At 39.3% G+C, this 72089-nt stretch overlaps 2 protein-coding genes across 4 annotated transcripts; one reads left to right on the forward strand and one right to left on the reverse strand.

Moving 5' to 3' along the window:
- Positions 1–26273: 26273 nt before the first annotated feature.
- On the reverse strand, positions 26274–30892 carry pax1a (paired box 1a). 2 transcript variants are annotated; one of them, XM_047050853.1, is made up of 5 exons: positions 30660–30892; positions 29626–30225; positions 28513–28643; positions 28099–28303; positions 26274–27303 (listed from the first exon to the last, which is right to left on the reverse strand). In XM_047050853.1, the coding sequence occupies exons 1-5, from the start codon at positions 30661–30663 to the stop codon at positions 27212–27214; spliced, it is 1032 nt and encodes a 343-aa protein (XP_046906809.1). In that variant the 5' UTR covers positions 30664–30892; the 3' UTR covers positions 26274–27211. The 2 variants fall into 2 exon arrangements, with proteins under 2 accessions (XP_046906809.1, XP_046906801.1); XM_047050845.1 differs by having other exon boundaries at positions 29599–30225; positions 30660–30891.
- Positions 30893–60626: 29734 nt separating this feature from the next.
- Positions 60627–70364, forward strand: nkx2.2a (NK2 homeobox 2a). 2 transcript variants are annotated; one of them, XM_047017351.1, is made up of 3 exons: positions 60709–61213; positions 61845–62147; positions 69904–70364. In XM_047017351.1, the coding sequence occupies exons 1-3, from the start codon at positions 60958–60960 to the stop codon at positions 70095–70097; spliced, it is 753 nt and encodes a 250-aa protein (XP_046873307.1). In that variant the 5' UTR covers positions 60709–60957; the 3' UTR covers positions 70098–70364. The 2 variants fall into 2 exon arrangements, with proteins under 2 accessions (XP_046873298.1, XP_046873307.1); XM_047017342.1 differs by lacking the exon at positions 69904–70364 and having other exon boundaries at positions 60627–61213; positions 61845–62933.
- The last annotated feature ends 1725 nt before the right edge of the window (positions 70365–72089 follow it).

Raw genomic sequence — 72089 nt, forward strand, 5'->3', positions numbered from 1 at the left:
GTAAGAATAATTTAACCCATCTATAACGTTTATACCTATATATCTTCCTCCTTAATTCATATTATTTCAATTTAAAGACTCCTGTTTTGGAATATTTACTGCCAATTCTAATTTCCAATTTCAAGTAACATTTACATTGATTCACACAGTAATTGTAATTGTCTTAATAACCATCCACCAAACAACTTCAATCTCAAACAATCTCTAGTTACTCTATGATTACATGACTTTCAACTCCCATCAAGCCATTCTTATACTATTTCTACCCTTTCTTTTATGTCTTGGAGTGTCCTTTAAAACTAAGTGTTCTGTGATTTGAACCATTGCAATTTCTAAAGCGTTTGATATGACCTCAATAAAAATAAACATAGCTTTTAAATAACTCAATTACACAATTAAGGGGAGCACATTATTAAACCACTGTGACCCATATGTTGGCACTAGAGTAAACTGTCCAAGTATCTGGTTAGTTTATGTAAACCTTGTGAAAGTGGGTGAAGTGTTTTGCCCCATTGTAGTTAACTTTTCACAGTAGCAGAAGCATCAGAAGCAAATCCTTTCTGTTCGATTCTTTTGAAATGATAAACTTAATCTATTGCTCTACCTAATCTGACACTCAATTGAAATATGTCCATGTCAACCTGTGTATGTCTAGCTGTTGTTTTAGTTGTGAACATCTTAATAACTATGTGAGAGACTGACATAAAGTAGTTACTTTATGTCCTGTCAAACATTTCATTGATGTCTAGTTTAGTTTTATGCCTTCTTTTTTCTGGATAGCTACATCTAATCAAGCATTCTTACAATTCTTTGTTGCCTATGGTTTGAATCCAGGCTGCTGCTTGTGGAACAGTATCTTTGTGGTTAGTTTCCCTATCAGAAGTGTTTTCGTTCTAAAGTCAATTGAACTATTGAGATAACAATTTCTTGTTCAAAAGTGTAACAACATGTTCATCAAGCCAAGATAGACATGACATTTTCCACACAGTATGTTTTTTTAAAGGATAAGGGAACCTAATGTACAGCACATTAAAAGTTTTGTTGTTGCCTGTGCCATTGTCACTGCTGAACAAAGATGGTGTGTTAATGTTGTGGGCTTCTACATAGATCGCCTCACATGTAGAGGAGGGACTACACAACAAAACATATCTAAACTGGCGCCAGCAGTGTGCTGTACCACAACAGTTTTAAATTCAGTATATCTGATTTTCTCCTTTCATTTCCTTGCAAGACTGAAATCTAAAGAACAGCAGTCTACAGCAAGACACACAAATGAAACCTTCATCCTACAAAGTCAGATTACAGTAAACTCATTGTACCAAGAGTTCTTGCGGTGTCTGTGCTCTAAAACGGCCAGTCATTAACTTTCGTGATCAAACAAATAATATATCTACATCAGTCCTGCTACAAAAAAATCTGCTCTATCATTTCCTGCAGCTGCTCAACATCCTAATGATCATAATTATTCTTGGGGTACTCTACGAGATAGGTTGACCTCTGCATTTTGTTGATTTAAGATGGGACAATCATTGCCTTGTTTATTTGCTCCTGTAATGTCTTACAACTGAAGAAATGTCTGCCAGCACAGGATAATCAGGGTGTATTCTGTTAGACATGCATCAGTGCTCTGCGTTCCTCTGGGCACAGGGGATCTACATTGCAGCTCAGCCCAACTGGAAAACTGTCATGTGGGAAGGTCTTCAGCTGTGAAATGGACGGACAGTATGGGACATTGAAATGATAAAGAGGATGATTGCGAGAATGAAAGAGATGCAAGTGCCAATGGTACTACATCTACTTTAAAAAATAATATAAATGTTTTGAAACCTTGCATTTTTACTTTGATGACCTGGTTTTAATGTAAAGAATAAGAGACCGAATATTTAAAAATGACATGCCTGAGCTATCCTCAAAGGACTGAAACCCAGAATAGAGTTGCAAATAGACATTTAATTTACGCACAAAAAGATCAATTGCTTTCTAGAATAGCAATCCTTTCCAAATTATGTCCAAGCACGACGGCTCACCACGACACACTTGTGCTCAGCTGGTTTTGATGCAGCACTGGGATCTTAGGACAGTTCTTGGAAGGCTCTGAAAGGGCTGAGGGCTCAGTGGGTCTGGTGTACAACTCTGTGGGTGGGAACTCACTCTGCTATCCTCCGCCAACAAGCAGCTAACCCATGGTCCCGGGGTAACAATGCCCAACCCCACGGCCCGCAACACAGTGGTTCATGGCGCCTGTCGTCTCAAAACACCATTTATTCCCCAGATGTATTCCTAAAATTCAGTAGAACAACAACATCCAAGTTGGACATGATTGTTTTTGATTGTGTGATTATTTATTGCTGCAGTCCTTTTATTGTATTTCGCGAGGGAAAATATATTATCAATCAACCACACAGATTTAATTGCTGCAATTAGAGCCCCTGGAAATTGAGCCTGTGCTTTCATCTGTAATGGTACTGATTATAAGATAGTGCTTGTACAAAACAGTCTAGGCTGATGAGTATGAGGACATTTTACATAAATTGGATGACTGTTTTCCTTTGAATGTACTACATGTGCCACATTTCTGGGTTTGGTCCTCAAGACCAGTGCGGACAAAACGTGTGTTTACTCTTCCTGCAACGCCTTAAGAGAGGAAGCATGTCCTATCAACATCATTTCATTCTAGGGTGTTCAAATGGTCTCATTTCCAATTTGTAAAGTGTTTTCTATTGTATAGTGATGTATCAATCATTAAGCTGGGCCTAGAAGAACAAGACGGTTTTACAATAGCAATTTTTGTTCTTCTCTACAGTACATCTTACCTATAGGTACCACCTATAGGTTGCATGTTGCAACATATCTCCAAATAACTCTTGTTTACTGTTATACTCAATGTCTGCATGTAACATCTGTAACAACATACTTTTATGGCAAACCCTTCTGTCCATGACGGCTTCTATAGAGGTCTAGCTCTTACAAATCTGTAATATTTTGTTTGTATAGTATATTTCTGTCTTAATCTTGATGTAATTCATGCACTTGATTGGACCTTAAAATAGAGAGCTTGATTGAAAATAAGTAAAAACGGGTGCCTCTGCTAAGTCAGAAGGCTTTCTCAGACCCGTGCAGACTTTTAAAGAGCATCTTATCATGTTGATTTAAGCAATTAAACATGAAGTTGCTCACTCCAAGCTCTGAGTGACTGTATCATCTTAATTGTTATTCAAAGGGCCTTATCCTCAAAGCATTTCAATGGCCTGATAAAGACGCCTTATCACGGTCATTACGTGGTTAACTGTCTGGCTTTGTGGAAAAACATGTTTAGATTTGGGAAATGTTTTGCAGAGTACAACCTTGCCTTTCATGTTTTTGGAACAGTAGTTAACAAATGCTGACAGGGTACATTACATTATTTTAAACCTTGGATTTTGTCCCAATGAGATAACTTGTGCATCCACAATAATTCCCAATGCCAATGATAAACAGCTTCTAGGGATATTTATGTCCATTTGACAAAGTGTCATTAATTTAGGTTGGATGGATATAGGCAAGTCCATTGGCATTCGTGGTGTGTGTTGCAAGAAAAAGTTATTTGCAACAATATACCACATCAACATTTTTTGGGGCTTTGAAATAATAACTGTTTGTTATTGTACCTTGATAATTTTAAACGTTTCACTTTTCTCCGCACACAATGTCCTACTTTGTGGGTGGACTGCTTTGGTAGGGCCCAAAAGTCAGGTGTTGCATGTGCTTACTAATTTCCAGAGAATGTGACTGCAATCTTTTGGCCCTAAGTCATCCAAATCCAGATCACAATCTAATCAATTGTGACAAAGCTCTGTGGGGAGAGATGGTTAAAGATCTGGACTCTACCCATGCCAGCATGGGACGGAGGCTGTTTTGACAAGGTTTATCACCGTCATTGCCAAGTAATTTATAACAACCCTCAGCTCCACAGGCCTACTATCTGCCCAAACAAACCCTGCTTACAAATATGAGAGAAAGGATGTGGATGGTTTTCTCACCATCTGTTTAAGCAGGAGAGAAAAAAATTGTACTTTATCTTAAGCCCATATTGCGGGTTGTCTCTTGCAGATGCCCAGGGAATGCCTCGACAGGGCAATGCCAATGTTTTATTTACCTGCATAAGGATGCAAGGGCCAAGGAATTTATTTAAAAGTCACCATAAATCAGGGGTGTCGAAGTCCGGTCCTCGAGGGCCGCTGTCCTGCATGTTTTAGATGTTTCCCTGATCCAGCTCACCTGATTTGAATGAAGGGTCGTTATAACAAACCATTTAATTGAATCAGGTGTGTTGGAGCAGGGAAAAATCTAAAACATGCAGGACAGCGGCCCTCGAGGACCGGAGTTCGACACCCCTGCCATAAATCATCCCCCCTTTTTTTACACAAATCCGTTTGAGAATTCTAGCTAGCCCAAGCTGAATTTGATAGTATTGCTATAGCTAGTTTAGGACATGTTTAGTTAACATATTGCACCATATAATATATACAGTATGTTATACAGTGTATGAAACACTGCAAATTTGGCCATATCTGTTTGGAATGGCATAACTATACTTACAGAGGCATGCTTTATCAGTACCATTTGTCTGGGTTAACAATGAAACACAATTATTATTTTAAAACACAACATACTGTAAATCATATTGTCTTTTCATTGTTTTGCATAAAAAAACATATTAGGGTCACGGAAAACACTTTTGCAATGTATGCAAAGGTGTATTCATGCAGAGGCACAATTCATGCAGATAAGGCCAGCAGAGCAGGAAGCCTGCTGGCATGTGAGTATGCTGTATCTTATGATGCTTTGGAGATGTATCTCACATTAACAGGTTCAATACTACCTGTGTGCAATCTCAGTTTTATTTGGGGATATTTTACAGTTCAATAAAAAACATATATGTGGCTGTATTACATTTCCTCCAATTTCTTACCAAATAACCCCTAAATGTAACCATTTGTTAGATAATTACTTTTAAGATCCACTGACCACATACTATATGAGGCCCAATTCAAAGACACGTTTTAATGAATACAAGTTCATATGCAACGTACAACAATCTAAAGGAGGAGGCAACTTGATCCTGGGAGTCAGGTGGCTGAGCGGTTAGGGAATTCGGCCAAATGACGTTGTGTCCTTGGCAAGGCACTTCACTCTACTTGCCTCGGGGGGAATGTCCCTGTACTTGCTGTAAGTCGCTCTGGAAAAGAGAGTCTGCTAAATGACTAAATGTAACTAAGACAATGATGCGCTGTCAGCCTGTTTGCTTTAGAAGACACAGTGCTCAGTCTCTAAACAAAATGTCCTCCACATGTTTATGATAAACACAATTGAAAAATATTGTGAAGAATTTGAAAAAAAAATTATCAGTGCTTCCGCTTTTTAAAAAATAAAAAGAAGATCCTAAACGTAGCCATGTGAGGTTTTGTTCATGGCTATTTTTCATTCTTCAATAAAGAGTACTTTCAAAAAGCCACCCACACTGCAGGCGGTGGCCAAACTGCAACCAGTAGGCCTACATATTTATGGATAATGCTACTGCCAGAGAAAAATTCCTCCTAAAAAGAAAAAATAAACGATTGACTAGGATCATCCATCATTCCAAAGCCATTGGCTAGAGGACAAAACTGTGAAGGGTATGATTTGGTAACAGACGATAGTTTGGATTGGCTGTGCTTCTTACTCATTTTGGATTTCCACTCCAACTTTAAATCTATGTCTTGTTTGTTTTCAATTTCCTTCTGAAATGAGTTAAAGATAAATGCCACTGTTTCAATATGTATAACACTTGTAATTAAATTGGATGTGTACCTTCAAATTTCAAAGTCAAACTCAAATGAAAATGCCGCAGTAGGTTATCTTTCCTAACATCCAAGTCAATGGGCATTATGCATGTGTCTCACAAAGCTGACGTCATAAACACCTCTGCGGACGATTGCACATGTAAAGCCGGTGAAGAGACTCACGGTGGGTTTGCACTGCGCCAGCTTTGATCCTAATTAATACCTACCAGCTAAGCTAACGTATACAAACACGATCACTCTATCTTTGTCAAAATCAGGTCAATAGTCCACTCAGAAGCACAACAGCCAAAACATTGTGTGCAATCCCTTGAACGTCAGGGCAGGGTTATGAATCCTTACATGATCCTGCACCATCTTGTGATTTATGACTCTCAGAGCTAATCACGGAGCCCATTGTTGCAGCTGTAAATATCCTTAGTCTATTTTTGGCAGCCATTTACATGATTACGTATTATTTCTCAACCCATGCTCATGTCTTGGAATGCTCTCGAGTTAAATGCATTGTGTGGTGGTGGGAATATTTTTTGTTGTTTTTAAATACATGAAAATGCATTATTGCTGCAGAGTGAAGGTTACTTGACAGTGTAACGCCTGTTTGCAGTTGCTATGGCTGTAAAGTGTTTCTGTGAGAGCTATTCTGGCTTATTTTTACATGCTATTTCCTTCCAGAGAAGCCATGTCCCTGAGCTGCTGTAGGTCATCACACTGTTTTGCTCTGAGAAGATTTATGATTCTTGTTACTGACCACTCACACTGCAGACCCTGAATAAGCTGGAGAGTTGGAGAGGGTTAGGACGACCCTACCACAACATAAGGGCTGTAGTGTTTTGTCTGTCTCAACCAACACAATTGTATGGTTTTAGAATTCACAGGGTGTGATTTAAGGTAAAGGATTGGGGATATAGGGAAAGTGTTTGGGTTGAATTTAAAAAGATGCAAGGTGTACCTCTAGCATGTCAGTATAGTCGTTCAGTTCTGTAGTTCTGTTAATTGTTCTGAGGTGGCATGCAGCTTCCCACATGCACACAACCATTTTCCCACTTGCACACACACACACCCACACACACCCACACACACACACAATAAAGACATTACCACATAAAACATACAAACACATTTCATGTGATGTCTATACAGACCTCACAACATAATCCAAATGACAGAATGACGGCTACTGATGTTGCATTAGGCTGAACGCTTTGTAGCTGGAACAAACAATCATATTATCAATCAGGATCAGTCTGTTAAGGCCAGAGATTTCTGGACAACCTCCAAAAATATTTCCCCCATTTCACAGCTTTACAGTAACAAGTCTGATTGGAGAGACCTGAGGAAACAGTTTAATGGCTTTTTCTAGACTGTTTCAACACAGCGTGGGTGGGTGGTCTGGCTGGACAGGGGACTGGGGGGAAATAGAGACTGAGGTACATGTTATGATGGACAGTGTACAGTGTGTGCTGTAAATTGATGTTGGAATAAAACAACAAACATTTAGCTCCTCACTTTTCTGCTGAACCAGACACATGAGGTCTTGTTAGCATATTTACACAATGGCCCCAAATTGCCCTTTCAGATGGGCCATCCTGATGATTTCCCATACAAACTCTTTCTGCTTCCATATTTGGAGTTCAAAGACAATGTTTTTGACATGAGCTGAGGTCACTGTAATTTTTTCAAAAACCTCCATTGTAACGTAAGCTTTTAGATTTAACATCTGACAATTTTCAGCTGGTTCAGCTGGTTTTTGTGTTACATAATTTATCTTTCAACTAATTGTATTTTTCTTATGTATGTTTTAAGACTTCTTTCTTTCTGTCCACCTCAGTCCCCTTGAAAAACTGCCTATGCAGCTCCTTGTGAAGACATTAATGTGGTCCAATTCACATCAACCTGCAGGATACCATCTCCAGATACTTAGTGTTTTCACTGGTCGATACTTAATAAACATCACAGACTTTTATAAGATGACTGGCGCCACATCTCTCCAATCCAACTCTGCTCCTTAAAATAATTTACTAGGAACTTGTCCAAGTGCCATTTTCACTTGTTTCATCTGCAATTAATCAGCCATCATGTTTAATGTGAGAATGTTAGGTTTACCCTTGTCCCCCCTACAGCTCCTGCCAGGTTTACGGTCAACACAGAGATTACTTCAGGATTTAAGGGAGTTTTGATCACTCAGCAAGCTTTTCAAGTTGACAATCCCTGACAATCCTGCAGATTTATAGGACAAAATCATTTTCTGATTCTTTGTTTGGAAAATATAACTGTTTAGTAGATAATGCATATTGCAAATGGGCCAGTAAAATCCTTAAATAAAATTAAATAAATCGGAAAGCAGACTATCCAGGAAGAGCCTCAGAATCTGAGCCATGTTCATTTATTTGTACTGATGAGAAAATATTCCCTTAATTGTGGTAAATACTAAGTTGTTATTTCATGTGGAATCATTCACGTTTGATGGCTGTTTCCGATAATGCACTTTTGAAGTTCCACTGTATATGTTTTAAATTGTTTCTTTGAGCTTCCTCAATACCAAAACCCCCTGTTTCACCTCTGGGAACAGAGACGAGAGAGGGTACTTCAGCATTTGGGTCTCGGGCCAAGACTCTCCAAACATCTTTTGGTGCCTAAAATTAGCTCCATAATGAGGTTGTGGCTTCCTTCTCTCTGAACTAATACCCTGTCCCTGTGGGAGCACATGATGTGGACTAACACGAAAAATCAACAGAAATATCTAAGACTGACGCATGCTTCAGGCCATAGAAGTAAGCATATTTTAAAATGAAATACAAATCAGGAATACTGAATAGCTGACACAGTGTAAAATAATCTGTAAGCAGTATAGACAATATTAATACATCTTACAAAATTGTACATGAAGCATTCTATATGCATGTGTGTTTGTACCTTGTTATCTGTATTTGAACAAGGGAGAATCCTTCTCATGTGTTGAGAAGCAAATATCCACAGTTGTGCCTGCATGTTTATTGATGGATACATTGGATCACAAGTTAAGAGGTTGCAATCAAAACCAGAGGGCTGTTAAGATCTACTCCACACTTCTCTCCAACCATCTCTCCCAGTGTATACCTTCATTAAACCCTTTCATGTGCAGTCCAGGATGGCTGAAGAGAATGGAAGGGACATGCTTAAGTAGACTCCACTTGATTATTAAACCTTTAGGTCACATTTAATTGCACTTGCATTAATCTGTTTTATTTCAGCTAATGAGTACTGCCATACATTTTACTGTAGGTGAGGAATTTTTATGACCCTCAGCAATCTTTTGATCAGGTGCTGAAGGTTTTTGGGGTAAGGGGAGTTCGAGAATCTTTACTGTGTACAGTACAGTGTCCGATTACACAACGGTTAGATTTTCGTCTCTCATTAGGAATTCTCCATCACAAGCCTTTGCTTTTGTCATGTCTGAGATAGTGTAATCTCAGGCCTACAGGAAAAAACGGAAACATCACACAAATCTGAAGTTGGACATATTGGATGTCCACATGCTACAATACCTTAGGTTAAATTTGAATTAAAGCAACAGACATTCACTATTTACTGTAATATAGATCAATCCTCAGAGAGGGCAGATTGTGGAAGGAAGAAAAATTAGGCGTGACATGAAAAATGACGTTGAGTCATGGGCAAGGCACTTCACCCGACTTGCCTCAGGGAGAATGTCCATGTACTTACTGTAAGTCGCTCTGGATAATAGTGTATGTTAAAATAAATGACTGAATGTGAAAGGAGACTCTGTTTGTCATGTCTGGAGGATGTGATAGCAGGTGTCAAAGAGCTTGACTGATTAGCTGTCTATATTAGTATGTCTATAAACAATTATCTAAATATCTGCTAACATCCTTATAACAACAGGTGCCGGGAGTTCATCCCTTAAATGAAGTATCGGAATTTAGCTTTTTCAAAAAATAACTTTGATGGGAACACAGTATGCATGTTGGCCATCTGTTCGTCAATACTGTCCTTGACTTATGGACATATAGCATCTGTCTGTGAACCCTAAAGTTCCTCCAGCCCATTGACTCCAGAACGCCTCAGATAGAGCCATGCATGGTCTCAAAACAAACAGATCAAGCACAGGAGTCTGTAGCACTTTCTTCAGTCACAAATGGAGATCGCCTCTGACAGCAGTTTCCTGTTATGTAACTACATACAGCTGTGATTTCCAAGAGGGGCATCTTGTTGTAGATATTTCGGAGGGTCAAGGAGAACAAAAATAATGCAATTTTAATAGTGACTAACAATGGACCACCAAGGTTTCCACTATTTAGCATGCAATGTAGGGATAACAGATGTAAGTAATTATAACATGAAGATGAGGGTGATGATTAGGCTCTAACAGATTAATCATGAATATCCTCTGAAATGGCTATAACAAATCATTTAAGCGTTCCAGTTTTATACACATTCGTTTTTTATACAAGTAGGTTAATACTAACATCATGCTAAAACATTCACACATCCTTGCTTTAATGGCTAAATGACAGTCTAATTCAGAAAATTATTACTTGATTAGAAAAAGGGAAATGCACACAAGAGAACTCACATCTTGTCTGTTTAACTAAAAGAATTAGCAAGCAGTCACACAGTCTGAAATTATACCTTGGGCCACTCATAAACAATTTATTAAAAAGAATACATCGTTTTTTCTTACAAAATAAGAATTTAGTATTGTGGACAACCATACCTTTGAGAAAGAAAGATAAATTGGCCCATTATAATTTCTGGGAAACATGCAGGCACATTTGGCGACAGTACTTCTGTAAATATTGGTTCGAGTTTGTTTGGGCTTCCTCACAAAATAAACATTACACATATTGAATAAATTAACATCCTTATCTGACCTGGATGTTGTTAGATAGCATGTGAACAGTCATTTTGCATGGCTGATGGAAAGAGACCACCTTTGTTTGTGTCTTTAGAAATGCATGATAAATGAACACTCATTCAGTCAGCAAGGTCTCACTGAACTCTTGGATTTGTTTAGTAGCCAAGTGACTTACGCAGATCAGTAAAACAGCACACATTAAGTTTGATCATTACTTCCTTAATCATATTGACAGTCACCACAGGGAACACCTAAATCAAAAGAATGACCCAACAGAATGCTGTAGGCCTAGATCAGGGTGGGTATAGCTCAGTGGTATAGAATTTGACAGCAAGATCACATGTTCAAGTCCACCCTTTACCCTTTAATAAAAAACTGTCTGCTAAATGGATGTTATTTATCAGAACGTTTATGACTGATGATCAACATTAACCTGCTGGCCACATCTGATTTGATGTTTTAATTTGTATTTATTTTTATTTTATGTTTTTTTCCACCCAAGCTTCAAAGTAGACAGAAAAGAGATGTGACAATAAATTGATCCTGGACATATAAACAGATGTTGGTGGAAAGATTATAACAGCAAGTTGATAGGTCAAAATGTTGTAGCAGAATTTGTAACAGGAGGCAGATTGTAACATCTCACGCATGATTCCCATGGGAACCAGCAGTGTATGCAAGCAAAGGTGTTACTTTACCCAATTAGAATTTAATGTATTGCTGTTTCCCCAAATGTCACTGCCCAGGATTGAACAAAAGAGGCTTTACATGGACCTCACAGTTTGGTCAGGTGTTGACCATCCAGGATCCAATAAGAAAAGTACAGCAGACTACAGAAAATATGTCTTTCGATTGCACACTGAACATGCCTCCATGGGTCAGGGGTATTTATTGTGGACATCTGTTCCAGGTTAAAGGGCTAAAGAAGGTACAAGTACATATGGAAGTCTCTTTTCACAATGGAGGGGGCTTTCCTCTGTGGCTGCGGATGTCCAGGGTGTGAGAGTCTCAGTTGACCCCCCCCAGGCCCAACACTCGCCCGTTACCATCACCCTTCGCTTTCCAAATAGCCATGCATGTCAAGTGACAGCCATCCGTCGAGATTTATCAGGGCAGGATTTATGTTTTTAGCAGCCAAGTTCCCTGTCCTTAGTAGTGGCGCTCACCACATGCACTGTTTTTCTTCCTGCACATTCCTATTAGTTTAGTTTATTACAGCAGCACGTCTGGTGAGGTCATTTATGGCCGACCATGGTGGTATGACAAACTCATTTATAACAGCCAGGCTTCAGCAAGTTGGATGAGATCACACGTGCCTTCCTCCATCTCTCTTGCTGCCCAGACACCCATTTCTATAGGTAATGAAATCATCTGTTTTTCTGTTTATTTTTGCTGGGATACGATGGACTGGAGACATTGTTGTTGCTGTGGGATTGCCGACAGGGGTGTCATTTCACATTTCTGCAGAGGCTCCTCTCCTGCAAGCTGGTAAACAGCATTGAGATAACATGGGATGGTTGGCAGGTTGGAAACACGTGTTGCTGACATGGATGGACGAGATAGGTTTGAAACAGTAGTGGTGTAAAATGTTGGCCGTATGACCTTCCCTGAGGGGTAAAATGACAAATAGAGGTAGAGACATTAGTCAAAGCCATTTAAGTCATAAACTGTATATACATCTAAAAATCAATTAGATTTTTAACTCAAACCACTCGCTAAGAGAATTCTCCACTCCCATTTGGATTTTAAAAGAAGAAAAATTAATATTACCCATCTCAAATAAAAATCGATATTTATTTGCAGTGCATTATGCCCTATTATTACAAGAAAATGACTTTTGGAAGGCATGATTAGATGTAGTAAGCGACATGTGTTCACCACTGCATGGAATGGTTACCCGCTGGTGTTGAACTTGTGACCTTCGTACCTCAGGGAGATGTTCGGACTAAGATAGAGGGCAGCAGAGAGATTTAGACATGTTGTGGAACCTGTGTGGTCTTCAGAAATGTGCTGCCTAGTCCAACACACACAATCAGGCCTTGGCTGAGTCTTAGCCCTGATTCATACTGCGGATTCATCTGGTGGAATACCCAGCAGTGTCGTACCCAATGTGGACTGCTGTTAGGATCCACAGGAGAAAGCTCACAGGGCGGTTAGTGGAATCTCAGGAAGTATATGTGAAAAAGTTGTCCATATGTGGAAGTCCTGAATGATCAGGATGCCGCGTATTCGCTTATTTTCTAAAGGAAGTCTTAGTTTGTAAAACGTGTGTATATTTAACACTTTCAAAAATGACAAATGGCAGCACAACTGGTAATGCGTGAAGACTGGCAAACTTCCAAACATAACACCAAGAATCCTGTATGATTATCACCACTGTATCACAATTTCAAAACATGGAATTCTATCAGAATGTCAGAGTCTAGTTCAACGTGAGTCTCTATTAAAATGTCAGTATTCACAGTTCTATATTTTTGTGAATGTGTTTTTGAATGTGTGACTTTCACACATTTTATAAAACATACAGCAGTCATCGGTGGTAGATATAAAAATCTGTTGGACAAAGTAATATACTGTAGATGTGTATATTATGGTAATTGAATGAAAAGTTTGAATCTTCTGTATTGGTTCAATAACTCACATACTGCAAGAAGATCATATTGCACAGGATGTTTTTCATTTTAAAGACCATGGAAATATTTGTATTTCTAGAAAGTCAAGTAAGTCAAGAAATGACTCTCATGAGGACTTCAATACCCACTGCTGTTCCGTCTTGAAACATAATGAGAGTCATATCTGTTGCAACATGTTCTCACAGCGGGGACACAGGGCTGTGAGCTTCAACAAGGAAATGTTACTCATCGTTTCATAAAAGCAGATCATACCCAGACTCTTAGCAGATATTTATGCTTTTATGAAAACCAGTTTCCCAGTAACACCAACATATTCAGTGCTGGGGTGTCTCTTACCAACCCTGAACGAAGACAGCTGAAGAGGATTAGGCTAAACGTCCTTGGAAAAAAAGGGCCCACCACAAGAGTAAAGGAAAAAATTCATGGCACAACACTGGCCGCTTTGCGTGTTTCCCAGGATATGTACCCACTGCTTTGGTCATCTCCTTTTGCATGCAACACCGTAGATGAAGAATAACGAGACGGTTCTCTGCTAAGATTAGTAAACCTACTGAAACAATCCTTCAACTTTCATAACACAGTTTTATGATGTCTCCTTTTCTACCTAGACTGCCCATGTCTAAGAAGGTTTTACAGAGGTGAATTTTACAAATAGCCATAATCTAGATAGCAATTGTAGGATTTCCCTTCTCTTATGTGCCTTTGTGCGACACAAAACTCACAAAAAGGATTTGTTGCATTAGTTAAATAATTAGGGGGGAGTGAAGAAGCTGATGTCAGGTAAAAAGATAAGCGTGAACAAGCCCTCTCTGTCTGTGTTTACTTCTGTAGGGCAGCTGTTGGAAGCTAACACTTTCCGTTTGCATTGGGCCAGCGGTAGGGGTCAGTGCCATGAAATAGGCCCTCTATTGTGCCTCCCTACAGGAGACAGATGTCAAGGTCAGCCCGAAGGTAGAGCTGAACAGTCTCAGGCTGGTGAGAGAGACACCAGTCTTACATCAGTCAGAGGGATCTTGAAGGGAAGTACTCCATCAGACATCTTGTTCGGTAGTGTAATGCAACTAGTTTGAGTTGTATGTTTTAGCAGAGGATTTTGCATGTGGTGTGCAGGAATGTCAGCTAGTGTTTTCAAATACTGGTACTATGCTTGACAATTGAAATTTTGCTGGAATCCAGATACCCCATTTCAGATATCTTTATTCCATATCCTGTCGACAGTAGTTTTTCTGTGTGGATATCACACCATAAACTGACTTAACCCATGCATACAGTCACATACACAACAACTTTCATTCAGACCCATTTGTGGTGCAGCACAAACCATTTCATTTATTCTCTTATTTTTCCACCCATGTGGATGTTTCACAGAAGGAGATAGCTCTTTCCAGCGCACACAATCAATGTTCCCTCATTTGTACATGAACTCTATCAGTCCATCAGTCTGAGCAATGCCCATTCAGATTACTCAAGACTGGGAAGAATACACTTCTAAGGCAGCATTACAGTGGCTGATGATTAGAGTAACCATTGTATATTTTGCAAGTACTCAATTTTATCAATGATATGCATGAACTCCATCAAACTGATTTGATGTAGAACTATGACAGGCCATTTCACATATACTAGATGGAGCAGAAGCATGTGGATCATTTTATGATCCTGCTCTTGTATGTACAACAGTACAAAGAACAACAGTGACATTACGTTAAACTGAGAGGAGGATGGGAAGGTTTTCAAAAATCCTCAGCAATCGTTCATTCATCCAGGACAGCAGAAAACTGTTCCAGTTTATTCTAATTCTCATTTTGGCTGGTCTCACCACAATGGGATGTGATGACTCCTCTGGCTGGGTTTACAACTCACAGTCCAATTCAGCTGAGTCATTACACAACCTAATTCATGTAACAACTGTTGATGCAGTAATGTTGGGGTAAAGGATTTAATTGTAGACCACATGCTGTCTTCACAATGTGCTGTTAGAAATCAGTTTGAAATAGCAGGGACAAGATTCACACAGATTGCTTGATTGATGAAGACATACAAATTAAGATACAATTCTAATATTTTAAAATTCTAATTTTCTTTAACTTTAACATACTCTAATGCTCATTAATGTAATATTAAATCACAATACATTTGAGAATTTCTTCATGGGACTTTAGTAATCCCCTAATGCTTAGGATGTGAAGGTGAACAGCCAGGCTGGGATCTCATGAAGGAAACTCACAATATTTAGGGAAGAGATCTAGAAGGAAGATCCCACAGGTATCTTTCCTGGAGAGTGAGGCAGATCCTTTGTGTTGCTGGACAGGTCGAGGTATCTATTTTCACCAAGAGTTGATGACAGATGAGGTCTCCTTGAGGAGTGCCCGTCAGCTGTACATAACCTTACCTGTAACCTTTTCAGCAACACTGTAGTGTTTGTGGGACAAAGTAAAAAAAAAAAAAAAAAAAACATACTGTATATATATATATACTGTACATCCCCTGCTTTTTGTATGCAATGGAAATTGAATTGAAAATATTTAATATGTTAATTATTTATTTTACCAATCTATAGAGCTTTCATATACTGGTAATCTAGGGCAAATCTTTGGGCAGGTCTGCACCTGTCAAATTATTATTGTTTTACCTTTCCCTCAATTTTAGATCGACCGTGTATTTGGAAAGTCGGATACAAACCATGATGGGGTCTTCAGGACGTTTTTTGCGTTCTACAAAATAATGTATTGAATGCTGCAAAGTAATGTGGTTATTTAGGAAACGTTTGGATTTTGGTTGGGATACTTTTCAAATGTATTATAGTGGAAGGTATGTTGTGATGAAAAACATTGGCTTATGATCAAACGCTGTAATAACAAGAGTAACTGTGATTACAATTACTGAATTAGTTCCTTTGTTAATTTGTCTCACTGTACGACATCCATTTTAAGCAAATAATTTTGCAAGCCATGCCAAGTGTTTCAAAGAAGTGTTATGGACACATAAATCATAGAGATGGCAGCTTGTCAAAATGGAAGTTTGATAATTATAGTGCCTATCCACCCGTGGGGGAGAAAAGTACAGTTTTCCCTTTGTTAAACATGTCAAATTATTTTGACAAGACATGAGGAGCCATCCCACAAACATCAACCTTCAACTGCAAGACAGTTGCCAATGTTTGATTTATGCCAGTCTACTAGTCATTTAAACCTTTCTGCTACCGGCTTGCAGAAAGCACATGTAACATTAAAAAGCTTAAGTGGGCCTCGACAGCTATTAAACTTCATTTGCAGTATCAGTGAAGTATTTAGCAAACTACACACAGTCTCTGAGTCCCCTAGATGATAAGGCAGTCCCAGGAGAGGGGGGAAATGGCTCAATTTGTACCGTTCAGACATACTCGTAGGAGAGAATGCTCTTGCCTGCAGTTGCCAGCAGTCCTTGCAGTCTCGTCTTTTATAAGGCGATCGGTAGCACGGTGGTGCTTTCTATGTCCACTGGAGATCAAAACCCAGCAACAAAGAGCTGCTTGGACACCAACCGCCACTATAGGTAGTCGCAGTGCTCTGTGTATGGGTTTGTCTGTGTGTGTTTGTGGCAGGGGTTGTATGGCGGGCTTGGACTTGGGCAAGAATGCTTACATGGTGCCAAGTTGTAGGTGTAGGTCCATTCCAAGAGCAATCACAGAGTGTGTGGCATTATGGAAGACATCCAGAGGGTTGAGATGGAATTCCCTGATTTGTTTTGGAGACTTGAACCCTTCCCTGCTTGACATGATTGCTATCAGTAAGCACTCGTGGCACACAACTATTCATTAAAGATGATTATCATTCTGAGGAGGCGAAAGCAAGGTTTTCATGGGCAGCCAGCGAGGTGAGATCAATGTGCATGCTAGACCTTGTTTTCCTCCGCACCATTCTTGGATTATCTTACTTCACAATTAAAAGAACTTCAAACAGCTACACAAGGCATAGGAGACACCATTTTGGGTTTAGTGATGTCATCACAGGCAAAAGAAATAAGCAACCTGCAATTGTAGCCTGCAATTAAGGAGTATACAGGGACACCCATTTGCTTAGCGTCCCAACCACAAATAAACACGGAATACCATACAGAGTTAACACAACATCAAAGGCGCCACTTTGAGGAATTAGAAGTGCTCGACTCACTTTGGATGCAGTCTGGCGAAAAGCTGCTATTATCTCAGTGAATATCATATGTCCAAGCCTTATTTTCCATTTATAGGGTAGTCTGCCTATCTTGCATCATGAAATCTACAAAGTTTGCTCATATAACAGCTCATGCGTCACTGTGCCTCCACTGAAACACAGCTTTGCGATTTTTTTTCAACGTCACGCAATTGCGTGTTTTTTTTTTTCCGTTATTGTTTCCATGTCACATACTGAAATAAAAGTCAAATAGTAGTAAGCTTATTTTACAATGTAGAGTCAAATGAAAACTGTGTTGAATTGAACTATTCAATATTGAATGAGACGGTCATAACCCTAGCTAACTTGTGACCTACAGCAGTGAAATGAGCACCAACTCACTCTTTGGGCTTGGCAAACAAGAAGCACTTCCTGGTTCATCCCAGTAGCATGTAGGGCTAGGAAAGAGAGGCTGAAACTTCCATGTTGTGAGCATATTAACACAGAAGGGTAGAGCGTGTTTGAGTTATCTGGGTTTGAGGGCAGGAGCTGACAGCAGAGGGCTCACTTGTTCCCTTTCCCCTCTGAGCATGTTTCGTAGCTCTCCTTGTACAGTTGTTCAGGTCTAATAAGGTGACAAGTAAATATGTTTTATTTGTAAAAACTGTCTCTGAACAGTTAAGTGCAGTCGCATGCAATTAATATTACAACGGAATATAAGAAGAACATGGAAGTTAGAAAGTCTAGTGCCACAAACACCACATATCTTAAATAATATGAAATTCATGCCTGTTCACATTTATTAAGCATCTCCATGGAAACGCTTCAGCTGTTGAAGCTAACGATGTTGAAATATGACCCCCTTTTAAAAGTGTATTTGTAGTTTCATAAAGAGACATAGGCCTATTGTTTGTAATGAAGACTTCATGAGGAGGTAGACAGCGGATGGAGGAGAATGAATCAGCACATGCCTTGTGATCGACATTACCAGTGAGCAAAACTTGTTGCTGCTGACTGATGTGTAAACTCCAAAACTCATAACATAGAATGATGTACTAATAAACCTGTTAAATTTAGAAGGGTCAAGAAATGCAATTTTTTTAACTGTAGGAAAAACATTTTAATACCTGGTGTTTGCCAGAAAGAAAATGGAATATTTTGACATCCGAGGGGACTCAGCTTTTTGACTCATCCAGGAAGCACTTGTGTCTGTCTGAAGATAGGGGGACTTCCCCATCTCATTAATCTCCTCCTGGACCAGAGCATCAGACCGGAACTGAAACTTTCTGCCACTCGAGTCTGCTACTGTTGTTTGCATTGAAAGAAGAATAAAGAGAATAGTAGACAATTCCCCTGTTAAAAAAGCCAGACTTCTGTGTACCTTTAGCTTTGTGGTAAACCCTGAACCAACCACAGCATTATCTGGACAAACCAATATTTACTTTGAGGGAGACAAAACACACTCATCCTCCCACTCCCCTTCATTCTATGTCAATGCTGATGGATTAATTCTTAAAGTGAAATTCAACCCATCTGAATCCTCTGTTTGATCTGACCTGGACATCTAAGGAGGAGAAGACTTCTCTGTGACCTGAAAGTCTTAGTTTTCTAAGGAGAACACTTCTCTTGTCGCAAACAATGTGGTATAATTCAAGGGTGATGCATCGTAGTTTATATCAAATAAACAGTAAAATAGTAGAAACCAAGTTGAAGTTCATTATGTTAATTGTGTTAGATATCAATAGAATATTTACCTTTAAACAAAAAATGTTCAACATTTTTGACATTTATGTATTATATTCTGCCTCATCAGTGTGCAAATAGTTAAAGGGAACTGTCTTTCATAATGATGAAAAAACAGTCAAATATTTTTTTCTATTCAGTGCTCAGAGGGAGATTTGCAGCAGTCTGAACATGAAAAAGGCAAATAACGAGCTGGTTTGAAGTCTAACCACGTTGTGGTGAATCTCTGTTTGAGTCAGGTCTGCTTTGGATAAAAACTGATTTGCCTCCCCCTAAATTTAGTCTCTTAAATTACACACTCCTCAGAGCATTGTAGGAATGCAGGAGACTTGAAGGTCCTCTTGCAAGCCAGTGGGTAATGAGAAACTGCTTGTGGAAGATGCTGGTCATAAAAGCAAACACCTGTGATGATGAGACTAGGAGAGGGACATCAATCTTCCTTTATCCACCTATCAACATTGACTAGAGAGACAAGTCTCTTGACCTCTACATTATCCCGGTGTGATGAAAGTAAAAAGACCACTGGAGGAGGCAACGCAAAGGGTATAGGGAGGCTTGATTGCTGAGTTTTAACATCTGAAACTATCTGAAGATTTAAGAAGCACAACTGTAAAAGATACAAAATGGCAGTTGAGAGAACACCCCATCCATACCATTAACATGAAGATAATTGCTGTCACGCACCCCTTCCACCTAGTTCAGGCTCTCCCCTCTCTGTCTGTCTGTTTGTGTGTATGGGAGCGGTTCCAGGCTTCGGATTCCACACCATGTTTTACATCCTACCTGTTCAACCTAAACCACAGGTGTTCACCTCATCAACTCAACAGTATGTCTACCTTGGTTTGCCCATCCACTCACCGCCAGATCGTTTGTTACAGTTACCTGACGGTTTTGTTCTCCACCACCTAGACGATTATATCCAAGTATTGCATTGACAAGAACTAACCTCCTTCTGTTCTACAGATCCTCAGATTTCCGTCTCCTGTCTGCCTGGTTGTCCTGCCTGCCCTGCCTGTCCGGTTCCTTTGCCAGCTCTGTTGTGTCTGCCATGCCTCGCCTGCTCCCTTACCCTGCTTAAATACCCCCATGAACCTCAAGCTGCTTGTCTTGGCATTTGTCGTGCATTTGGGTCCACTGGTCAGCCATAACAATTGCATGGTTACAAACAGATTCTGTTTGCATCCATTCACCTTTAATAATGTGTCAGCATTCAGAGACGATTGGCATTGGTTTCACATTTGGTTTTATTGTTATAGCAGACCCCTCCACAAAAAACATACCATTCTGTAGAGAGAATTGTTAACTAAAGCTCATACAGGAATTAGTCTCTTTTCATGAACAGGTAGAAATGAAAAGGCAGTATGCTAAATCCATACAGTATCATGATTTTCATGGAAAGAGATTCCACATTCTTTGGCACTGTTCAATACTGAATGCAATTATATTGGACTTTTCAATGGGTTAACGGAAACCTGTTCAACTGGTGATGGAAATCTGTCCTCAGAGAGTACTTCCTCATTCTTGGGACACTGAGACCAAGAAGAGAAAACAGGTACTTCCTCCAACATTGACATGCACCTTTTGTGCTTGTCTCATGAGTGAGCAGAGTGACATGAGTTAGGAGGCCGGGAGAGATGGGGATGCAGCTGACGGTCATTCTTTGTCTTTTTGAAATAAGAATAAATCCTTTTTGTTGGAGTGTGAGGAATTTCACGGGATTTTCAGTTCCATGAGACGGTTTGTCATTGCATGGGTTGGTTAATTTGCCCAACTTGATCCTCTTCAGTATGTCTCTCTTGGGACAAAGATCCACCTCACTAATGTCTCTGTCATCAAACAAAGCTATTTGCAACTGGATCACATTACCTTTTTTCTTTCCTTGTCCGAGGCTATCTAATTTCAGCAAAGAGGCCATTTTACTTTGTAGTTTGACTGATAGGCCTACCATGGCTGAAACTTAAGTAAAGTTAGCCTTACTTTCACTTGTTCCTAAGTTTCCACCACAACAATAATGGTTTAAAAACAAATATCTTAAAATAACCAGGCCTTAAAACTTTAAAAAGTATGAACTATATTAGATGCAGTAAGTTTTGTAAAAAAAACAAAAACAATGCATTAGCAATACAATGTAGTCAATGTTTTATTACACATGACCATTTTGATCTTAATTTTGTGTAACATATTCAGTTCCAGAAACAAAAGTCTTAACTCCAACACAAAGACCATGTGGGACATTGCTGAACATTCCCTTCCATACACATTCATCTTCACACCTCAACCTTGTGTAGAAAGCATGAGTTTGGATGAAATGGCGCGAACCCAGATGTTTTGAATGATGGTCATATGAAACAATATTAAGTATTTTTTTATAAAACTCATATTAATACTTGTCCATGCACTACTGAGCCACCCTGAAGTAACAAAGACAAACTGAAGTAACAAGAGTTACTGTTTTATTGATACGAGTGAATTCTAACATGTCCTACCTGGACCAGCTAGGACCAGTGTAAGCTCAGACAACCTTGCTCGAGGTAGTGTCCTCACTAAGCATCACAACAGTAATACAACATCAATCTCCATGCTGCTTCAGCTACCTTTAACCCATGTTTACGCCATGCCAAATTGACAGTCGCCCTCCAGGTTACTGCTCTGTGTGAATGGCTAGATGGAAGATGCTGATTTGTTTGAGTGAAAGGGGTGAGTGAGAGGGACATTCACGGTTCTCCACGGCTGGCCACGCTCACCGCTCATCAAAGGGCCCTGCTGTGTATTGGTGTACTGACTGTATGCCTGAGCACCCCGCACTCCCAACCGGGACACACGACTTGAGCGTTCCCCCTCCGAGAGCGACTGTGTAGCAGCATAGTCCATGGGCTGTCTGGTAGAAGCATTTTGAAACAGGTTGACGTCTGGGGGGAAGAGCAGACGGCACACTTTCCCTATCTTGTATCTCTCTGTAGGTACAGGCACAGACGAACAGTATGCAGACACAAAGACTGGTGACAGAGTCAAAAGGTCATCAAAGTTCATGTTTTTTTAGCTGCAGATCCATCTGTGTTATCAGACTACAGCAAGCTCAGGAGTTTCTTCTTTTTAAACAGAAAGTTAAATATGACTGGCAGCACTGATTAGCTCTGTCATCACAAATGGTAAAGGTGTGTCAGGTGCAAGGTGCTGTCAGAAAAGTTGATTAATGACACCTGCTTTGTTTATCTTTCACCCTTTGTTGCTTCATCTCTCAAAATGACTCCCCAATGACCATGTTCATTCCAGGCATCTTTGTACATTTGTGTTTCAGCACAAAGCAACAGGTTCAGAGTGCCCTAACCATGTCACTTAGCGTGGGCTGAGACCATTCCACTTCCTGTCTTTTTGTCTGTCATCCTTGGAGCCAATGTTTCTCCCACCCACCATTCTCCCAGTGATTTCTCAGCCTAGACCAGGACCACATCCTTGAGATCTCGATTTGATGAGAGCAGTGAGTTTTAAACTGGTCGTCATTGTAATACAAATTTCTAAATGTTTTGACATTACAACTAGCAATTATTGTCTCCTTTTAAGCCAATATGTAAAAGGGAACTACACGATGTATATCCTTGTATATATGGTGCATGTTGATGAACTACTCTAAGCTCAGTGGGTCCTTGTTTATGGACAGACTTAAGTTCCAACTTAGAAACAAACTGCACCCTATGAAACTGCATTGAAAGCGAATGGGACTCCATTTTCATCATATGAGTCAAGAGACAGTACTGTGGTTAACCACTCATACATTTTTCGTGAGGAGTCAGCCTTCTATTATCACCTCATAAGAATGGGAGCCAAAAATAGTTAAGGAACCCTTAAATCAGATGTCATACACAGCCTACTGGTCACGTTTGGTACAGTGTGTGGCAGCATTAAACTAGGTTTTAGCACACTCAAATAAGTCACAGATGCCTATTTGGGCAGAACATTAATTCAATACTCTCCACAAATTAGAGGGGAAACTTGCTGGACCCAGGCTCTCTTCGTTTCTCTCTGTCTTTCTCTGACCAGATATCTCCACTCACAGCAAAGAGAACTTTGTAACCAGAACTGTTGATGCTATACAAGCATTTATATGCTCATTGGGAGGAGAGAACACTCAGGACTGTCCCAATTTGTTGCATGACACACATCAAAAGGCTTCCAATTTCATTCCCATTGATAATACTGCACAAAAATGGCAAGCATAATTCTGCCTGACATAAACAGTCTTCTTTAACTCATGGTATTGGTTAAAAGCAAACAATGTTAATTGTGAATGCAAATACAATTTCATGCCCTTTTAGTCATCTGTATGCAGTAATCAGAACTTATGTTCTGCAATTCAAAGTGATCTTGCGGTTAATGCCTTTATTGCTACATTGCCTGACTCGGAATCCCCAGAGAGGCCCAGAGTGAACGTGAAATGATACGTTTTCACTCGAAAAGCCAAATGTCATCATGTCTCTGTCCCTTTGCTCTCTGAGCGCTTGGTTGATGTGGTGAGTGGGTAGAGCTAGTCAGAACATGGATGGGGGATATTTATGATCATGTGGACTGCAGACTGCTGAAATACTACACTGACTGCTTGGAAATATTGTGGACAGTCAGTGGAAAACAAATTAACTATTACATGAAAGGAACGGCATTACTATGGAATTGTTGCTGTGCTTCTGGGGGTGATAGTAGCAGAACCACACACACAATTTGTAACTTTTGTTGATGTAGATTTATAAGTACATCATTGTTCTACACACTGTCTGCAAACTGCACATTTGCAGAAATATTCAATTTGTTTTGACACTGCAAATTTATGTTTCCTTGACGATGTCTACGCTAATTCATGTGAAGTTGAAGACATCCTCAAATTCACCATGGGATGTTTTTTTCATCCTGAATTATTGCCAAGTTGCCACTCTCTTCATAAAAAGTTCCTTGTGTATCATTCTTAGATGTTTCCGGGAGCGTCTGCTTTGCTATGTCACTCGGCCTAAGATGCCCTTTTCTAAACTGGGAGTCACGCAAAGGTACAGACTTGAACATTGACTGAGTGACTTCTGGCTAGCTGAAGGTAGTTTCCCCACTTAAAGGATGTGGAGACAATGTAGAAAGTCTTAAATCATACCCAGCAGTGTCAAATACATAAATCGAGCTCCTGTCTGTACAAAGAAAGTCCAATCTCTCCTATACACACAGAAGACAGTGACAAATTATACCAGTTGAAGCTACAAGCTCCTGTGTTCTTGTTTTTAGAGGTATCCTTCCATTGCTTGGATTATCCGCAGTGCCTGATTTCAGAGCCATTAGCATCAAGGATTTGGTGTCTCCTCTGTGTTGTTTAGGCTTGCAGCACTAGAGACTCTTTTCAACTCAAAGTTGCTAAGATACTTCATTCAAGTTTGGAAAGATCAGAGATGTGGTGTAGAATGACCCTCTCTGCATGACCTTTGAACTAATAACATCTCTTCATTTAGTATTACGGTATGATTTAATGAATCGTACTTGAGAAGGGTTCATTTAAAATGTTCTCTTTTTAAATATATATGCTTATTGCCATGTCTACTTTTGGACATAATGTCAAAGAGCATGCAATGCTGGATGCAATTTGAAATGACCTCCCAAATCTTTACTATGTCTCAAAGTCTAGCATTTATTGTCTAGTTTTAGTTTAGTGTACAGTCTTTATGGGAAATAACAGGAAGAATAACCCTTCCACCTGCTGGCTTGGTCTTACAGAGGTCCTACCAATGACATTGTGGGGGGTCATCACTTGGTGCCACTGATTGATGACCACAGGGTCTCACAGGAAGTAACCCACCACCATGAAGGAGTGTTTTCTGAACCCCAAGTGGTATCCGGGAAAACAAGGTCGACTCCAGTCAGGCAGCATGTGTACTCGACGGCCATCTTAATGTTTGGATATGTCGAGTCACTGGGGGCTTTGCTGGGAAGGCGGTAGAAGTTAACCATTGTAAATTAACGCTCAGAGAGCACCCGGATCCTTGAGTCTTTCCAGATAGATTTCTGATTTGATTTTGAGGTGCACAATAGGTCCTCAACACAGGAAAAGTCTGTTCCTGATTTCAATCGTACAGATGAACGCGAAGAGAATCTGTCTAAATGAAATGAAGGATGTAACGCTCACTTTGATGTTGCTGCAATGCAATGTTAATAGGTGAAAATCCAAACAGGAACTTTCCATTACTTTGGAGAAAATAAAGTGTGCCTCAGCAGTTGCTTGATGTCACTTATGTGTTAGGAAAAAGACTAGTGTAATGGCTGCTCAAGACCACAATATTGTCCTATTAGTGGTAATTGTTTTAATTGGTCTCCATGTGTTCAGAAGTCTACTTATTTATTTATTCTAATAACTATTGATTAAATAACTTACAAATAAATATGTGATATGCGGTTCCTTTCTTGATATTGTATTAGTTATAAACAGTTTCATGGCAGATGATAGTGATTTAAAGGGTTTGGTGGAACCGGTGGACAGTGATGTTTAGAAATTTCAACACAAAATCCTACTGTTTTTGTCAGAAACAACAAACTCTCACACATTAAATACCTAGTTTACAAACATTTAGCTACAACACAATGCATAATTTGAAGTGTATTTTCAAGACAATTGAGAAATAACAAAAGGAACATCAGTCATTTTAGGGAATTAAAGTATTAAAGAATGGCATAATCAGTTATGAATGTTTAATCATCAGAAGTGTACCCATTTGTCAAATATTCTGATATCCCTCAATTATAGAGTATCATTGCCTTCCCCTCACATTGAAAATCTTGCTGTCCAACAACACACAGTTCATTCAAATTACTGTAACTTCTGCTGGTGCATATTCGCATTTACTAAACACAGGCATTAATAGAATATTGTACTGTACCCAGATCTGTATGTCACTGGATGCACTGTCATTATATGCCTACTGTTAGATCAGTAAATTAATTAATGTCACTAAAGCTTGTTAGATTTAGAGTGAGAGAGAGTGAGAAAGACAGAATGAGAGATAAAAATAGAGAGGAAGAGAAAAGAGAGAGAGAGAGAGAGAGAGAGAGAGAGAGAGAGAGAGAGAGAGAGAGAGAGAGAGAGAGAGAGAGAGAGAGAGAGAGAGAGAGAGAGAGAGAGATGCTTCAGCTTAAGTGCATCTAATGCTGTTCTGCAGCATTAGATGCTCTATATCTTAAGTTCTATATCTAAATTAGCCCTATCTGGAAGCAACCCCAAAAAATCATAACCTGAGGCATCAAACGTCATTCAGAAGCATGTCAATATTCTTCAAACTGATTAATATGCATGAAAGCCAATTATGTCTATGTACATCTAAGGCTAACCCTCTTAGCATCAATAAACAGTGAATGAACAGGCCTACAGCAGTTTTGAAATGCCAAGCAAATGTCTTAGAAAATGTAACATTCATGTTGACTGGAACAAATATATTTTTTAAAGCATTTATTTAGCATATTTACATGGGATTTATAAAAATATATAATTAAATCTTTGGCAAAATAGTCAGCATTTATAATGTATCCATTTGTTCACATAATCCTATGTCAAAAAAAATATGAAAAAATCTAATCAAGATAATTTATCGTTTGTAGGCTACCCAGGATACAGTTCCATTGTCAAATGGATGTCTTATCTACACCATAAAGTTTTAAATAAAATATCGCTGACAGACATGACAAGTACATCCCGCTGCTTTCATCAGAAAGTAGGCTGTACATTACGGGTTTTATTTTCAATTAAAATAATATGAAAATCGCCAACCACCAACGCAATGACGACAGGAGCATCCTTATAAATGTACATTCAAATGGCCACAGATTGACAAAATGTCTGTTTGTAGCTACGGTGAATAGAACAGGCTATGGTCTGACCAGTCGAAGTACTTACGGCAAACAAATTATAAATAGTGCTTGCACTTACTGTTAGTATTCTTGAAATGTGTTCAATTGGGCCTAGAAGGATCTGTGATTTGCATTTAGTCCCAAATTCCATCACGATGGAGACCTGCGTTATGAGGATGAGGTCGGAATATTGTGTCCGTGTACACTGTTCAAGGCCTCGTGCTGCTGCTTGCTTAAAGGACTGGGGGGTTTTCTGTCTCCTGTAGAACACAAACATAAGACGTGTATAGACTACTACACAAATCGAAATTCATAATTCATCAATAAATTATCAAACAACCGGACATTGGGCACAACATTTAGATAATTATTTCTCAATAATTATTTATAAATGTATAGGCCTACCTTAATTTAAAAGAAAATAAAGCTAGGCCATCTTCTTATACGACACACCAGTTCGTGGGCTAATATTAGGCCCGCACAACAACCTAATGCAGACCTGTTAGACTAGCTAAACCTATATTATTAATAATAATAATAATAATACAAATAGGCTTTGGCTAATCCAGATGTATTTTATAGCAATATTTTCATTAAACTCATTCAACACGACCCAGAATCATATTCCACTCTACACCTTTCACTAGTAGGCCTAGCGTTTTTTTAATGTTATATATATATAGGCCTATATATAAATGCTGCTAATTGAAATCGCAGTGCGGTAAGACTCAATATATCAAACTGCACGTGTGTGTGTGTGTGTGTAGCCATGTGTGTATGCGTGTGTCAGGACTAGTATACTAGAATCAACTCATCTTCTCTGAAACTATAGGCCTAATGTTTTGTAGATTAAATTAGCCGGTATGGCTACCGTTCTAATCCCTGTGATTAAACATGACAGAACAATTTCCAACCAGTAAAAAAAATAAAAATGAAACATTCGGAGTGGGTTGTTACCAATAATCTAATAGGCTATTATTCGTATAAAGTATGTTATCCTTATCGTATTTAATCAAATCCTTATCAACAAGGGAAATTATCGGGATCAATTATACCTTCTCGGGACGGATGCTTGAATGCCATGGAATGGATGTCGCCTGCGTGCATCGTCATTCCGCTGCTTGGATGGGTCAAGCTCGACGTCTGCGACTGCCAATGGTGCCCAGGAGTCACATAGCTACCTGGCCCACTGTAAACGCCATACTGATTTGTAGGTGTGTATGCACAAGCTGGGACATAACTGGACAATGTTGACGACGGCTGTAAATAAGCAAATAATACATAAGGGAAAAAATCTATCAACAAGCGTTATATTGTAGACTGGATCTCGCATTATTGTTTTATCACAACCCTCATGTTTCTTGATGGATAACTTCTATGATTGAACACAACCCACGACTGCCTTTTTCATCACAGCATGTTTGGGGCCTATCTGAAACATAATACACCCATACAGTTTTATGTTTTACCTGTGCATATTTGATGTCCCCATCAAGGGTTGATTTGTCAATACCGTTTGCATGAGCTGAGGGAAACGTTGCTCTATTGACACTACTCCAGTCCTCCATTTTCGGTGGATACCCCTCTGCTGCAGCAATGGCTGATCCAGAAAAAGCGAGTAACACAGATCAGAGGAAAAAATAATCCTTCATGTCGTAAAATTGAGGAAAAACGTTGTATTCATCCAAAATTGTACAAGATGCATAATCAAATAAAGCCTAGTTTTTATATGTCCATTGCTATGGTTTTCAAATGTAAAATTAACATTTCCTTTAGGCCCCAATTGAATCATGAATATATAAGGCTATTTGTCCTATTAAACAAATTACTATGCATTGTATTTTGATCAAACATAGCATATTCAAGATCTATTTAACAACTGCTAAAATATTTTGTGTCTCAGAAATACGACCATTAGGCCTAATTCTAATAGGCTAAGTAGCCGATCATGCCACTTTTGCTATAATCAAAAGATCAAAGAAAGAAATATTCGTTGAACACTTTTTAACGTCTGTATAATATTAGGCTATAACTGTTATCTTGTTTAAACCTAAACCAAAAATCAGAACATTTTACTGTAAAATGTTTTCATAAAGCCTACTAAAAGCCGCTGTCTTAGAAAACGGCACAAACAAACTATCCATGCAAATAAAATAGCTCTATATCAGTGGGCTATTTTTGAAGCACCTTGCATGAACACGACCCAAAGGGCAGATCATATGAGTAGTAGCACCATGTGCCATAGCCTACTGTGGATAGGGTAGGTATAAGCAAGGTGTTTGCCTTGGCGTCATTGCGTGACGCCTATTGAGCTGTCTAAGGGTTTTCTATCTTAAGCTGGGCCTACAATGATTTATCGTAAACTGTCCTCCACGATCAATTACATTTTTTAATGATCCTTCTCGGGTTTTGCTCAACAACAACTCAATCCTAAAATGTTGCTTTTGATCAGCCCTTTTTAAAACGTAGGCATGGGCTATTTGCACATGGAGGCCTACACGTTAATCTGCTTTAAGAGATATGAGTCTGGGAAAACACACTAGATCCACACGCACCTGCCGGATCCATGAAGGCTCTTATACCTAGAATATTGCTGACGGTGTGCGCCGATGGCCAAGCCCTCGATAGGCTATGCCCGGCCGTCACGGGTACTCCTGGAGGGTTTACCATTTTGTTTCCAGTGGGTGACATGGCGTTAGGGTACGAATAGGGGTAAATGTGGTTGTAGGAGAGACCGGCTTGAGTAGATCCTTGCTTGCTGCTGTCATATTGGTTCGGTTGGGAGAGATTTCCAATCTTGTTCCGTAAAATCCGGCTTATTGAACTGACTGAAGGGACGTTGTATTTGTCGCAAACTCCATCTGCGAGAAGCCTGTCCCGGATCTCCCAGGCAAAGATCCCAGGGTCACCCTGTTTGTATTCCCTTATGTTTTTCACAACGTTCGGTGTGGTGACCCGCGGTTTGCTTCCACCTATAGCACCTGGTAAAATGGAGCCCGTTTCGTTGTACCTTGCTAAAATCTTGCTCACACAGCCATGAGAAACGCGAAGTTGCCTGCTGATATCACAAGGTCGGATTCCAAGCTGGGCCAACTCCACTATTCTTAGTCGTATGGCGTTGGGCAGGGGTCGTCCATTGACGAATACGCCACCCAACTGATTCACCTCTCCATAGGTTTGCTCTGTATGTAAAAGGGACATCCTTAAATTAATCAACGCTAGCAAACATTTGCATGCCATAAACACGCCAAGACCATGAAAAATGGCGAACTTTATGAGGTGGAAATAAATTGCCCAGACTCTTTACAATTTATCTCCAAGTTGATATTTGCTGAAATTTAGCCTAATGTTACCGAGGTCTTAATGCTAATAATTTAATGTACATCCATGTTATAGGCTATTTTTCCATCTGAAAATCAATTAGCATTGCAAATGTTCCGAGATATCTATTAAAGAGCTTGCATTTTACTTTCACTCGTTCTTCAAAAGGATGTGTCTACATTATCTAAAACCGGAGATCATTATTTTCTGTCTTTGTTTTAAAAGCGTGATGGGCATGGTTACGCTTTCTTAAGCTTTCATCCACTGAAGCATGCAGATCTTAACACAAGCTTACCCATTTGCCTATGTTTTAAGATGCTTTGAAATAGTTGCCCTTCAATGGCTGAAATCGTTGGGTTCTCCCTTCTGAACGAAGGAAGGCAGTAGGCTAACTGCAAAAGAAAATGAGACTTCAGAAAATCTCCACTCGATATGCTTATTTCCTCTTCAGTATGGGAATTTACAAAGAAACTGCTTTGGGTTCAACGGCACCGAAGTGATCTTCATCCGATAAAGGCAAATTTGAGTTATCCCGGAGGCTGAAGCTGCTGGGATTAATCTGACGCGTCCTGCACGTCAATCTTGCGTGTTTCGCTGGGGCTTTGGTTAGATTTCATTGGTTGTCCTGCTCGGGATAGGCTGTAACTTACATGCACCATCCGGTTAGAGAATTTCCACTTCTCTCGGTGCTTTGCATAAGGGAAGTGACAGAAGGCTTAAACTTCAACAAAATGTAGGCTACCTTATCAATTGAACGACGGATTTATTGTTATCATTGCATAGGCAGAGTGTGCTATTTTATGGCTTCCGAATAACTAATAAAACCCAAAACATAATGATACATCAAATCAATTTGTACAATTTAAAGGGTACCATTCTACCATAATTCCTAAAGCAGTCCCGTCTGTTTTAATCACATGGATCGGCCTCCACTGCATTAGTGCAGGTAAACACTTGAGATCTGAGCAAGATGAGCATGGCGTGATAAGCAGACTGAAAGGGTCATATCCGTGGGAGGTTGGAAGCCGAATAGAATCCAATAATCTGTAGATGAGGCTTCCAAGACCAAGAAAATTGTAATGGTGAGTTTTTTTACACGCCAGTTCTTAAGCATCAGACATGGGGCTCGTGTAATCGATACCTTTGTGGATTGCAATGCTCCCAGACTATATGGTATTGACTGAATTCCAGAGACTGGTATTATCACAGCATGTTTTTGGTGTTTCCTGTGGAAGTTTAGAAACTATCGTTTATATGCTCGCAAAATGTCACTTGTAAAATTTTACTGTCGACCCAACGGTAACAAGGTGCAATGTCACTATCCCCTCACTCCCGACCAGTTCACAACAGATCTTGAAGAGAAACACATGGAAGCTATCAGATCGGGTCAGAGCTACAACCTTGGATGCAGACAAAATTCTATGAGTGAAATGTGTTGATTGTGGATTGATTATGACAGTAAAAGTTATGGAATTATTACAGTACTAATCACGTTCTATAACATAGTTGCAGATGTTAAATAGGATTCACGTGAAAAAAAGAATAGGCAACAAGGTTTGTTGTGTAATTTTCATCTAATTTATAATTAAATAAACTACAGAGGACAGCGGATGGCTGTTTCTTTTGTTCGTAGCCTATAGGCTACCGTGGAAGAACTTTCTGAAAATCCGCACATTCCTTGGGATAATGAATGCACTTAGTTTCCCTCATCTGGACAAAGTAGGAATTACAGCTAATACATCGAGAGTGGATATGCAACTCATTGATTCAAATGTGTTTGACTCAGACTACTGTACACTGCTCTGCAAGATTCCTTTGAAAAAGAAGTTCAGTTAACCCTTTTCTAAGCGCATCAGGTACGATTTAATGTTTCTATTGTAATAAGTTTTTGACGGAAATTGGTTTTCATCGATCTTAAATCAATTTCTGTAAAGAATAGGCCTATATCTTTCTTCGTGGGATGTGTGCATGAGGAAGGAAATAGTCTCTACATTAAGCCAAACTACATGACAGTCTGCTCAATGGGATAAAAATGCTGAAGGAACACTTTTTACAATAGGCTATTAAACATGTTGCGTATTTAAGACGTAATCTGTGTTATCTTCTCATAAAGTGGAACCGAATAAGGTCTATAAAAAATGTTTTGTCCCATCTTTGCCTACTTGGTCAAGTTTAGGCCAATCTACAAACTTAATGCAAATAAAACAATTTAATAAAAATGTCACATAGTCTACACATATTTAGGACAACTACAAAATAGATTCAATTAATAAAATGTAATAAAAAAATATTATTGAACGGTTAACACGTAGCCTGTTAACTTGATTCGCCATGCTTTTGTGAACTGAAAAACGAATTTAGACACCTTTAGATAATTGTCCTACAAATCCACAGAGCACATTCATTTTCAGTCCATTAAACTACTTTTGTTTCACGAAAATGTAAGTGATGTTTCTGATTGCCGATCATGCCTTCCTATAAATAGCCGAGGCCTGTAGAAACGAAAAAATGTGAGAGGTACACCTAACTAGGGTCCATAACTGTTTTAACACCCTTTTTTAGGCCTATAATCGAGCAGGCAAATATCTGTCAATTATAGTTTTCCCAAACATTATTCTTATTGACTATCTCACTACTGTACATTTGTAATAATGTGCCTTCAGAAAAAAACAACCACACAGAACAGGCTCTCCATGTGGCTGTTCCAAAATGTGCAGTTTTTGTATAATTTTGTATATTAAAAGCATAATTTTCACCCCACCAATATTGGCACGTTTCTGAAAGGTGCATTCGCGCATTGAACTTTCTCAATCTTGGTAAACTAAGGCCCAAAGTGTCGCGAGTCAGGACCCCAACATGACTCTTTCGCCAGTGACATGTCACACCTTTGTGGTCACACACCATTAGGGATACGGAGGAGCCCGAAAGCCGTTTGGTTTGGCTTGGTTGACTTTACACCTCCGTCTTGAGTAAGCTGTTGATAATACATTCACTGTAAAGTGTTGTTTAAGTCATTGTTGGCTCTGCTTTAATCCTGTTGTATATTCTATATTCCTCAATAAAATACACTTTCGTGAACAATTTACAGACTCGTATCACGGTCATGTGTCCAATCGTTTACGAAGACATTTTCATTGCTTCGCTAAATTGATGATTTTAGACAACTCCACCAAAGAGATGTAGGGAAACCAAAGAAATGTAGGGAGAGAGAGATAGACAGAGGGAAAAAGAGAGAGAGAGAAGTATCATCGTATACAAGATATTTTAATATAAAGATTACCTATAACGTTAGGCTATAATTAAAGTGACATAATGGGATCACAAACTAGTCTATAGGCTATACAAAAGGCCATGTCTAGACTAAAATATAGGCCTAATCAACATTTTCATCTTAAAATGGAGTGCTGTTAACAAGGGCCCATACCAAATAGGCATAATCTGAACTCTTGTTGGATGCTGAATTTACAGGTTTACATTTACATTGAACAGGTAGGCCCATATAGTCCTAATAGGCATAGGCTCAGGAATTATTCCTAACCTAAGACCTGCTATTTCAGTCTAGTTACATTCATAATTGTTTTGACTGTCTTTACCTTTGCAATAATCAAAGGTAAATATTAGGTTGTGTTAGAATTGTAGACATGTTATATTAAAATGTTTTCCTTTATTGCTTAAAAAAAATCACCAAATGGCCTAACCGCTTTTAAAATGTATTTGAAAAAATAAATTAACTAAACGTTTTTCAACGAAAGCAAAGGGGATGAAACAAGACTCCTTCTGGAATTTGGCTAGGTGTACGTCACTTCGCAGGTTTGCAGGTGCAACGATCCCAGTCGGTCAATATTGTTCTTGGTTTCAAGTGTCATGAAGGAGGCTCTCTTCAAGTGTCCACGATTCTAATCGTATTCTCTATTTCGAAGTTTGTTTCTTTTGTCTATAGCTTAAACAAAGAAACGTTCACCGTACATATTAGCCTAGCCTACCTGGGACCTTAACATGAAAGCGTCGGAAGCAATGATATAAATTACAAAATGTCATTTAAGTCATATTGCTTTTTTCCAGCACATTTGCTGCTTTTGCTTATTTGCGTCAATTTAATATTATGCGATGATGCCTATTTATTAAACGTCAAATGAGTCTATTTCAGTGTACTAATATCAGAAAGTGTTGTGAATTCCTGTTCACTGCATACTAGCCTATTCACTTCACACACTTCTATTTTCCTCAAAACTAACGCAGCAAATGCATATATATATATATTAGCATTCGATATGGTTTCAATTTGCTTACTTCAGCTGAATGGGTCTCCGCGTGTTTTATTGAAGACCCGTTGGGCCTCCGGTTTTGATTTAGTGTTTGTGAGTTTTGTGATCTCATAGCTCAATATGGAAATTGTTAGACAGGGTCCATATTGCGTGCATTTTGTGAACTGTGATCAACATGGGGTAAGGAGTATGAAATGTATATTGTGTTCGAATACAAGTCGTTGAACTGGAGGCAAAACGGAGGTGTGTACTGGGTCCCAAGGCAAGTCTCTGTTCTATTTGGGCATGAATCTGAATGCGCGCTAGATCATCTATCTACAGTAAGTGTGTAGCCATTGGCTTTATTATTAGGCCAACATTTGAATACAGTATGAGGTAGATCAGATAAAACAAATCATTACTGGGATGTCTAGTGCATTGTTTTACCTCAAATATATCCAAATCAAGAACACCATGGCATTCTAAATTCAATGTTTAAAATTGTTTTAAACAAACCAAGCCAAGCTTTATCCAGAGATGAAGGTAGGTATGTCCCTTCAGGTAGAGAATCCTGCAGTCAGGCTTTGAGCATACAGCACTGCTTCCTCATCCTTTCTTTGCAGTCCTGTTTCCCTGGAATCTGATTCAGAGAGGTGTAGTTCTGCTGGCTGTTCCAGTCTTCCACATGGGTGTAGTCCCATTAGAGAGCCGGCTTGGAAGGCAGAGAGTGCACTGCTTTTATAGCCCACAGACCCACTCTGGGTTGCAGAATACGCCTAATGAGTGTGTGCAACAGTCAGTGCCATGTGAGACATGCCAACTTTTACCAGGCTGGGTAATTGCTTGTGACCTTTACAAAACGTGTCTTGTGTGCTGAGGGGAGTCTAATTGTTACATGCGGGTGGAAGCCTTGTCTAGCTGGGTACCTATATGCACCCAATATGCACTGTTCTCTGACTGTGTCCACCAAACTGACAAAAGACACTGATGTTATGCTATTTGTACATCTGTTTCCATGCTTTACTGTTGTGTGCGTGTGTTTGTGTGTGTATGTATGTGTGTGTTTGTGTGTGTGTGTGTATGGGGGAGGAGGGGGGCAGGGTGAATATATGGTATGGTATGTGTGTGAATATCAGACACTGCAGCCTATGGTAAAGATGAAACAGACAGAGAGGCAAGGCTAGGTCTTAAGTTCAAGTTCATGCATGTGAGTCATCATACAATTGAAACTTCCTTTATTAAACAAGTATGCTGTTTATGCAGAAAAAAATAGCTTGGATCAGTCTGTAGAAGTGTGTTGGTGTTAGCTGTCCTTGAAATCCATGACAACTAATAGCAGAATATTGTGGAGAAGTCTGGCTTTCATTTGAAGTGGAACCATATTAAGAAAGAGTTAAAAGACACATTTTATTTGCTGCTGAGATCCAAAAACATGGTCCCAGAAAATCTGTTTTCTGATTTGAACACATTTTAATTTCTGTCTATTGTCTTGTCCACAATGAGTGAGACATTACTTTCTATAGACACTAGACACTAAATTACCATCTTGACATTTGAGAGACATAGTCCCTCCAGCGTGTCCTGGGTCTTCCCCGGGGCCTCTTCCCAGTGGGACGTGCCCGGAACACCTCACCAGGGAGGCGTCCAGGAGGCATCCTAATCAGATGCCCGAGCCACCTCAGCTGGCTCCTCTCGACGCGGAGGAGCAGCGGTTCTACTCTGAGCCCCTCCCGGATGACCGAGCTTCTCACCCTATCTCTAAGGGAGAGCCCGGACACCCTACGGAGAAAGCTCATTTCGGCCGCTTGTATTCGCGATCTCGTTCTTTCGGTCACTACCCATAGTTCGTGACCATAGGTGAGGGTAGGAACGTAGATCGACTGGTAAATAGAGAGCTTCGCCTTTCGACTCAGCTCCTTCTTCACCACGACGGACCGATGCAGAGCCCGCATCACTGCGGACGCCGCACCGATCCGCCTGTCGACCTCGCGCTCCATTCTATAGACACTAGACACTAAATTACCATCTTGACATTTCACCATAAAAAAAAACCTTCACATCATGATCCGCCAGGCTGACAAATAATGATGGAGGACAAGCTCCAAATGAATTAGTTAGAAGTTATGTGAACTTTGGAAATCTCCAAATTTCGTCACATACAGAGAGGCATTATCATCAATTGAATTGATATTTTTTGAAAATCAAATTCAACAAATTGTGGTGTGCTTGGTCCAGATGTTTTGTATGTTTGTATCATGTTTAATAACATAATGCATGACTTTTGATTCACAAATAATTAACAATCTTGATTACAGTTGTGTAATTGTGTAAACGTGTATAAAACTTTTTTTCAATCACGTTGGTTCTTAAACGTTATGTCTGTAAGGTGGGATAAACCTCACCATTGTCCTATCCAAACTATAACCTACTGTAGTTAAGAATTTGGTGTAGAATAAGTGAAAACCATCACATGTCAACAGAGTCAAATATCACACATGATGTGTTAGTATTCATCTAAGAGTAAGGGAGAAGTTCAGAAGAAAAAAAACAAGATCAAAAAGGATGGATGATTAGTAATTGCTTACTCCTAGACATGAATTCCATTAGAATACTTACTCCTAGACATGAATTCCATTAGAATACTTAACACATGCCTCCGTTGAAAGACGTTTCCAAGGTATGTGTCATGCCCACGGCCGTGCCCCAGTCTTAGATTTTCTGCCATAGTGTTTCCTTGTGTTCTATGTTTATTGGTTCCACCTGTGTCTTGCCGATTGTCTTTCAGTGGTGTCGTTAGTGTTGTTGAGTTCACCTGTGTCTTGTTTGGTTTGGTGTATTTAGTCCCTGTCATTTGGTCAGTCTTTGTCAATCGTTGTTTCATGTAGCGTGTTTCCTGTCACGTGGGTTCTTGTAGTCTATCATTGTTTCTACGTTCTCCATTAAAGCCTTTTTATTTTGTGAATCCTGCATCGCCTATCTCTTTGCGCCTGGGTCCTCATTACAACCGTTACAGGATTCTTAGAAAAAATTTAGAATTTCAGCAGTATAAGTTCAATGGCTTAGTACATCCCCAATTATGTTTAAGAAACAACTCAATCTTTCTTTGTGTATGCTTTGAGTAGCTTTTGTGGCATGGTTTGACCAGGTTTGTTGTTAGTTGGCAGTGTTTGTGAAATGCCTGGGTTAGGGTGGTATGTGTAGGGTCTGTTATCAATTACCTGGAGAGGTCTTAATTACTTTTGGAACAGTTGAAAAATCCAAACATGGCTACTGACTCATGTTTACCCCACTTGGATCTTGTCCCAAGAAGCAGAGCAACTGTCCTTAAATGTATTTGGAAATATGCCTAAGCTTGTGCTAGGCATTTTACTTTTGGGCTGCTTGCTTGTTATGTTAGTTTTTTTCCTTTTTATGTATTTGATGTTATCAGCTGACACACAACAATTGTCTGTATATACCTGCAGAAATTAAAGGTTATGATTATACAAAGAATTTGCTTTAGGAAACAACCAGGCAATGGTGTTTTACATTGTTTTGTGTCTTTTGTGATACTTGTTTAAACCCTGCTGTCTTTACACATAGGAATGCCAAGGTCACATTGGGATAGCATGCACAAAGACATTCAAGGTCTGCGATTGAGAGGCAGTGTGATATCGTTTTCCGCCATCCCAGAAATCAAGGCCTTGGACAGGCCTTTACTATGTCAGGGATAGGGGTAGTGTATGTTTCCTGACAGTTGCTTCTTTTAAGATTAATGGGCTTATGGGAACCGTGTGTCTTCCTGCAAAAGCCAAGCTCAATATCCATCAGTGTTACCAGCACCATAATAGTACAGTCCTGACATAGGAATCCTAAAGACAGATTGAGTATTGATGTCACAACAAAGCAGTACATCAACATATTTTGTGTGTATTTGAGAGAGAGACAAAGAGACAGAGAGTTGGAGAAATAGAAACTGGCTTCAGCCTGCAGTAGGCCTAACCCTACGTGCAGGCTGTGGCTGGCTTCTGAATCTGGATGTAAGGAGTCATGAAACAAACATCCAGCCTTGTATCTGTATGAACCTTAGTGAACCACTGCCAGAAACTCATAAATACTTTCCCTTATTTCTACCGTGGTGTGGATGCCAGTTGGGCCTGGAAGTGGGTTTGTTTTGGGTGTTCTCAGTGTATTTCAGCCAGAGCCACACTTTCACGTTTCTCATAAGAGAACCACTGACTTCCTGCAAACGCGTGTGTATTCCTGCCTGTGGTCGTCTGTCATGGTGCAGATTTGTTGAAAGCTGCATAAGTTAAGTCCAGTGTCTGTATAATGGAGACCTGTTTGTCCCGACACGTGGATTAATCAACTAGACGTCTCACCTCCATGAAGTGTAGTGTCACAGAGACGCAGTCAACAGTTTAACCTCAAAATATAAATAAATAAGTAAATAAATAAATAAAGTCCAAACCAACGGTAAGTGAGGGTTCAAGTCAATGTAAATCGGTATAATGCTACTCCACATCATATTTTCTGGCTACAGTTTAAAAAATGAACATTCCTTATTGAGAGATTTGCTATGTAAACACAATATGTTTTTGTTGCCCATTAATTGTCTGAGAAGATGCACATTAATAATTGCGTAGTAATGCATGTGAGAAAGTATCTGAAGTGGCATGTAGCATGTGACTCATGATGGTGTCATTCTGATCTAACCGTCAAACCTGGAATGGGGAACCTTAGCTCAGTCATACTGGTGGTGAAATGCCTGACATGTTTATAAAGAGTAGGGACAGACAGGGCTTCAACCAAGCCTGGACATGCTTGCCAAGAACCCCCTCATATCCATTCAATTCCCCTGGCCTGCCCCCACGAAAGTATGCACAGACTCACTCATTGACCAATGCACACACACACACACACAAATGTTGACAAGCAATGGTTATACTTCAATAGCAAATCAATATCAATGGCCCATATGATGAATTCCTGCAAAATATTTTCTTTCACACACGCACGTTCATGTTTTTGTCAAGTAGATATACTCGGAACCAGCTTAGCAATAATGATTTCATGAATGTTATTTTTTCATACTAACAAAGCTACAGTATGTTTTCTATGCCTCATGAACATCCTGGCTGATGAGCAATGGCAATGTATGGATGGGAAAATAGAAACCACCTGTGGAAGCAACTGCCATCACCCATGGACAGCATGCAGGCAGGATAAGTACGTATTGCGGGACAGCAACTGTTATGACAGGAGGCGAGGTAAGCTGGGGTGAAGTAAAGGTATAAGACAACCTGTGGAACAAGAATTTAGTAGTATAAAGCATTTGTTTTATGTACCACCGTGATGAGGTTGTGATTAGGGGATTTAATGTTGTGTTTATTTTCTTCCTCTGTGTAGTGTGTAGTATTTGACTGCTTCATTACTAGTGTGTTTTTATTTTACCCAAATTTAGTAATGTTGTCTGAAATGGTCTGTAATAAAATCATTTGAAATTGTTTATTGTAAGTTTTGTCCAATGACCAGGAAAAAACTTGCCATCCTGTACAGTTACTACTGAGTGACTATACACTTAATTTATGCTCATTACTGCAATTTTAAGAATTCTATTGTGAAGAAACTCCAGACAAAAGCTTTGTATTCCGAGATTGCATCATTTTAATTTTGAGGTAACCATCTTTACACTTCTGAAGCCGGTTCCTTATATGGGACAAAGATACAGTAATCATAGGTTTGGTCAAGGATTTGTGTCTATGAAATAAAGTTTTTTTTTTTAAATTAAACTCAAGGAGAGAGTACCACTCTCCCATGTATCTATCTGTAGGTTAGGAAACTGTTTTCAACAACTGAGTCTCAGCAATTATCTCTTTTTTTATGGAGGTATTCAGTGTCCCCATATGCCACAGAGCAGAACCTGACGGCACATCCTTTGAAAACCTCCAAAGAGATGAAGCTTCAGGTCCAAGTTTCTCTCCCTGAAGAGCCAGTGTCCCAGACCTTCTCCTGACGAGGGAGACAATTATTACATCAAATGGAGAGACGGTGAAAAAGTAGGCTAAAATCGTCTTTACCTGGCAGAAGGTAGAGAGGAATGTAGCCAGAGCTTGTCTCGCTCTTTGAAACTGCAAGGACTAATGAACGACATCCAACAAGTGGGTCATTGTTAGTCAAGGATGAATGCTGGTTGGAAAAACATGTTGACTAAAGATTAGAGGAATCCTTTCTCTTTCATATCGTACAAATAACAGTTGCTAAGATGATGATGATGAAAATTATAATCACGGTAATGATGATCATGGCAGTAATTTCTTTTTACAATTTGGATGCGTACCAGAGTTGTATGAACACGCTAGATTCACAACATCAATATGTAAAGAAAACAAACAAGTATGACCCATGAAGTCACGTACTGTACTGTACAGTCTCTTCACTTCAGAGAAGAGACCCACCCATAAATGTGCCCTTGTCCTGGTCTGTGAAATCTGTAAATGATCAATCTGCAGAATTAAAAGAAGCTTTAACATGGGGGAATGGTTGGTTTTAGAAAAATAACATTTGAGGTTGCCCCACCAGAGAGGTTTGAACTTATGCCAGACCATAATAGACTAACAATTCTCCACGGAAACCGGTTCACAACCAACCTGACCAGCCTCTTTCAGCTTTCTGCAGCCTGCAGTTACACTTCCATCAGCCCCTCCTTTTAAATTGTAGGGTTATTACCACAGATCAGGGGTTTAATGACAAAAGCAAACAATTGTGTCAGCCCTGTGGGCACGTGTAACCTGAAAGATTAAGAAAGTGTTTTATTGTTCTATCATATGTATTGGCCATTGATGTTTCCACAAAGGTATTTGATTCTCCATATAGACAAGTTGATTCTCCATATAGACATACACACACATTGTCCTGTCCTCTCTAAAGTGAGACCAGGCATGGTCCAAAGAGGTTGTGTTGAAGTTACTGTATCACACAATTACAGACCTGTGAGCAGCTAACGTATTTCTGTGAACTGAACAAGTTGTTGAAATATAGTGAGTGGTGCAGTAACTTTAAGGATAGACATGTATTTTTCACTGCTTCCTGTCCAGATGATGCACACAGTCTATCAGCAGCCCCTTTGCCGCTCTCTTGCTCTGAAAACGAGCCAGGGCAAGCATATGCAAGTCTTGGAGGACACTTTTGATTGACTGGTTTCAACAGTCTTATTTTTCCCTCACACACATTGCAGGAGAGGCATATCATGTTGTAAAAATGTTTTGAAGAAAGTATAAAACACGAATTGGCTTTGAAAATTTGAGACTGTGAAAATGTTTGAAACCCTTCAGAGCGTTGCTTTGGAATTAAGGTCTGACTTGATATTTATTTTTGGGGATAAGTGGTTCATGCAAGACTGTATGTAATACTTCAAATATATTTCAAAGTTGACCTTCACAGAGGTAAAACACTTTTATACTCCTTTGGCTAATGGCTTTTACTGCTGAAGCTGTGCCTTTAAATCTATACTAGTATAGACTTTTGCCTATGTGCACAAAAGTACCCCCCATACAAGCATGCACATGCACACACACACACACCTTTCTACTCCCATCTTTTCTGCACTGCACTCTGGGTCATATCAAATTCTCAGGGAGAATGTAGATTGCTGCGATGGCATAGATAAGACACGGCGAGGTGATGAATCAGCCCATCAAGGCGCGGGCTACGGGTGAGTGGGATCTTGTCGTTCAGAGAAGGTCATGTGGTGTCTCTGTGGGGAGGAGAAGAGGGGTGTAGAGGGCTAATCTTCAGCTTGGGTTTTTTTGGTTTTTACACATCAGTGTAAATAAAACATACACACCTGCTTCTGAAAATTTCCTGTAAAGAATTTACAGGACTTACATCTTATATTGAAAGAACTACTAACAAACTATCGGTTTACCACTATAATCTGTTCAAAATAATTCCGATTGTTCATATTTGTCATTCAATTCCCGAGATAAACTCTAACAAGCTCATGAATTCTCGTCCATTTCTGCTCAATTGCACAGGGAAAGGAAAATTCCTCAAAATGTTGAACATTCCAGCATTAGTTTTCTTTTTGCATGCCACGCTGATAGAGAGGGATGATAGTCAGGGTAAGAGAAAGAGAGAGAGAGAGAGAGAGAGAGAGAGAGAGAGAGAGAGAGAGAGAGAGAGAGAGAGAGAGAGAGAGAGAGAGAGAGAGAGAGAGAGAGAGAGGAGAGGAGAAGAGAGTAAAAGAAAGAGAGATAAATAAATAAAAAGAGAGAAATAGAGACAGGATAGTCAGAGAGAAACGGAAATAATTAGAAAAAGACAGAAGAGGGGAACATGTAACAGACAAGGGTGAGGACCAGAAGGAGCGTCATAGGGGTTTGCTTTTAGATGGACAGAGGAGAGGGCACGTGGTCCAAGGGTGACCCCCACCTTTCATGGTTTGTGCACACATTGAACATGCAGGAGGAAATGAGGGCCAATAGAAGTAAAACTGATGGCTGGACAGAACACAAAACCATGGAATTTGAAGACCATCTTGGATTAAAACACAAACTAATCAGATCATTCTGTGTGTGACCAGTAACCCTAAAATCACTGTAATGTACTGACACTGACTGGAGTTGTTTTTGTTGACATTGTGATAAATGAACATTATAAACATTATAGATAAGAAAATACAATGATTTGAGTCAACATATATGTATTTAGAATACAACCCAGTCACACTGATTGCAAAGGCTATTTAAAGATTTTTAACACTTTTAACTTTTAAAGATTTGTTTACATGTAAAAGACGGACTTTTCCCCAACTTTCGTTGTCAGGGCTACTGAGTGTGCTGAAAAATCATTTTCAGATTCACATCTGCGCTAGCTGACTGGTGCATGTGCACCACCCTCTGGTCTTCTGTGGAAGTTTTCACTTTTAACATAAACTAACCCTCCCTGTAGAGACCAAACATTTCTCAAGCACAGTAATGTTTGATTTACAAAAAGAACCCTAAAATGTAAAAAGACATGATGGGACTCAATTTTCTCCATTTGTCATTGAGAACCAGTAGATGGCAGCATAGGATAAGGCAAGAGAGATTCTCTGTTTCATCACCAGGACAAATTGTGGTTTGTGCTCTTTGTGCCCTTTGTCCATCCCCATTACTGGAAAAAGACATTACTGGACTCAGCAAATGCTGTAATTATAGCAGAATTGCACTTTATTCTGAATTTGACAAGAACTCATGGAACTTCCCTACATGCAAATGTTTCTGGAGTTCCACATAATGCCAGACGATGGCAGTCTTCACCTGTCATTTAGCAGGATAGACTCAACACTGCTTCAGTTACCATTATTAAACAATAGGCTATGGGTTAAAATGAAGAACTGTTGACAGGAGCTGTAAATGTAAAGTGTGTATCTGAAACTTGTGTCTAAAACAAGGTCATATGTTTTACCTTTTATAAAACATAGGAACCTTACATAACCGAATGTAACCTTGGTGTGACCAAGTTGCTAATATAGAAAATCAGTGTCACTTCCTTGAACAAAAGATAGACATGCATGTCTTCAGTGAAACCAGACCGGAGCATTGATTAGTTTGTGCATCTGCCTATTTGCCATTATATTCTGTTAAGTGCATCAGAAAATGTAAGTTACACATTATTGATTGATCTGATTCCATGTTATGCATCTTTTGTAGCACTGACATGACCCGCTGGAGTTTGCTAACACAGAAGCATTATTATTCGTGAGAATCATTCAAGAGTTGAAATGTCCACATAAGATTGTGCATGACATAAGGCGGACAATTCAATTTTCCTTTTAATCAATGTATTGAGCTGCTTCTCATTGTTAAAACATTCATTATGTGACCCAGAGCATAGAAGATAGAAGCTTTTGGCAGCTTTGAATAGATGCAGCCTATTTTTAACACTCAATGTAGTTGTCAAGGTCTGGGTCCCTTCAGAATATGTTCAGGTTATGTAATAATAATACTGCACTCATTTTTCAATTGTTTAAGAGTATTCTTACTTTTGACTTCAAAGGCCAGTGCTTTGAAGGAAAGGTTTCAATCACTGCAGAGATGCAGTACCTTAAGAAAAACGAAACCGGAAATCTAATTGAGTTCACAGTGTCGTTCTTCTTTTGTGGAAGTCTGTGTAGAGGCTGTGTTGAAAAGTTGAAAGACACCTCTGAATGACGACAAACTGCAAATGAAAAAATAAAAACCTCAAATGCAGCAGTTCTCTTCAGGTTCAGGCATGTCAGTTTCCTTTCCACCCCATCGTTCGCAGGCTCAACCTGAGCCCCTCCTGGATGAAAGTTGAACAAATGTGCTGACATCGATCCAGCTTCCTCAGCTGGCCTCAATTCATCTCAGCCAGGGAGAAGCGACTATCTCCCTGGGATCTTGACAGACAATTGTATTTACTATTTTCTTTTCACAAGCCAATAAAGAGGGAGCAGTTATTGCAATCAGATTAAATGAAAAAACGTTTAATGATTCCAATTTATAACTCTACACTGAATAATGATAGCGTGGAGAGCTGACAGGCCATGATGAATGGGAGCTCATATAAAACATATTCAGTGTGAAGACTGGCTGGAGATGAATTGCACACTGATACAAACTCCTGATAAAGCGCTAGTAAGAGCCACTAGAAGACTTAATAATGTGCTATTCATTTTGAAGTGATTTTGCTGGTTAATAAAAGAGCACAAATTAAAAATATATTTATTCTGTATAGACATTAGGAAGGATATTACCCGCCAACCCCCCTCTCCCCTCCCCCTAACCCTCCCATACAGATTCCAATCTTCCACATCTCTTTAGTTTGAAAAGCCAGTGCTATCAATCCCTCCTTTGTCCCCTTCCTTCAGCGCAAGCTCCTAGGGTGTTTCAGTGTCACAGTCAGACACCAATGATTAAGTGTATTTGTAACTTCCACCCCAGAATCAATCATCAACTCAACCACAGTGGAGACTCCAGTTCAGGAGGACATTATTCATGTATTTGTTTTGACAGGCTGCTAAGACTTGCAATAGTGTTACCAACAGACTACCAGCAGTGACAAACTGTACCACTATCAATTTAATATCCATTATACTGTACGGATGTCAACTTCCTATTACTGAAAAGGGTAATGGAACAGGATGTCACCCAAGAATACCCTTCTACATGTGGACAATAATGCGGAAAACGAATACATTATTTTGTATTATTTTTATCTGGTTGGCAAATTTAAGTTCTTGTTCCATTTCAGATTCATTGAGTTGATAGACATGGAAGAAATCATGGTCATGGGCCGTTTCTTTTCAAATCATGCTCAAGAATGTGCAAAAGGGTCGAAGAAGAATATTTCTTTAGAGGTGAGGGAAACAGACAAACCAGCTAAATATGTGGCTCTTGTTGCTCCCTTTGTTCGCCAGTGTTTACAAGTCTCCTACGGTTCCATTTGCCCTGTGCACAGACCCTAACATGCCAATTTGTGTCAGAGATTCAACATGTTTTTTTGGGCGGGGTCTGTATCTTCAGGTGGCCTATGAAGGAAGTGGCTGCCCTCTGCCTGTTGCCTTGCACCCTTGTGTTGATCATGGCCAATGCGTGCAGATAGGAAGAGTGGAAACAATACCATTTGAATAATAAAGGTGTCGGCTAATGAGAAAATGCAAATGAGGCAGAGGATTGGAGGCAAACGCTGGCCTTCGTTTGATGAAGATACAAGGGATGAAAAGTGTGTGGGGGAGATGAGCTTGAGATCTTTTTCAGGTTAACACCTGTGGGGCAGATGAGAGCGTTGCCATTGTGAACCAGGGTTCAAACCCATGGGAGGTTCAGGCCCTGCGAGGATGGGTGACCCCACCTGAAGCGGAGGGGGTCCCGCTGGTCACTAGGGAAAAGAGGGGATTCAAACACAGAGGTCTGGGGTTGATCGGTCCCTGTGTTTTTGTGTGTACCTGATAGATGCTCCCCTCTACACAATCTCTGACACTGAGCACCCAGACAGCAACTGACCCACAATGGTGAGGGTAAAAGACACACAATAAGGTAGAACAACAGTTGTGCTCCAGTATTTTGGAATAGCTGTTGAAGCCAAAGAAAATGGTGCAGATTTGGCAATCCATGATCAACAAGTTGCAAGGATTTCAGTATGTTTTTGGTGCTCATAAAAACGTACAGAAAATTACAATGTCATCCATGCCACTTGGTCTGTCATGTGACAGGTCTCATTGGTGACTTCCTGCAAGAGTTGGGTATGATGATGGAAGGTTGGTAGTGAGGGAGAACATGTAAGGCCTGGGTTCAAATTATACCCAGATCAGACTCTCCCAGAATGGACACCACCCAGCTAATGTTTCTTGTGTCACTAACCTAACTACCCGAAATTGCATGCCCAAATTGGACCATAACCCTTACCAGAAAGTGTGATGCATAATCATAGAAATCAGAAATTAGTTAAATTTAGTGACATGAAGTGTATTACCCCTGGCGTCTACAATCACAACAACATGCCAACATGTAGAGGTGTCAGAAAAATAAATTTATCGAGGATATTATATCACAATCACAACAACTCACGTTGTTTGTCACATATGAAAAAAGGACATCATGTTATTTAGGTTATTTGTATGCATTATCTGCAGTATGCAGTTGGAATGCAGTTGGATCAACTTATATACACACCCCTGTACTTTCTGCATCCTGAAGTTCAAAAGATTCTCAAAGGTGATAGAGAACCTATTAATTCTCACTGAAAGAAAATCCAAAGGACCTCAAAATGTGTTACTTACCATTGATGTCTCTGGAGTGTTTGCAATGCCTAAGATCAACATCGGTTTTCGACACATTATGTTTCCATTGCTGTTCCCAGAAATGATTCAGCCTAAGTTTGTACTATTAGTGTAGGTGAAAAGGCTTTTGATGAACCTACACTTTGAATGTTTATGTTTGCAACTAAAATCGACTGAGGATGAACTATACAAAATGATGTTTCACTATTCAACACTCCAGTTAAAAGAAACTATTCAAATATTTTGCTGCGCTACCTTCAAAGGACAGGGCAACAGAAGCGTGCCCTTTTTCTTCATGCAATCCATTTTCTATCTTGTAATTATTATCTTCATATATGTGCCTGAATATATATCTCATTTGATCAAACACAATTTTATTGTGTTATTCTGAAGAAATCATTGGTCGTTGCTGACAATTGTGTTTATCCAAGGAATCTTTTTATCACTGCCTTGTTTTCACTCTCTCTCTGTTGCTATTCAGGCATAGAAAGGTTCTTTAGAGTTTTCAGAACTGCATCCTTCAATCATTCATCCTTCCTTCATTACATTCAGTCGCTTCGTGCTTAATGAGTGGGGTCAGAAAGAACAAGAGATTAGAGAAAGAAAAGAGAAAAAGATAAGTTGTTTGTGTGTTTGTGTGCGTGGGTGTCTGTATGTGAAGAGCCTAAATCTAGTTGTGTGAGTTCCCTCTTGAGCTGCTGAACATCCATAATTATCTGACACCCTCTGACATTTCCGGACATGGGGAGCTCAGCCGTTCACAAACACTTGGAGGCATCCTAGCAACATGCAGTGTCTTCTCATCCCACTACTCCTCCCTGGGACACCCACACCGTCCCTCTTCCACCTCTCCCAGCCCCCCCCCCCCCAGCCCTCACACAGACCCTCAGTCCTTGGAGAAGACCCTCGACCAGCTATGAACAAGGGAGGAGATTGAATGGGCCCTGGCCTGGCCTTTGTCTGGCCCCACTGCAGAGTCTCTTTATTTACACAGTCTTTAGCCTGTATGTTTTATTGTCCCTTAATTGCTTTGGCCTTTGGTTCTCCTGGTCAATCAATACCACCTCCCAATGACATCAGCCAGTCTTTTCAGCAGGGCCATCCCAGGTGATGGGAGGAACGTGGGAGAGTTGGTGAGAATAAGGCCTTGTCACCCCACCGACTCCTGAACCCAAAATGGACACTGCAAGTGGCTACTTTAACCCCCGAACACACACACAGCACCGAAGTGGTATCACACACACACACACATACACAAAACTAATCGAGGAATCCTTATTCAGTATTAGCTCATAAAGCATTTCATCTTCTATCTCTGTTTGTATCTATCTGTGGAATTGCTGTAGAGTACCTATTGTATCCAACTCTGTTTTTATCTGTCTCTCTTTCTTACATATTTAATATATTCAGTCATGCAAAGTGCTTACAGATTTTTATTTATCAGACCAAGTCCCATGAGATGCTTCCCAGCATTTTTGCTACAATCCTACTGTAACTTTTCTCATTTTGTTCAGTCAAGCTTTTTCAACAGCGCCTATGGCCTATTCACTGGATATTAAGTGAAACTCAGTTAGTAGTGCAATCAGTGGCATCAAAACAATTTTCCTGAACCTTGACTCGGGAACAGCAAAAGAGGCCGAGTTGACTCGCCTTGACCACTCTTGTGTACGAGTGACCGATCACATTAACTATAAGAGCCTGATCCTCTCCTGTATCCAATTCAGCAATGAGTCTCTAGTGCAGTACCATGACAATGTTTGGACAGAGGAGGACATAATTATCTTTTTGTGTACTTTAATAAGGAGACATCCGAGTGTTTCGTCGACATGAGCACACAAACCACAAAACTACCGTACAATGATATTATCCCCTCCATTCCACGCAATTAAAACATTAATAATTAATTGCCCCTAACTAACATAACTGGTATGCAAATTCAGTGGTTGAGAGAGTTAAAGAACACAGGGATTTTCCCCTTCCAAATGGGACGCCATTTAAAGTTGACCTCTGGAAATTTTATTTTGAATGCAATGGGATGGTGCTGTTTAATTTGAAGAGGTACTTATCACAAAGTCAACATCTTACTTCTGTTTTCCTGACGTACGCTTGGTCACCCTATATTAGTCTGTAGCCTGGCAACCGTAAGAGCAAAGCTGGACCAAATGGATATGTTTGCGGTGTGACAGAGCCTGTGTGCTCCTCCAACGCTGACCTCACCTGCCATTTTGTTTCTGACCTGTGAAGGTGTCAGTTATAAACGTTACCTTTTCTCAGCAGGTGTGCCTGGATGGAGGGCCCTGCGGCTGTGAGGGGGTCATCCACCCCAAACTGTTACCCCCCATTTATTTGAATAATGGGCCATTAGGACTGCTGGATGTCCACTGTGAAAGTAGCTGTTTGCGGCTCCAGGATAAAAGACGTAATTACCTGAAAGAGAGAGGGAGACATAGAGTATGTAGTACACTCCTCAGCTGGGCACCAGGGCTCAGACTGAATAAGCTGCCACCATTAGGGGGCGACAGAGAGAGGCCTCGGCTGAGTGTGGTTCAGTGTGGGCCCAGGGATGCTGTAATGACACACTCTAATGTAATCGTTTTGTGGGTAAACAAACACACATGATTATACAAGTAAACGGATTCTCAAAAATATTCCATTGCATGTCTGTAGTTAGTTGTATGAACTTGTATAACAACTTTTCTGGTATGTGTCAGCACTTTAATGGAAAAGGAAAGGGATTTTGTCTCCATGACAAATGGTAAAATGTGATCATCATGCATGTTTTTAATCTGAAGACAGGACTGTGCTTTAAGGAATGTTGCAAATTGCACTCAAGTTCCGGAGTTTTTTCCTTTGATAGTTGCAAGCCACTGTCAGTGCAGAAAGGACTGGATAGGATCATGGTGAGCCCTGTGTGCACCATTTGAAGATTAGTAATGCTAAGAGACTAAATTGTCCTTTTTGGTCTGCATTCTAAAAGCTCCTGCCTTCTGCAACTTTAGCTCAAGAGAGGCTTGCCATGCAGTCAATGGAAATTTGGATGGGACTTACCTTTATTATAGAATTGTATTCATTTGAACCTAGAAGGCCAATTAAAGATGTGTACTTAATCATGCATTTGCCCTTGGGGTTTATTCTTCAATTGATATCACCTTATGAAAGCATCCTTTCAGTACATTAGAATGGGACTCCTATTCGATGACCTCCTCTAATGGATTTTCACCGATCTTCAACACCTTCGAAAAAAGTTTTCATCTTTCCACAAAACATGTTAATTGCTATCGTGGGCCCTGTATAAAGAGAATATCTGCAAGTTAATTATCTTGATATGTTGGCTACCCATCTGCAGAAAGCTACCTTGAGATTTCTGAATTGCGTTTTCTCCTTTTATTTTAGACACATTATGAATCAAAAGGCTTCAGAAATGTGCAGATGGGGAATCGTTGTTTCTTCAAGGAGCATTCTGGTTCAAGGTGAGTGTTTCATCTTTGTATACCCGTCTGTTACCCTCCATTGTGTGCTATGGGTGGAGGATTTACTCCAGAATGCTACAGGGTTTCGGTCTATGTAAAAGCTGTGCACAATCACAATCTACAGAGAAACACAGGTCTTCCCCTAAAAAATCCCGGGTCTGGTTTGTGAGTTTGGTTCTTCTTGTCATTGTTGTGGTCACACTGATTCAAACTGGTTTTTAACATTAATAACTAATATAAAGGATCTGCAAACTTTACAATATAAAATGTATGTTACTAATGTGACTCTAAGACTACCTGACCGAAAGGTGTAAACAAATGGGTCAATTCATTGGGGGAACAGAGTGGTGGTGTTCATGTATTTATTTGTATCAGCCAATACAATAGCATACACAGATGATGTGATGTAGGTAAACTAAAAACTCATGTTTGGTACAAAATGGTCACAGCCACATTGTAATGGTTTGAAGCAAATTTGTTGTCATCTTTGAACAATGATCTGTTATCAGAACAAGGACATTGTCATAAAAGTCCTTACAACCCTTTTCAATTAATCTTCCCTCAAGTAGAACATTTTTTTAGATACGTCTTTGTATTAACGTACAAAGTCAAAAAAATGTACTACCTTCAAAGGTTGTATGATAGAGCTCTCAAGACACTTATCAATTTTGCAATTTGAAAGATTGTGGATGTGAAGAACACATTGGCACATTGAGCCAACTACTCAGTTTCATGACTTATACTTGTACTTATTATAGCAATTGTTAAGTCTAAGTCTTTTGGTTAAACATGTCTTCAAATCATACAAAAACTAACCAAAACAAAAGCTCACATTTGAGTGTGACATCTTAGTAATAGTTCTAAGGAGGTGGAGATCTCCCCTCTTTTAACCCTGCTCTGTGTAACAAAATGTGGCTATGCTGCCCCAAAAACATACATTTCATTCAAAATGTGATGACATTTTTAATACATGTCTACCAGAAAATGTGAGGTTTCGTGTACAAACTACACCTGTCCACAGTTCAAACAAGACATTTGAATTGAAGTAAACAGGTAGCATTTCATCCTTGCACAGCTTTTGAAGTTGGCCTAAAAAGAAGTCCTTGAGGCAAGAGCAAGAGAAAAGCGGCTCACCTACCCAGGACAGCTATGGCCTTGACCAGTGAAGGAATTGTTACCATTGATGGCAATGTGCATCCAGAGGCAAAGGAACCTCTTTTTCCTTTTCTTTCTCCACCTGTTTCATTTCTTTACTACCTTCTCTTCCCTCTTCCACCCACTACACATCTTATTTCCAGAATCGATCAACTCTCTTGGATGGAAAAAGTCCTGAGTACCCTGAGACCATCAGATCTCAGCCCTTCCATTTCATTGTGACAATCTCTGTGCTCTTCAAGCTTTGATTTTCTTTTGCTTGGATTTGTTTTTCAACGTTTTCTAAAGGCCTCCTTCAATAAAGAGTGCTTTGTAGCTGAGCTGGTTATAACATTGGCTTGATAGCACCCCATTGCTTTTACCTTGGGATATGGTTATTGTCCATGTTGATGTAACTGACTGCCAATACGACCTTCTAGCCCAACACAGTGAAAGACGATCATACAAAGATTCCTTCACACACTATTGAACACAACTGTAGATCGTCTTATTGAAATGGCCTCACCAAACAATTGGCCTACTAATCAATAGTAAAATCTTAGAAGCATTCAAAGCTTCACATTGAATGTGTGTTGTTCATCTACGTATCTATTGACCAGTCGACTTCAGGATGTCATCTCTGTTCCATGGGAAGGTGTTTGTGCTTGTTTCATTCCAGAACATAATTATATTAATTAATTTACTGTTACCTCAGTGGGAGACCATGATCCACAATTGTTGTCTTGTCACAAAAGTATCTGGCTCGTTGGCTTATGTGAAGGTAAAAAGAAGCTGAGGAGAGAAAAGAAAACTCTTTTTGAGTGGCTTGGCTTGTAATGGATGCCAATAATATATGACCTGGAATTGGATTTATCTTGTACTGTATTTCTTGGCTGCCTTATGTGTGCCATGTGGAGCCTTCTTTGGCACATATTCCATGGCCTTGTACTGCAGAAGTCCATTGTATAGCACTGTGTGGCATGGCACCGACCAAGAAGAATTCTACACTTTGATTTATTGTATTTTCTTCAAAACCTTTCTCTATAAACACTTACAGACAAATCTTCCTTGTGATGGAATCTATGAAAATACAAGAAGTGTTGGGAATGTTGAGACCTACATGGCCGGCACTCTACAGCTCCTCTGTCTTACAATGTACCATTGCTTTTGTCTCACTCTTAGTAAAGCAAGGCTATGTTTCTACCATGCCCTCTCATCCAGCCCAGCACCAGAGCCTCAGGCGTGTGATGCTGTGCATGGCTAAGTGCATCTTTTGATAAAGTAATGTTTACTGAGGTATTTAATAAGAGGGATCACTATCACTCAAACCAAAGGTAATGTATATTAACTACTCCTGGATCATGAGTCTCAGCCACTCTGACAAGCCTATATACACAAAATCCAACAAGTGTGCCCTCAGGTTTAATTAAACATTTTTCTGAAAGCGCATCCTCTGTGGAAAATCAACCCTAGTCTCCTGGGCATTTGTGTGTCGAGAAGTTCTCTCTCACTCTCTCTCGTCCCTCCTTGAGTGGTCGATATATTAAAACTTGAACTGATTGATTTGAGAATGCCGTGCCATCAGTGTCTTTGTGTGGCGGTTGACTACATCTGAAGTGTCTTAGTCATCAGCCTTCAGACCAGGGATTGATAATAGCTTGACCAGTGGGGGCCTATCTTATGCTTCCTTGTTTAGGGGGTCTTGTATTTAGCCCCAGAGCACTCATGGTGAATCTCAAATAGCACAAGGGTATTCTCAGAGCGAGTGAGTGCAAGGTATTTCTCTCTCATCAGGACCTCATGAATACATTGAAACTCTAACTAACTACTTGATGTGACTTAATGTGGAATTTCAAATGAGGGATGTGGACGATTTATTTATTTATATTCCCAGCATCTTAGAAATACTATTGAACATAGTGTTAGCAGGGAGGATAATCTCTGTCTTTCATCAGTAAAGTGGTCTTGCACAAAACCCATCAGCAATGTATTCTGTATTGATTGATGGGTCCTCCTGCAATACTAGGCAACACTATTATTATCATGCAAAGATTCCAAACTGCCCACAATAAAATCATTGTGCTTTGATTCAAGTTGTCCCTCCCTGGATGTCATAATACCACAGGAGAGGTGTGTTTCATTTCACTTTTTGCACAGCAATCACTGACATTCTCATAAGCATTAGCCCAGAAACAGGTGTAACTAGTTCTGTTGTCCCACCTAGTCCATGAAGTTTGCAAAATTGAATTACATTTTCATGTCATGCAACAGGTACCGATACTATGTAACAGTTACAAGCAAAACTATACATAAACAATGGCAATTTATTGTCATTTAGTTGTTTATTGTTACATTGCCCATGTAGTAAAGCACATAGTTTTCCTTTGTCTCATTTTAGTAATTTTAAAGCAAACATCTTGAAACGAGTTAGCTTACATATTGTGGCCAATGTTTATGCAACTCGTTTTAGAAAAGGAAATGGCTATTCACATAAAGCTTCATCTAAATATTAAATTCAATACAAATAATAAGTACATTGGAGGGTAACAGTTAAAGCATTTTCAACTTTTACGAGCAGAAGAGAACGATATGCTACGTCAGCTTAATCATACCACAGATTTGCTGAATCAATGCAGAAAAGTAACTTTCTGAAAAGATTATGTGTTTGATAACTTTGGTATGTTAGAAAATGCTAGGCAATCCCCTGGTGCTTTTATAGGTAAACCTTAAATGATTCCGTCTCCGTGTGTTGCATATGTATAGGCTTATGTCTTTGTTCATTATCTGGGCATGTTTACATTACTGTAATTTACAGTCGTTTATCAATGTATGACTATTATTATTTGTATAATTTTTCTTAGGTGAATGTACGGCATACACTGCATACACTGCACTGCAGATAACAGACTAGGGTTTTTATGTATTATAACTCATTTCTGCAAATGATAACAATTGTAATGAATGTTTAGTTTAAATAATCTATTTATGGAAACTGTAATGTGAATTTCGCAAATGGGTTGCAATTTCGACTGTGATGCCAAACTGACTTTAAATTAATTTGAATCTGACCTTGGTTATCAATCATTGCATCGGGCTATCTAATGTAAACTCGGGTGTCGCATGGATAACATACCACATCTGCTCACCTCGGCATTGTGCCTTCTTGGTTACCAAGTGATTTATTAGAGAAACCTTGTGCAAGGCTGGATCACGAGTCACAATCGAAATGTGATCTAATATAGGCTGACTTTCTTTTATTGCTAAACAATCAGGCCTACATGTAAAATACATAAGTACTTATACAAAATACATAAAACCTATAAAATACTTCAGTTGTGAAACAACCTTAAAGAAATCTTAAAGACATCTGAGAATGAAAATCTGGTTGGACACTTTGAAAGCACTATCCAGAGAGAGCCTTGTTTGCACTCATGACCAATTTATTGCCGATGAACATATGGCCAATATTTTGTCTCACGTCATAGCAGGGAAAACAAACACCATGCAATGTTAGCGAGTCAGCAAGAGCGGAGCCACTTGGCCAGCTATGCAAACGCACTTGGACAATATCAGAAGAGGAGCACTTGCTTTCTGGGTATATAAACCGCATCAGGCTTATCTCTGCACGCACTCCTGACTCCCATTTGGAGATATTTCATTAACTCGCGCGCGCTGTCTTAACGCTGGCAACAACATTCAGTTCCTACCCATCTCCAGGTGAGCGCAATAGACTGTGTACCTGTGTTGGTTTCATTATTCATATGGCCTACTGTGCACGATGCGACTTGTTAATAATCTGTTCCAAATTGCATTTTGTTGTTTTGTTGCTGTTTTAATGGTTGTGCGTGCACGTCGCACTTTTTCAAAGAATCATGCGAAAAGACAACTAGGTTATTGAGTTCACCATGATCATGCCATCTGGAATTGTGTTTTGTCACGGTAGCCTCAAAAAATGTTAACTAAATGATGGATACCGTGGTTCGTTTGAGGATGAGCAGCCCACGATTACAATTGTATATACAATATCACCAATTAAACTTAAATAAGATGTTGGCCTATATCTAGACCACTGACTGCACATTGCTTTAAATTCACATTTAGAATCTAATTCTGGAACAAACAAGAAGATAGAAAATCGTGAACCTTTTAGTCTGAATGTATTGCTGTGAGTCAAATAAATGCACCCAACACAGCACCGCTTCGTGAATTTAGATCATTTGTTATAGCCTATTATCTGGAGACTTGGTGTTTAGGCCTAAAATCAAAGATTTTGGGGTAAAGACGGCGTCATTTACGCAAATATTTCCATAAATTGGACATAAATATTGAAAATTGGATAAAGTTTAAGGCAAAGTTTTTCTGAAGTGTTTTTCTATATTGTTTGAAACGCTTGAGATGATGTTCCCTCATGATGACAAAATAGTGATTCATGCTGTCATTCCTCAGCTTCGTCGGTAGAGACCGCTAGTGTATTGCTGATCTTCATCAAGAGTGATACCAACGATCGTGAAATGCTTCCCAGCATAAGGTCATTGTGTTCACATAGGCTATATGTTGTGTGTTCACTGCAGGAGTCATGTGTTTCAAGTACAGTTGATATGAGTTGTAGGAGGAATACACCTATTTGTATTCGTAGACTTACTGTAAATGCATATGCCTACACAAGGACTGAAGAGTGGTCTCTCATACAATTCATTTGACCGGTTTCAGAGACTCATCAACTGTCCCTCATTGTGTTTTTGAATTGGTAAAGAGATTACAAAAAATAAACATTTTAGCCATTTGTGCCAGAGAAAGCGATTAATGCCTTGTGCGCCTTAGTGTTGCATGAAATTCACCGTTACAAATAAACTGGTGGTTTAACAAATGAAAGCATGTCCTCGGGGCGCGGGTGCAGTGGTAATCTCGTTTTGACATGTTTAATCATTAGAGGAAGGGAGATGAATAAAGGTTCTGCCTTCGCCTGGAAGCGAAAAATGCTTCTGGAATCAACCCGCTCAAAATGATTTGTGCCTCAGGCTACTTTCCCCGGGCCGTGATTAAGCTCTATAAATAAACCGGACGTAGGTTTACCTGAATATTATACGTAGCCTTTTAATCATAGAGAGTGAAATCGGACTTGTCACCAAATACATTTATCAACAGAACCCCAAGGCAAATGAGGTTACCATTATCAAAGCTTAACTGCCAGCCGGAGGCATCGAAACACACTGAAATTCAGCGATTAAAGAAGAAAAAAAAAATCAAACCTATTATAGCCTACACACCATCCCGCGGCATTATTTAACAAATTAAATCAAAAGATGTATTTAATCAAGTGTATAAAAGGTCGTTATCAATTCATTTGTGAACAATACTTTACATTTTGGGGGAATTTCGTCCGATGGGCTTTCTGGTTTATTTGAAAATTAATTATTTCGCGATGCAGTTTGCTGTAGCCTATATTTTGACATTTTAAATTAGCAACAGGCCTATCAGCCTAACCAGTTTAAAGTAGCTATGGAACTTAACTGAGAGTGGCGCAACTTCTTATTGATAAATCATCAAGTTAATCCAAAAGTAATTACATATAGGGTAGAATGAATACTCCCATAAAAATGCTGCATATTCATGTGCTTCCATTTCGGAGGCTAGCGCCAGACCAGAGGTGGAACAGCACTTCTACCCTCCTGAGAATTCAAAACGCACTGGTCTAAGTAGGCTATGTCTGCCTTTAGCGACGTATCGCTCAACTGGGTGGTAATGCAAACGTCTCTTCGGAAAACGAGCCGAATCTTGCTTCTTCTGTCAGAATAGTGAAAGTGTCTATCTAATCGCCAGTCTGCACCTCACACTTATACACCCATTGACAATGAGCCTCTGCAGACCGTCTCTGGAGCCATCATTGAGTCCATAGCTTAGCGTCAATGTACGTCCTCTAAGCTCCGTGTGTTTGTTATGATGACAACAATCATCATAACAAGAACGGGCACATTGATATCGATGAGGATGTAACAATCATAATAATTATGAAAAAAATGGCAATACTAGCAAGGAAGGGCTACTAAAACCAGATTACTAGGCCTACTTCGAATATTAGTATTACACTTGGTCCAGCCTAAATTTTGCCTAATATTTGCCTACAGGATATTAATAATATCAAGAATATGTCTACATTTCAAAATAACACAATCAAACAATAACTAATTGTAATCGATTTTGAGAATGCGCTAGACACAACCACAATCATTCATAAACCCAAATTCTAGCCTATGTAAACGTCGTTCGTAGCCATGATTAAATTGGAAGGGATGGATTGTGCAAAAATATCTATTCTGTCTCGTTAACTTTCTTCACGAAAGACTACTTGACCGTCAGAGTGAAAGGAGAGCCTGTTACCTGCAAAAGTAAACAGGTAAACACAAGGAAATAGACTCTCGAAGTGAAGTACGACCACTTATGCCTGTGCACATTCGCCTCTTCTTTCCGAAACCCTCAGTTCAATTGTTCAATAACTGCACAGACTGCACTCTTGCGTTCCAACAGTCACCAAAACCAGCGACACTCTTTTTCTACAATGGCTAAGCTGAATGACACGGGTGGTAAGCGTATCCTGTTATTCGAACATCATCATGAATTGACCCACAAATATTGCCTACAGTTCTGAGAAAATAATTGACTTCATCTTGAAATAAGGACCAAATTCAAATGGATATTTTTTTATGACATGGGAAGTTGGCACAACATTCAACCGTGGCCGGCTTGCCCTGACGATATCCATAGCATGTTTACCCCACACAGAGCCCAGCTCGATATCCATGAACATGTTCCTCACACGTTGGGTTCAGTAAGTATTAATCAGTTCATGGAGTAAACTGTGTCTCCGAGGTTTGGTCACAGCTCGAGTTTGTCTAGGCCTATACCACGTCGAATTCAATGGATCCATTGTAGGTAGGAGACCACCGTGTGATTAATTCTATATATACCACAACTAGGCTGGTGAAATATTTACCTTCTAGGTCAGGCTTCTGAACTAGGGGCTGTTAACATGATAGTTTACAGCGTTGGGATCCTGTAATAGTAGGATAATATTGTTTTGATAATATTGTAGCCTACTGATAATACAAATATCCTGTATGTATAATTATCCTTATTTTGTACTTTTATTATTGTTGTTATTATTATTATTATTATCATCGAACTATTGGAGTTTTTTTTTTTTAGGAGGCGGAAGTCCTTTTGACCAAATACAATGAATAGTAAGCTATGTTTAGGCACAACATATATATATATTATGTCCGTTTCGCCTGTACCCTACAGAAGGGGATAGGCGAGAGAGAGTGTAGGCTATGTGTCTCTGTGTGAGCTGAGATGAAGGACTTTCCTTAATATTGTGGAGGGATTCAGGATTGAATGAAGAGATAGTCCATTGAAAGCAGTTGAATGCCATGACAACTAGGAACAACCTCAGATTTATTCCAAACAGTTAGAAAGCATTGTACAGGGGCGTCAATCATCTATTATTTCGCCCCTGAAATAAATGCAAAAACTGCACCCGGACAAAAGCTTCCAACAGGAGCCGGACATTTGTCTACATTTCCCCCATTGTCTGCAGCTTAGCAATCGGTTTGTATTTGTGTTTGCCCGGGTCCGACCACCCAGGATGCGCAGAGGACTTGCTAAAAACGTGAAACATTGTCACCCACATCACATACTAGGTAGGAGGCAGAGGGGCAAGAGCAGAGAAGAAGGGGAGCGGAAAAAATCTTGAAATAAGGAAAATAAACTAATCTACAATGATAGCCTATCTTTCCACGAAAGAGGTGACAATGAAGTAGGCTACTCAACGCGGAAGAAGACTAAAACAAATAGAATATGAATGAATGTATATAATTAAAGAAAAACATAACAAATATAATAATTATGATTTATTAGATCATAGCAATTACATGAATAATTGTACGAATTGATTTGAAGTAACCTAAGAATACAACTAGGTCATGTTTGTATGTTCGTGTTACTATGACTCATATTATTGTATCATATCAACTATTTTAATGTATTATTACTATTTATATCAGTATATTATTAATCACGTCCTAGTGGGTAATAAAAGGGCTATTATTGTCATTGAATCCTCTTCGACGATTTGAAACAAGACTTCAGGTTTTAAGTAGGATCCTTGTCCATAAGCCTGGACATAAATATTGACTTAGAAGGTTTACATAAATTAGTCTTGAAAATTGGAATTGGCTCTTTCTTAAAGAAAATGTACTCTGTTTGTCATAAACATTCAAAGGGGTTTCCAGTATGATTGCATAGTTGCACTACACACCAAGAAACACGTTTCCCAGCTCGATTTAATTTTATATGCGGAGGGTACAACGCAAAAGCTTTTTCAGGAGCAATTTGTTAAAACGCGCTTTCAAGTATTCAGAGTATAAAGCTACTTGGAGGTCCTTTGTATGTAAATAGGGTGTAAAAAAGGCCCTCCCCATCTTTATAATTAATTGACACGTTATACCACTCATCATGTTCTGAAGCACCAATGGTAGAGGCTCGGATCTCCCCAAAACCCACAATTTCACATCTGCAAACACTGTCTTCATCCACTTGACTCCCAAGACCCGCCCACACGTGGCCAACCTTTTGCGTTTTTAATGCTTTTTCACTGCAGGTTCATGTGTTGAGACCAACCTTATATGGACTGATCGGACCGGTAATGGCTTATTTCCCCCTAGCACCCAGCAGTGGCACAGTATCTATGAACCAGTTATAGCACTTCAGCCACTTTGGCATTCTTCCTGGACTTACAGAACTGATTCCTCTGCTACTTGGTTAGGCAATGGTTATCGACAGCGGCTCGTGATTTGCTCTGACTGTAGTTCCACGTATAACGTCAGTTATATTTTTTTCTGAAACATCGATTGTATTTTCTGTTTTAAAACAGCGGATTGCCAAACTGGTGCAGCAACTTTCCTGCATACATTTCCACAAGACATGTCGTTGACCAACACAAAGACGGGCTTTTCTGTAAAGGACATTTTGGACCTCCCTGACACGAATGATGAAGAAGGATCTATCACTGGAGCGGAGGAAGATACGGAAGGATCTGAGACAACAAAAACGTCTCGAGTTTTGGTGCAAAGTCCGCACGAAAACGTTCAAAACCTGCCTTTAAAGAACCCATTTTATGATAGTAGTGACAATCCTTACACAAGATGGCTTGCTACTACGGACAGTATTCAATATTCACGTAAGTGCTGTTCAATCATTTTTTGTCGCTTTAAGGGTGATCTGCCCTTTTATGAGTAGCCTAATATCGAAACGATATGTGCCTAAACTTATAGGCTACTGAATGAAGAATCTATACAGCTGCCCGGTCTCAGTCCTGCCCTTAGAACGTGTGCAGCACTTGTCTTTATTCACTGTGTACACGGTGCCAACCTTTACAACCTTTCGTTGTAGCCTACACCTAATCATAGTAGCATATCTATTGAAAAATGTATGTAATAGGCATAGCCTATTATATAGCATTTGTATAATTAAGTATGGATGGCATCATTTTTCTCTGATTTCGACTTGAAAATCGTGATCCTGTGCGTACGCGAATTTGTGGCAAGACTGCTTCATTTTGTGCTTTGGTGTATCACCCTCTTCAGGAGACTGATGGAAATAATTTAGCCTACGAAAGCTACTGAAGTGAAAATGAAAAGGCAATGCATTTTCATTTGGGCTACTATTGAAAAAGCCAACATTCAGAATATTTGGATGAATGCCCTTAAATATCTGCAAAAATGAGTGTGACTTGTCTGACAGGTTGCCCATTAGGCCAAAGGAATTATTGTATTGCACTGTGTTTGACTGTACATTTTGTTTCCACGCAGTGCATGGCCTATCAGCTAGTTCACAAGACTCCGCCAAGTCTCCGGAACCCTCTGCAGACGAATCACCAGACAATGACAAGGAAACTTCAAGCAACGGCAGCGACTCCGGGAAGAAGCGAAAAAGAAGAGTGTTGTTTTCCAAGGCGCAGACGTACGAACTTGAGCGTCGGTTTAGACAACAGCGATACCTATCCGCACCAGAGAGAGAACACCTCGCGAGTTTGATTCGCCTGACTCCAACTCAAGTGAAAATTTGGTTCCAGAATCATCGGTACAAAATGAAGAGAGCCCGCGCTGAAAAAGGTATGGAAGTGACCCATCTCCCCTCTCCCCGGCGGGTGGCCGTGCCTGTCTTAGTCAGGGATGGAAAGCCTTGTCATACTCTTAAAGCTCAGGACTTGGCGGCCACTTTTCAGGCTGGAATTCCCTTCTCGGCGTATAGCGCCCAGTCCCTTCAACACATGCAATATAATGCTCAGTACAGCGCCGCCACCACGCCACAATTCCCAGCACATCACTTGGTGCAAACGCAACAGTGGACTTGGTGAACAATTAGAGACTGGCGGGGCTGCCTTTTGAGAGCACGATAGGGAGTTCACAACAAAATAAAGACTTTCATTTTGCAGCTTGACCCATAGGCTATACCATTTTTTCGGGGCTACTGTGTGCGCCGTGTTTACATGTTTTCGTTATGAGAACTGGGTCCAGCCTCTCCCTAGATTTAAGAATGTCAATGCTCATGTGAAATTTTGTAAAATATGTTTGTGTGTTGTAGAGATGTTTTCTTTTTGTCCTTCGTGTTATCAGCACGTGCAAAACCACTTTATAATTATAGAACATTTTATTTCTTGCTTCTTTTTACAATGGACCGAAAATATTTATGGCCATGAATAAACATTGGCAACTTTGAGCTTTTTCCCTCTTTGTTTTGTTTATTTTTGTTTATTTTCTTTATTTTTTCTTTTTATTTTTGTAAATACATTGTGGCAATGTTTGCAACCTAGAGAACATTCAGAATCATTTAGCTGGAGATATACATATTTCCAACTTAAAAGAAGGGTATAATACTATGTGACGAAAATGTCATGACTGCCGTAAAATATCTCATATGGTTATGTGAATAACAGTTACATCGCGCGTTGATGGGGAGTTATCCCGTTTTTTATAAGGATTTTAATAAAATGCTGTTTCAGAAATTACGTTTTTGGTTTGCGTGTCTTAACTACGTCCCATGAATTTGATTATGTCTGAATAGACTGCGTAAACATATTGTGATTAGCCTATGTGAGGATACGTGTTGCTTAAGTAACACAGTAGGTAGGCTAAATTCATATCTGGCGCACTTAAATTCTCTCCTTTGAGCCTGATTGAATCCGTCGACATTTTCTGAATTCGGACAAGTCAGTAAAAAAGAGGCTAAAGTCACTTGTGAAATGGGGACTTAAATCCACTTAGGCTACTTAATATAAGAGGGCTTTTTCAGCTAAGAAGCTTTGAGTCAAAAGCACTCCTTTTCAACACCCCGAATACTCCCGCATCGGCTACTGCTCCGATGTTAAGTGGTAGGCTACACCTAAAGGGTTAACATGAAAAAGAAATGTTCACTAGACTTTAAACTAAGTTGCATGGCAAACAAAAGTTAAATGAGGAATAGGCATACATTTTTTTGTAAGGGCATATAGGCTACAAGTTAAAGCACCTGCCAAAAAAGCAATTGGCAATTAGCAAAAAGCCAAACCCAGACTTTGTGGAATAAAGAATAGTTGGCTTGATTAATTCAGTTGACTATGGAATTTTATTTTTGGAATAAGCCAGTAAATCTCAATAAGTATTAGGTTATGAAAGAATAGTCTTAAAAAGTATTTCCAAAACAGACACACAATACTGGCAAGTACGAGCGCACTGCGGAAAATCAGTTTGGTATATTGAGTAAATATGATGACCTGTCGAATATCTTATGCATTGTTTGTGCTGACAAGAGAAATCTTAGAACAACAGATGTTAGAGTCGCCCCCATTATCATTGAGCAAACAGCTACATTGACACGAATAGCTAATTAGTTACAGAATTCTATTTCAAGGGGCACTGCTTTTAGAAAGAAATTGGTTTTGCACTGATATAGTTCTGTGGACGTTTACATTAGCAAGCTGAGGTCCGGACAAACAGTTATTCCCCATATCCTCCCAATTGTATTATCCGGTTGCATATGATCTTTGTGCTAAACATGATCGATAAAGACTGCTCCCCCTCTATATCGTTTATGCTTATCAGGATATTAGTTACTTCAGTCTCGAACTAGAAAATAACTTGACCGTTGCGGTTTCTGAACAATAGGCTCCAACTTATAAGTTGCACTGACTGAAAATTGTTTGTAGTTTTATCTTAGTTGTATTCTTAGTTGAATCCACGTATACGATCATATGCGTAGTGCTATACCATCCACTATATATCGAATAACAGCGGACTGGTATAATTTATATACCTTCCAGTTAATAAAACATGTTGATTTCTGTGTGGCTCTGACCCCCGTGACCTAAGATTCACCACTGTGACTAGTTGTGTGCACTCTATCTTTGCACTACATACAGTACACAACCAAAACATACACAAAGGTTCTCGTGAATGTTAGAGGCGTGCATATTAAGCAGAAGCAAGAGTGGGAAAGCAGACTGTGTGGATAGACACTGCCAGAGGTTCTTGGTGCTATTCAGTTCCTTTATCTCGACCAGTGCATCCCCGAGTCAGGGAGATGTATCCTTGGGGTTTTGTCGTGCCTGTCAGTTGGTGGCATTGTGATCCTTGTTGCACACGTTGTCTTCCATATGGACAGCTGGGCCCGGGCAAGGAGAAAAGGATCCCTCACAAAACCCAAATTGTGTCCAGCTCTCAAATAAAGCATTGTTGTCTTTCAAAGAAAAACGAATTAAATATTCGTGCTATATCTATTCTTGAAAAAAGAAGCCCTCATTCACAGATAACAGGGAGTCCTTCTTTCTTGATAGAGCTATGCTAACAACAGCCCTCTCATTTCTCTCTTCCCCTTCTCGGTCCGCCCGATCCTCCCCACTGAATGACTTATTATTGTCTGTCCCTAAAAGTGTATGGTTACTGTTCAGCTAAACTATTTTTAAACTCCTAATTTATGTCAGTCTTGTTTCCTGTTTGCTTTGTGTAAGGGTCGCAAGCCGGCCTGTTCACATTTCTAAGCTCCATGGAAAAATCTGACACCATTTGTGAATGCAGTCTGTACTTTAACAATACACTACATTCTAGAATTTCAGACGTCAAGCAATAATTTAATTACACATAATCGAAACTTTCCCCGAAATCAGGGAATCGATTCACTTAAAAAGAAACAACATGATAACATGATAACAACAAAATAAATAAGGGATCTGTAATTTATCATCAATATTTATGTGATTTCAACGGATATTTCTTTGCAAAACATTGCAAAACGATGCCTTAAAATAGGCTAATGTAATGTAGCCTAATATTATAAAAGGCCTTTAGGCCTAACATTTGGAATATACAGTGTCTTCAGGATAGCAAATGTTTGGTTACTCGGCTGTATTTACAAAGAAAATGATTTAGCCACACAGCTTGTATTATTTTGTTGCTTGATTTTAATAGCCAAGATATTATGCTCTTGAATCGGAATGGATGGGTGACATGGTCTCATTGTTAATTATCTCATGCATACCGACAGGTCTGTTCACTATGTATTTGAACTTGATGCGTAGTTTGGGTTTTGGGGCCATGTCTAGACGTAGAATACATGTGCCATTTTGGGTCATGGAAAGTTTTGAGATATTTCACCCAATTTATGATTTTAATGTTTCATGGTCATGCACAAAATGTCCCTATAACATCAACGTGCAAAACCTTATACCAGCAAAATCCCTGAGCATTATGAAGGTAATCTTTGTGAAAATAGAGATAAAGGTTTGAAGGTGTTTGAAAAGGTACAAACAGAAAACATTTTAACAAGCATTTATTACGCTACATAGTTCATCCAGTGGAGCTATTAGGCCTACGCTTTATAATAGAATACTTCAGGAAATATGCACTTAGGTACTCGTGGATCTTCGTCGTCCTGACCATTTGAACCTCGACATAAATCATCCTCTATCGTGTACATTTCAAAATAAACGAGGATTTCAAAGCTATAATGAGGGCGGCTTTCATTTAAAGGAAACAATCTAGTTTTATTGCCTTGAAGCAGATCCCGATTAGATTCGCCTACCGTGACACAGTGCAGATATTAAAGTGAGGTAGAAGCAGAGATAGAGAAGGACTGACACATGAAAAGAGGAGGATTGTTTCACCTGCTTACCACAAGATGGAGGCAGAGATCTATAGATAGTAGGCTACTAAGGTAGATTTCACCTCGACCCTATTGCTGTTGCTGCATGACAGCCCAGGCTATATATATAAAAAAAACGTTATATGCGGAAAACACAATGTTTCATTATATAGGCAAATATTATATGTTAGGCTATATTTGATCATAAACTTCAATACGACTTTGGTTGGCCTACTTTAGCGTTTCTAATTTAATCAATTTCTAACCAAGCATGTATGTTTATTATATTATATTATACCAAAGTATAATATTTTAACAGTAAAGAATATACGTTTTCTCCCCTATAAGCATGTTGTGTAAGCTTATGAGTCCATCTAAGAGTTGTTTACCAGCAGACAGCTCAGTGCCAAGTCTGTCAATTTAAATGTTTAGAAGCGTCTGCTACTTTTCATCAAATTAAGTTCCAGCAGTAGGCCCCTCGCCTGTTCCAGCCAATCGCCTTTGGCGAGGCGGGCTTTCCACCTTACCTTATGCTATGAAACAAATTGCAATACAAATTACAGCTGAGTGTAAAGCCTGGAAGTTCAGACAAGAATTGGCAGCAATCTATCACATTTGGATGTATTAATATTAGCTTATTGCATCTTTAAAGAGTTTTTTTTATAGAAGTAGCCTAAATATGTTGTTTCAGGCATCTGATTAGAGTCGTGATTGGTTGAGAGAGAGAGAGAGACTCCGCAGTGTGGCGCAATAGGATCACAAAAAATATTTTGGCAAAATGTACCATTATCGCCCTAATTATGACATTGTTCTCATTAAATAAAAGCCATTGATATTCTGGTACACCCACTTGATGCCCAATGCGTTTGACGATATTTAGATTAGGTTATGATGCTCACGTCTACCCGACGAGGAAAATGATGAAGAAAACATTGCTGACTTATACAATAATTTTGCATTCCAGTATTCAAAAATCCACACCTACCGCCCTCATCGGCTTTAATACTCCAGTTATCGTAAATGGTCATCTGTCATCCAGTTTATTCACACTTATTGGACAACAGCACGACAAAACAGTTGAATTATTCAATTTTATTTGTGAAAAAGGAAACATCTATAAAACGTGTAGGCTACTTCACGCCTACATTGTCTTGTGAGCTTTAAGGTCCTGGTGTAGCAAATTATTTGCATGGCACTTATATTCACAATATTCACCATTCACCACTAGTATGACTACATGGTATTCAAACTGGTATGACTGAACAATGACTACATTTCACATTCTAACAGACTCAAGGAACCAACAACTTAGACAAGCTAACAGTTTGATCTGAAAAGTAGACTACTTTACCTCTAGGGGGCCTTATTTAGTTGTTAAGCTCTCAGGTCACTGTTGAAAATCTTTGGAAGGTATGGGTATAGTCAGACTGTTGGTTATGTAGCTAATGGAAAGTTATATACTTAAACATATCATTGCCCTGTCATTAAAGGACATAAAAAGACACACTGTATGCTGCATTGTTATTTTGAGGGATATGTTCTAAAATCACTATATGTTGCATATTATCAATATGTATCCATTCACTATTTGGAAAACAACATTTCTTTCCATCAGATTAGTATTATCCTAAACTGCTAAACAATCTACTGGAACACATCAGTCTTCAAATCACCATATTGTATCCAAGGGAGTTATCAATGAGGTGGGTAAATATTTAGATAAGGCAACATTTTCAGTTGTTTAATTGTGACTGTAATATAGACAATGATATTAAAAGTAAAACATCGCCAAACATTAGGGATGCAAAATACCAAGACCTCTCTGTAGAGCTGTTGTTTTTGTGTGTGTATGTTGAGTGTGTGTGTGTGCGTGTATATTGAGTGGGTGTGTGTATGTAGAGTGTGTGTAGGGGTGTGTGCATGTGTGTGCGTGAGCATGAGCTTGAGATTTCTCTGTCCTTTACAGGATCTTAAGATTAAGGTTGGAGGCCAACTGGAGCAGGGTCTGGTGACAGCCACAAGCAGAAACCAGTCATAATACTGTCAACTGGAGGCAGCTGTGAACTTTTTAGGAGAATCTTATAAAGGATACATTTTTATTCTTATTAATCTCATTAACTAATTAATATTGCTTATGCATATGTTTTACTTATATACATTCTCCAGTATGATAATATTGTTACTACACCACCTATATGACTGTTGGCATTACACTAGTGTTCTATTGTTGGTTGGAGTTTGCTGGATCATATCTTTATTAAAGTTGTAAACTCAAAATTATTCTTTGTTGCCTATTTTTCACAACTTGTAACCAGCCATAACCCAATAACAAAATGGCATTGTGAGGAGGCATCTATTTTCAAGGCAGTGATTATGTTAAGGGGGGCACAGTGGTAGCATAGCCGCCTCGCAGCAAGAAGGTCCTGGGTTCGATTCCCGCTTGGGTCCTCTTGGTGCCTTTCAGTGCTCAGGTGGGCTATCTCCCGGGCCATCCTGCATAGATTTGCATGTTCTCCCTCTTCTCACATGAGTTCCTTCCCCAAAGATACCCAATATAAAAACATGCAGAACAGATGGCTCTCCTGCCCATGTCCCTGGCTAAGACCTTGGTGAGCAGCTGGACTTGGCCCCTGGGCACTGCTGATGTGGATGCCCACTGCTCCTGGCTGCCCTGGGAGGAAGGACAGCAGGATGGGATAAAAGCAGAGCCGAATTTCTCCAGTGGACACCCTGGTGTGTGTGTGTGTTCCGCTTCCTGCAAGCGTATTAATAAATAGTAATCAAGTAGGCCTACTTTATTTAGCCAAATACAGTACATATTTCACATGGCCTTGGTGGAGTTATTTAAATATTTATGGTGAGATAGACAATGCCAAGTTTGGCATTGGTGTTGTATGTAGCAACCAAATTGTCAACAATCACAGACATAAAAATTCTGTCTCTACAGCTAGGCTTTGTGCAGCACATGTATTCTAAATATTTTGCTTCTCATACATATATATATATAGCAAATATATAATAACCTGGTGTCAGTTGCAACTGGAAGTGGAAATTTTAATTCCAGGATTTTATATTTGTATATTTTATACGTGAACCACTGGCCACAAGGTGTATGGGTCTCCAGGGTACTACATCAACAACAACGTTTGAGTCCTTCTGACAGGATCCCACACTCAAGTGATTAAATGTGTAACGGCATAAGTCAACAAAAAATGCAATTTATTGAAACCAATGGAAGTGTATTTGCCATTTAATTCTTCCCAGACCTTGCTTACTTGCCAAATCTAGCAACAATGTTATGTATGCTGGCAAAGACGCTGAGTTGGCAGTCCTTGAGAGAGACCCTGGATAGGTCAGTGTTTAAAGTGTCATAGAGAGCCACCAGTTTAAGTGTCATTTTCAAGTAAACGTCAAGGTTCTTGACCACTATCAATAGAAAAAGGGGTTCACTAAGACATTTGCAATTCACCAATTCTTTCATCAACTATGTTTACGTGTCTAAGAAGGAGCTCGGAATTCTGTTTTCCTTAACAATGTTCATTATATCCACGTTTAAATCTTTTGTAATTCAAATATTTATTATTACATAATAGAAACCTGGCTGCCTTTTACTTAAAATACAATTACTCTTTGAGATGTCTTATTTTAATAGCTGACTCCTGTAAAAAGTAAAGTTGCAGTAAGTTTACAATGTTGTACATTCTATATGGTCTTATTTTCTTTGTCTTCTCTTTCCCCAATGTTCCACCTTAGGACTTGAATTGTCTTGTTTAACAACCACAATCCTCTCAAGTAAGATGGGCATTGGAGACAGCGCCAACAATCATGTTCCAAGAGTTGAGTGTTTGTGCCTGTCGCTAAATGGATTGTCTCACCTCCTTCCGAAGATGAACCTGAGATGCTTGAGATGCCAGCACTGCAAATGGATCCTGGGATTTGCAGTTTGATAATGATGAACCATCATCTATGTCAGACATGCTTCAATCAGAGACTGCTGTTTAACCTGAATGCTCATCACAGAACAATCTGGAAGCATTGTGTTACACAACATTACTTCCATTGAAGGTATATAAAAAGACTATGTACTTTGTATTGTGACTGTAAAATGAGTAAAATGTTTTCATATATGACCGTGTAACCATCCTTGATAAATCACTTGTATCGTGTCTCTCTACAAACTGTGTGTTGTAATAAGCATTAAAAATGTTTAACATGAATTACTTTTGGGTTATTGGATCATGTTAACATCATACACTGAAGAGACATATTACAGGAGCACTGCACACCATAACAACTACATTCTACATTGGGTTCATGTATTGACCGTGCATCCTTGTCTCACATCAGCAGTCCTAACCTCATGATCTTTGTGCCTTCTGCAAGATAAATACTAACCCTTCACAAAACATACATTTGTCCATATGTAGTATGTATAGACATAGAAAACATACAAAAAATCTACCTACTTTAGATAAGAAACCATCTAGAAATTGGTTGGAGTAATGTTTTGAAGCTGACAGAACACAGTATAAGAAGAAAGCTAAACCATATTGTAAAACAGGACAAAAGTATGATCTATAAACTTTAGGATAGTGTGTCCAATGCATTGCATAACACTGTCAGTCAGATAAAAAAAAGATAACTTACTCAACAAGTTCTTAAAACAATTATATGGCACCTTCCATACTAATGTTTCAGTTTGGGTTTGAAAATGTTTTGCTTTCACACAGGATGGATCATTTGGACTCGAAAGCTCTGTCCTCTTGTTAAAGTCACAATGTACTTCTCCACTAGCACATTAACATAAAGTATAAAGATGAATCTGATCACATTTATGTGATTCCCAGTGTTATTAATATTAATGATTAAATTAATATGTAATGGATCCTAAAAAGATTGCTATAACATCAAATAAGTGTGTATTATGTTTATAATAATACAATAGTTTTATAAAGTTATACAGTAGATGTTGACATATAAAACAAATTACACCTTAACTATTACATATCTTACTGTTACTGTATAACTGCAGAAATTGCATAGTGTGACTTATGACTGCACATTATGAGCTATTAAGAAGTGCAACTAGAATGTAGAGGTGTTCCGCAAAGGGAGTAGAAGAATATGTCAAAAGATACTAAGATTCTATCAAGGAAATAAAGATGTACAAAAGTCCATGAGGATTAAATATAGGTCATAGATCATAGGAATTGTTAATTGTAATAAAAATAAGGGAAAATCACATAAAAAGTGCTTGCATTTAATTCATTTAGCCACGTTTAGCCACAAAACATATTAGACATTTGTATTCAAAGCAACATACAAAAGTGCATATACAGTACTGTAGAAGGTTCTTAGAACATCTAGTGTGTAGTTATAAAATAACTTTATGGTACACATTTGCAACAGTTACAGTTGTAGACTAATTTGAGAAGTACAGTATTAAAGCCATGAAACAATATAAACACACTTCAAAGGTCAATTGGATTAATTAAAATATGTTATGAACTGGTCAAACATTTCTGTCAGTGACAGAAAGTTTGTGATTTGGTAAAGGTAAGTCAACCAGGCAGCATTGGGTCATATGAAGGAATCCTTAAGAACCCCAAAAACATGGAAGGTGGGAGGAGGAAGAGAATTGTCTCCAGTGTTTTAGCACACAATTTCATGATGGTTTCAGAGAATAGGCCAGCCAAGCATTTCAAGTGGAGACACGCCGAGAGAGCAGCATTGTCAAGAGGAACAGGTAGTATAATGATCAGGAGAACAAGATGACATCAAGCATCCTTGTGATGGCTGGAGACAGATAGATGACTGACCATCTATACAGACAGAACCACTGAAACGAGACAAGACAAAACCAACAAATAAGAGTTCCTTTAACCTTTCAGGGAATAATTATCACGGTACTATTCAGCGTCATGACAACAAGGGGAATG

The sequence above is a fragment of the Hypomesus transpacificus genome, chromosome 3 (assembly GCF_021917145.1).
Source record: "Hypomesus transpacificus isolate Combined female chromosome 3, fHypTra1, whole genome shotgun sequence".
Taxonomy (NCBI): domain Eukaryota; kingdom Metazoa; phylum Chordata; class Actinopteri; order Osmeriformes; family Osmeridae; genus Hypomesus; species Hypomesus transpacificus.

Excerpts from the sequence above, each read along its gene's own strand:
- pax1a (XM_047050845.1), bottom strand. Across the intron at positions 28,644-29,598 it reads AGCCTTCATGGATCCGGCAG|CCATTGCTGCAGCAGAGGGG; the intron begins GTGCGTGTGGAT and ends TTTCTGGATCAG. Across the intron at positions 27,304-28,098 it reads CAAGCATCCGTCCCGAGAAG|GAGACAGAAAACCCCCCAGT; the intron begins GTATAATTGATC and ends TGTGTTCTACAG.
- nkx2.2a (XM_047017342.1), top strand. The coding sequence starts at position 60,958 with ATGTCGTTGACCAACACAAAGACGGGCTTTTCTGTAAAGGACATTTTG. Across the intron at positions 61,214-61,844 it reads GGACAGTATTCAATATTCAC|TGCATGGCCTATCAGCTAGT; the intron begins GTAAGTGCTGTT and ends GTTTCCACGCAG.